Below are 72,089 nucleotides of genomic sequence, written 5' to 3' on the forward strand. Positions count from 1 at the left end.
GACTTTACGTGGTTTACTGAGGTGCCATTGGCACAATAATTTCAAAGATAATGTGGCAATTCTTTTTGGTGCTTCTGGAAGATTAGATACCTCTGTAACTGCAGCAGGGTTGCTTTAGCCCCATATACTTACTCCAAAGCATCACTGCTTCTCTAGTTTCTGAGCTAGTCTAAACTCTACAGCATATTTAAATTTACAGATAAGCTAAAGATACTCTTGTGTCTTAAGACTAAAGTGGCCATATCTTTAGCTTTATCTCCAAACAAGGAAAGCTTTGAGAAACAAAAGACTAGTATTAATAATTACATAGGGCAACAGGAATAAACCAGGTATACTCTGTGCAAACCAGGACCTAAAATCTCCTTCTTTATGGCAGAGTTTCTCAAAGTGTTGTGTGAGGAATTACTGCATCAGAATCTCCAGTGGAGTTCATACAATCAGATTTGTGATTCCTACCTTATAGAAAATAATTAAGAATCTCTGAAAACAGGGCCCAGGAATATGTCTGTTAACACGACTCTCGACTCATGCATTTCTTATGCAAGATAAATTTTTCATGGATTTAAAGAACAAAACTAACTAGAACTGTATTGAAATGAACCTGTCTCTTCTAGTTGAAATGTTCGGTGGTATTTGCAAATGGGTTTTGACCAGTGTATCAAAGAGCTTTTGTGTTCCTTGAAAAGTTTCCTCTTTCCATTGCTCTCCTTGGCTGAATCTTAAAGTATGTACAATAGACTGCTATCTTTACTGCCACAGGTCTAGAATAATGACTTCATAGAGCTTTTCAATTTTGCCATATTTTACATTTTTCATCTGGGGTTATTAATGTATCCCTTTAAGTTTTCAGAAAAGGGTTAGCCTGTATAACAATCTTAGATTTCTAATCTATTATTAAGTCTCATTAATGAAATGTTCATATCAAATCACTTTTCAGGTATGAGGCATTGTGGCTAAATTGTAGACTGAAAACCGTACTTCTCTTAAAAAATAATCAAAGAGAAAAATCTCTGTCTACAGGTGTCTATTAATTCACGGGGCATATAGTCACTCTCAGTTCACAGTTTGGAAGTTTAAGGAACTGTGTAAATTCGTGGTCTCTGTTTTCTTCAGGGGCCACAGCAGACTTTCTTTCATTTGTTCTAACAGAGATTAGAAGGATAGAAACTTTATTGGTGTGACAGTGAAGAATCTAAGTCTATATCATGCTTTTGACATTTGTTCGATGCCCCCTTTAGCTTAAGCTGTAAAATCAATCTTCCCACTCAGAATCAAATCTCAGCAAATCTTTGGGTGAGAACAACATCACTACACCACCCGGTTGCCTTTATAGAATTCTGGGTGTATTTGTTAACTCTGACTGCAAATATTTTTTCACAGGAAGAAATCTGTTTTCAACTTGATTGTCACCTTCCTTCAATCAAAACTAGCAGTGTTATGAAAATTCAGCAAGAATTTTGACTACAGGCCCAGGAAACCCTAATAATCATATCAGTTATTGTGGGTGGTTAATCCAGTCCAATTAAAGCATTTACTTATTAAGCAACAGGCATATGATTAATGTTGGGGATACAAAGATGAATGCGTTTTAAGGAATCTGTTTTTTTCATTAGAATAGAAGAAAGATTGAGCTCCGCTGAGGAATTACTTGTGTGTTTCTTACAGAGATAGTTTTACGGAGGAAGTGGTTTAATTTGAGAGGTAGGATGGGTGGGGCAGTGGTAGAATGCTTCACCTTCCATGTGGGAGACCAGGGTTTGATTCCCAGACCATGCACCGCCCTCCCCCCCCCAAAAAAAGGTAATTTGAGGGGGAGGGAAATAAGACAGTTTTCAATGATAAGATCATTTGTGGGTTTGGGTTTTAAAAGGATGAGTAGGAGTTTTCTAAGCTCATGATAAGGGAATACAAATTTTAGATACAGAAAACAGGAACTGAAACAGTTGTAAAACAACAAGAATATTAGGTTTTAATTACTGGTGTACAAAGTGTGAGGAAGAAAGTAGTTACACTGGAAGACCAAAGCCAGAAAATGTGGACCTTTTATGATTTGCTCAAAAGTTGGACTTTATCTTCAGGGCAATGGAAAGACATTACAATTTTAGAAAGATAATTGGCATGAACAAATTTACAATTCAGAAATAATAATATTGGTGTTGAGAATGACTATGGGGGCAATGGCTGAGATGGGGGAGGGGCAGAAATGGATGCAGGGGGAACACAAGAAGCGAGAGGGGGTGATGATAAAGATCTGAATTAGGACAATGGGATGTGATTACAATTAAGGAATTTAAGAGATTTCTAGGAAGCAGAATTGACTAATTTAGGTGATTAGACAGAGAGAGAAGTGAGAAATTCATTGGACAGAGAGAGAAGTGGGAATGAGGGACATGAGGAATAGGTAGAGGTCAGGATTACTTCTAAATTTCTCTCTTTGCTTACTGGTCAGTGGCCCTGACAATAGCTAACACTCGAATATAAGGCCATCTGGTTTAGTCTGAGAAGAGAAAGCAGGAGTGGTTGCAATTAAAACTCTAGGCAAGTTATCTGAAAAGCAGCAGTCAGTCTTAATGACTACCTAAATTTAAGTTCAGAAACACATGAACTTATATTCCAGAAGTTTGGTGTTTCCTGAGATGGGCTCAGAGAATCAATGACTCTGGCTTCTCAAATTATTTGGCCCCTGGATACGCCCCAAGTCTGTTGCTAGTAACATGGTAGAGGGCTCATGATCCCAGAAACTTGTGTATTTTTCTTCATTGTTCATTCAGATAGAACCGTCACTATAGCTCTGCCAAACACTTTGTTACCTGACCTCTTGGCTATCCTTCTGTATGTTGCTGGGTAGGTGCAGTAGTTTATCCTGTGGGCAGTAATCTTGCTGCTTTGGTCTCTCTTAGATAGCTTGTCTGGTTGATATCTGAAGTCTTCTGAAGTATGCCTTTTCTACACTTCTTATTTCAGAGATGAGAGTTGCATCATGAAGTATGGAGGTTGACTAGAGAAAATTCTATCACCATAGGTTGGGTTAGGGGAGGAGGTTGAAGAAGAGATGTTGCTTACTTTTAAATCAGTAAGAGTCAGCACTTACAAAATTAAGTTCATCCATTGTTTAAGACTTGGTGAATCAGTGGGATACGTCTGAGTGGAATTTTGCTGTCCCATAGTAGTTTGTTATGATGCTAATGATGGAATTTTGAATCAAGATGTCTCTTACTCTCTCCTCAATGTAGGGAAGCTTCTGAATAGATTCTATGACTCAAAGGTATAATGAAAATAAGCAAAAGAATACAATCCACTGCATGTGGGCAAAAAGCATTCTGTGGACCTAGAACTATAAGGAATTATTAAAGTTTATGCTCCAATTATATATTGCAGTAAACAAACCACCTCAAAACTTAATGGTAGATATATATATATATATATATATATATATATATATATATATATATAAAACAATGTTGTTATAGTCAGTAATTTTGGTTCAAGAATTAAAGTAAGCATCCTCAGGAAAGCTCATCTCTGTTCCACAAAGACTGGGGCCTCAGGCAGGTGTGTTGAGTAGACTTTCCTGGAGAATATGTGCAGAGGCCTTTATTTTGGCTGTCAGATGTTTTTTCTAAGTTCTTACCTATGTCACATCTATTGATCCATTGGAATGGAATGCCCAGGATGCTGATACCAGACAAAGGTGGTGAATTCTCTGCCCGATGTGCTCAAATGGCCAATTCCTGAGAGACCAGAGTTTCAAAGAGAGAAAGAGTTTATTGCTAGGTGCAAGCAGCAGATCAGATGGCCTATCAGTCTAAAACGCTGTGTCCCTGAACTGCAGTAATTCTGATAGTTTATAGTATCAAAAGATGGTCAGGTTTTAGAATAATGAGCACAGTGGCTCCAGGTGATATAATTAGAGGTGTTCTAATTATTAAGAATGTGCAGATTGATTGCATGCTTAGTCATAGAGTGTATATAAGAAAATGGAGGACTTAATATGATGATAAGTCCGATTTTTAGTATTGTGATAAGGTATAGGTCACTTATAGGTTAAAGTCTAAGCTACTGCACACGACAAGCAGGCCAATTTTGGTTAGATCCAGTTGTGGTTATAAAGATAACTTTGCAATTGGGGTGGGTTAGTTCTAGGCTGACCAAATGCCCTTTATGAATAAACATTAGGAGCTGCTTTGGTGATCATAAGACTCTAAAGTCGAAAAACTGGATAAAATGGGTACAAGTAAATGTCAGGCACAAGGTTTTAACAATCACAAGGGCACAAGATAAGGTCTATACAATTACCATCAGACATCAAGGCAGCTGCATTACGTTCAGAGATTTCAGATATTTCCCTCTGTCTATTATAATAGTCCAGAAAGTAAAACATGAATATCTATATAATGTTCCAATAATCATAATCATCCCCTAAACCCTACCTTCTTAGTTACAATGTCATCTTCTCTCTCATATCTGGTGACTGGGCTGGGTTGGCTCCAAGAGCTGGGGCTGGGCTACTAATTCTTTCCATCTATATCTGTATCTATAATTTCTGAAGCTTCTCCATGCAGCTTGGGCTTCTTTATAACCTGGAAATTGCTTTTCAGCCTTTTGGCTAAGACCAAGTGTGTAACATGGACATTTCAAAGTAATGATATCAGGATTTATCCAGACTGAGCATTCCAAGAGGCTTGGGTGGAATCTGCAATGTTTCTTATGGTCTAGATGCAGAAGTTTGAGAATGCCATTCCTATTGCACTCTATTGAAAAAATAAGTCACCAGGCCAGCCCACGTTCAAAGAGAAGGGGATTTAACCCTACCTTTCAAAGGGAGTAGAACTATAGATTTTATGGCCATCGTTGATGTACCATAAAAAAGCTTCAGGAAAATGGTTTTTCAGTTGGATAGAAAGTATGTGAAGTATAATACTCCCTGCGTACCAATAATAAAGTGGGGCATAGTGTTTGAAGTTCTTTGCATTTAGCCCATTTTCCAAGACTTGGCTTAAGAATCATTTTATTATGTAATAGTTTTCCTGCATCGGAGACCAATAATAACTATTTACTCAGAAAATATAATTGGACATTCTGCTTGTGCTTTACTTACTTAATGTCAAGTCCCATTCAAGATAAGTGTTAGTACTCCCATATTGCAGATTATGACACTGAGTTCCAAACAGATTATTTTCCCAGAATTACAGTGATCGAGAATATGTTTAGATTCAAATATATCCTGTATGATAGCTCTTGCTTTTTCTAATATACTTTGCTATTTTTTAAGGAAACATCATTTCAGACACCATCACACAGAGGTAGTAAAAATCTCAGTTAACAGAAATGTTTGAGAGACATTTTATCACTTTTCAGTGAAATATTTTATTCCAGGTGCTGTTTTGTGCGTCATTCCAGTTCTGCTTTGGGGTTAGTCTAGAATAGCTTTGTTTTAACCAGTAATGAAAAACTTTGAGCCATTTTTAATTAAAGATTGGACATAATTAGCTCGATAAGTTATTTCAGTTTTTTTTTTTTTTTTTTTTTTCTCTTCCACCAGAAGGCTTAGGTTAAAAGATTGAAAGCACGGGTGCAGAAAATAAAGATAAATATACATGTTTCATGGTATCCACTGGAAATGATTCTCAGATACAAACGCTTGTTTTGATTCTAAAAGTAGAACTCTAATTAACGGACATCATAACCCTTCCACTTGCATAGGCTTGATACTTGGAAATAATTATCTTCTCTTCCTTCAGCTTACAACTAAATATGAAAATAAAAATGTGTTTGTTTTGCAAGGTCTCATAACTCCTCTGATTTCTTTCTGGCTCTGCCCAGGTTTAGATCCCTAAGAGCTCTGTCTGAGTGGATGCTTTGCTTTCAGGCTTTCTCTACTTTTGAGCCATCTTACACTGTTCATTGAGCCATGATCCAGCTCAAAAGCAAGTTACTTCACATCTTTGCAAATTAGTGTCATTATTTATAAAACCTTACCTCCTAGTATTGATGTGAAAAATAAATAAAATTATACATGAAAAATATTTTGCTTGTTACCTATATATGGTTACAATTTAAAACTAATTTTGTGGCTGTTCTGGTTTGCTAGCTGCCGGAATGCAACACACCAGAGACGGATTGGCTTTTAATAAAAGGGGATTTATTTTGTTAATTCTTCAGAGGAAAGGCAGCTGACTTTCCACTGAGATTCTTTCTTACGTGGAAGGCACAGGATGGTCTCTGCTGGTCTTCTCTCCAGGCTCCTGGGTTCCAACAACTTTCCCCGGGGTGACTTCTTTCTGCATCTCCACAGGCCTGGGCTGAGCTGCAAGTGCTGAGATGAGGAATGCCGAGCTGCTTAGGCTGCGCTACATTGCGTTCTCTCATTTAAGCCCCAGCCAATTAAGTCAAACGTCACTCATTGCAGCAGACACGCCTCCTAGCTGACTGCAGATGTAATGAGCAACAGATGAGGTTCACGTACCATTGGCTCATGTCCACAGCAACAAAACTAGGTATGCTCACCTGGCCAAGTTGACAACTGAATCTAACTAACACAGTGGCTCCAGTGAAGTAATTGATACCAGGCTTTTATTTCTCAGAATGAATGAGCAACACAGAGGCTCACAAAATAGGAGTAAAAACAAATCAAGCAGGGCTACCATGAACAGATTAACCAGTGCTGTGATGACACAATCACGGGGGGCACCACTCATATAAATAATAAAGTGAATGACAGTCCTGGATATATGCAGTGCACCAGTTGTATAACTGAATATGTTGGCCCTGAAGGCAAGTTTTAATGCAACATTCTACCTTCCTTAGACCCAGTGAGAAGAGGATAGGATACTGAGCTCAAGAAACAGTAAATGGTTACTTACTTCTGTTCTTGTCCAGGACCATCACTATACATGCTCATATTGAAGGGAGGTTGTAAATTTTGTTCAGTAGCCTACAGTTACGAGGAGCTGGGCTACCTCTTTCACCCAGGAGAGGAGCAGCATTTTCACCAGCAGGTATAACAGTAATCACAGGGTCTGGTGCATGTAACCAGTCATTTCAAATCTTTCCCATGTGGACTTCCCCTTTTATGGTGAAAAGTGGGTGTTGTAGTGGCTCTTACAAAAGTCATTGAGTGTTCAGAGTCTGGGTTGTCCATCTAAAGAAATCCATCAAATTTCACATTATATTATAAAAAGGCACCCACATTTCAAACATAGTATTTTGCTAAAATTCAAACTACTGTACTATAATCAAGTTGCATCTCCTGCTTATATCTTAATGCCCACAGTCCTCCATGATAGGGTAACCAAAGGGAGATAGTTTTGTAAAAAACTGGCATTCGCATCAGGAGGGGAAGCTGGGTTCCATAATGGTGAGATTTCCTGGAAGCTCTTGCATGTTTAGGGTAAATATAGGTTTCCACTATCTCTGTTAGAAATTAACCTCCTTGTTTAAACACTTTTGACAACTTACTGCACACAGAAGAAATTAAAATGTGTAAGTCCTTCCTGACATTACCTTAACTTTCCAAAAGTTTCGAAAGATGAAAAAGGCTTTTTCATCTTTCAAGTCTCAGTTTAAATGTCGCTCAGTTTAAACATCTATCACAGACCCCTACCTTCTAGTCCAATAAAATATATACTTTGACAACAGCGGTCTCTATAGTTCAATCAGTTTTTTGCTTATTCAGTTCCTGAAACATAGAAGGTACTAAATGAGAATATGTTGGATGAGCAAAAGAAGGAAGGAAGAGAATAAGGAAGGAAGGAAAGAAAAAATGAACTCAGAAAGGAAGGAAGAGCCTTCCCAGACTTTCCCTCTCTATACCCCCTTGAATAGCCGTCACTCCTTCTGTGCCTTTTTCACCTCGTAGGCTGTGCTTGCAATGTTCTTTCATCTGTGCCCTCACACATAATAAACCCATTTACAATATCTGCATCCTTCAAGTCTTGCATTAAATATAATGTCCATCAAGATGGACTGTAAAACTCCCATTTGCATAAATACTTGCCATTCTTCATCTTCCATCATTCTGTTTTGCTCCTTTTAAACACTTTTATAGTGCAATGTGTGCACCTGCCTTCTACTAGATTGGAAATTCAAGTAATAAAAGAATCAGATCTCATTATGCCTAGCACCAAATGTTACACACCATAGAAACTCAATAAATGTCTGATGGGTTGAACTATGGCCTCATTCTATAGCAGAAAACGACAGGGGGCTCTCAGATTGGATTGACTTAATTTAAATCTCAGCTCCCCAACTCATGAACTATATGAACTTAGACAGTTATGTAAGTTTCTTTAACCTCAGTTTCCTCATTTGTAAAGTGGCAATGATAACTAAATCAATGGGCTGTGGTGATGATTAGATGATAATCTTTGTAAAGTAAATAAAGTAAATGAGATACTGTATGTCAAGGCATTTTCTCCTTAAGGTAAGGACTCCATTCGTGAAAATCAGAAATTCACATTTAAGAATTAACCAGAAACTATTTCCTACTATATTTAATGGAAAAAGTTAACATGTACCATCTATGAATCCAACATTCCCTCCCAAATTTCTGAAATAAAAAAAAAACACATCAAAAAAACCTATCATGTTATGATTTAGATATTTTGTTTTCAATAACATGGCCTCTCTTAGCTCCTGTAATGTTGGAGTTGCATTATTTTTCTCTATTACACTTTGGAGGCTTTTAAAAATGTCCACACATGGTTCCGAAATTTTACCAATTGTGTTTGAAATGTAACTCAGGATTTTTCCCAACCATTGTGCTATTACAAAAGTGATCTTGAGTCTGTGGATGTAAATAAATTGTTTGTTCCCTTAATAATCATTGACTGAAGAACATTCTATTGAGAAGCAGTTACATTCTCTGTAGAGTAGGTACTTAAACCAATAACTCTTCTAATAGGAAAACAATAAACAGGAGACATTTTGGGAGTGTATCTCCATATATATGCATTGCTAAGCACAGTATAGGTCCTAATAAATTTTATTTTCTAACTTCCTACCATCCCGAAAGTAATTCTAAACAAAAAGTTAAATGTAACTTAAACTTTGCTGCTCAAATTCATACATTATTTTTAGGATTTTTAAAATGCAATTCAATCATGTAAATATGTTGCTTTATATTGATAATGACATCTACTTTAGTACATATTCTTCATTCCATTTCCATACATCCTAAATGAATCAGGATCCTTTTAGGGCTTTCCAGGAAATCTTCATGTTTCCTAGTTAATAGTCTTCACCCCATGCACATGCGAATCATTTGTACAGTTTCTTTGTAAATTTATTTTTGGGGAAGTTTAGAAAAAGTTCAGAGCACCTTCGGAGTACAAGGTGATTACAGGCAAATTTTATTCCCCTTGTAAACCAAACAAAAAAGAGTAGATATTAGAAGGTCCTCAGAGTTGTCCTGTCCTTGAGGAATAAATAAGTAGGAAAGAGAGACAAGAAGGAAATCATGGAACTAATTCAGTTAAGGATGAGGGGAAATAAGTATTCTTTGCTTGGAAAAAAAGGTGAATTTCCTACTTGAGAATGAAAATCTTGCTAATAATTTCAGCTGTGCTAGTGATCAATACTTTAATGTAAATTGAGTCACATTAGTCATGTACTGCAGGAAACAGCTAGTGTATATATCTTAATATAGTAAAAAATTATTGTAGACGGAAACCATATTCCATTTATCTTGTTGTTATATAGCATGATGCTAGAGCATTTGAACACTATTTGTAATTTTTGTGGGTGTCAGCAAAGCTGTCTTTGACACCAACGTCCATTTTCGCTGATTCAAAGACAATACTTTAATGCGTAATTGTGGTTGAAAGAACTGACTGATACCTGACAGGAGGTTATCCTCATATCGATTACATGTAAAAATGCCTAGGAGGAGAAGCAGGAGGTGGAGATGCCACTGAGAGTAAATTTCAAAGCTCAAAAAAGAATTCTGCTGACAACAGGGTATTTGGCCCTCAAAATAGTTTAATCACTGGCACTATTTTTTACTTTCAGTATCTCTCACTCTCTCTATGCCAAATAACGTTCAAAGTTAGGGTACTGTGGTGGAATGCGAACTGAACTTATAATCAGGACATGTGGATTAGGGCCCAGCTGCAGTTCTTACTAATGATGCTGTCTTGAAGAGTTACAAGTTCTGGAAATAATTTTTTTTGTTTTTAAAATGATTTCTAAGTATCTCTTGAGCTCTAAATGTCTGCAGAACTATGATTCCATTTTACCAGTGTAGGGGTAACATATGTAGAAAGATAGCTAGCTAGATGAATGGATAGATACACACACACACACACACACACACACACACAGACGGTTATTTTAAAACATATGTATGTATATGGAGTGGCAAAAGAAATTCTCCTGGTCTCAATTTCCTTTCACAAAGGTAACACTTTCTGGCTTGCAAAATAACAATAAACTACCTATCACCTATTATTAAAGAGTTAAGACCTCTTAACAGAAAATAGGACTTGAAACAGACTTTCAGTTTATGAATGATGCATTAAAATAATCCACAAAAAGATCAAAGTGAGAAATGTTTATTTGGTACAAAATTTAAATTTTGACTAGTGCATTTCCTAATTTAACTTATATGGGCAGTTTAATTGAACACCATAAGTACATGGAACCTTGAAGGGGCATGAGATTTTTGTAAATTTGTCTAGGTTATTGGGATGCCCCGATAAATCCCATAGTGATTTGAGCAGTTACTGAAGAAGCATTTGCAAAGTCCCCTTGGGAGAATGGGGAGAAAGAGGGAAAACTCAACTTCCCCATTTGGAGAATTCCTATATTCTCGCAAGCAGTGGGGATAACCAACTCAATAGGCCGAGCCCTTGATCTTGAGGTTTGTTCCTATGAAGCTTATCCCCACAAAGTATAGGCTAAGCATACTTAATATTAGGCCTAAGAGTCACCCCCAAAGAATCCCTTTTGTTTCTCAGATGTGGCCTCTCTCTCTCTCAGCCAACATGGCAAGCTAACACACTGCCCTCCCCTTCTCTACATGGGACATGAGTCTTAGGGGTGTAAACCTCCCTGGCAAAGTGGGACAGAAATCCTAGAAGGAGCTGGGACTCAGCATCAAGGGATTGAGAAAATCTTCTTGACCAAAAGGGGGAAGAGAGAAATGAGACAAAATAAAGTGTCAGTGACTGAGAGATTTCAAACAAAGTCGAGAGCTTATCCTAGGGGTTATTCTTACACGTTATGTAGATACCCCTTTTCAGTTTATAGTATATTTGAGTGGCTAAAGGGAAGTACCCAAAATTTGTAGAGCTGTTCTCCAGTAGCCATGTTTTATGAAGATGATTGTATAAAGTTATAATGTTTAAAATGTGACTGTGTGATTGTGAAACCCTTGTGTCTAATGTTCCCTTTATCTAGGGTATAGACAGATGAGTAAGAAATATGAATAAAAATAAACAAATAATAGGAGGAAAAAGGTTAAAATATATTGGGTAGATGGAAATACTAGTGATCAATGAGAAAGGTAAATACTTACTTTTATCTAGAGTAAGGGGTATGGTATGAATGAGTTTTTTCTTTTTTCTTATTTCTTTTTTTGGAGTGATGCACATGTTCTCAAAAATGATCATGGTGATGAATTTACTGTTATGTGATGATATTGTGAGCCACTGATTGTGCACCATGTATGGAATGTTTGCATGTTAAGAATGTTTGCGTTTGTATGTTATTTTCTGAAGAAAAATATTTAAAAAATTCCACAAATATGCATATGCATATATTGACAAAAAGCTTCATAGTGGCTTCACAATATAAAAAATGAGCATTGAAAGTATCATGACTATATCAGTAAAAATTCTAATTTTATTGGAAACAAACTGGTCAGTGACAACTAACCATCTGGAACCTGACTTTGACTTTCACTTTTGATGCCTAGTGGACATACTATTAGTAGAAACATATTTTCTAGCAATTAGTTTAATTAAAAAAAAGTTCATGTAAATAACATAGAGTAAAATCTACAGTTTAGTTCTTTAACCCACATGTTTAGGTTCATGAGTCTAAAGACTTCATAGTCATTAATATTTCAGTGGATTTTATTAAATATATGTCATCACAATGAATGGATAGACATTTAGGTGTGCCTTCTAGATGCTGAAACCTGAGGCAGACAACTTTGATTCGTACATATATAGTATAAGTTAACAACTATTAGATAACTCAATAAAATGTTATCATAAATTATTTTGATAACATCACATAACAAAAATGGATTTTTTTTTTCTAATTTCAAGATTGTGAAGCAGTCTTGTTTTATTTGAGTGGAAAGGCCCATCAGTGAGAGATCACAAGTAATCAGCTATTAGTGTATTCTTGGGAGTTTAGAAATAGAGAAGATAAGGAGCCTTAAGGAGTTGAAATTACAAATGGCCATATAGTCTTAGAACAATAAAGTTGGAAAAGGCCTCATCTATATCTATTTTTTTTCAGATGTTAAAAAAAAATAACTGAGTAGTTAAATTAGTTTTTTTTTTCAAAGTCTCATGGCCAGGGAGTAACAGAAACAAGACTGAACTTATGCATTTATGGGCCAAAGGCTCTTTCTCTTATACCATGTTCCTCCCCCACAATGGTTAAATTGAAGCACACAGAACCATATGCGTGTGCACACGCATGTGCGAACACATGCACACACACATATAACACGACCCAGGAGTTACTCTTCAAAACAACTTGCTTTCAAATGTATGGAAACGGAATGGATTGCATCTTTTAGACACTTTTTTATCACAGCAGAAAAGCCAAGCCCTATTTCTACTATTCCCCTATTACTGACACTCAACTTTGCAACAACCACACTGTGAACTCCACTGTCCTCAGAGGAACAGTAGTAGCCTCACATGGTGATGCGCTTGCGTAGGTGAAAGGAACTCAAGGAGAGGGTATTAGAGAAAAGGTGTTAGAGAACATGTAGCCTCTACACGTTGTGTTTCCACCCTGCGTATGTCTGAATGGCCATTTTTATTAACATTAGCTTGCACTACATGCTTGAACCTACAAAGCAGATTCCCTTAATTTAGAAAATGATTGTGGCAGATGTATCTCTGGCCACAAATGTAGATACCAGAGAGTTTATGGAGCCTGGAGAATCATACATCTTTATGCTTTCTTGATTGGGGAATTTTCTCTTTTAATTTTTTTTTGGTGAAAATTGAGCAGAATTTCAAATTTCATAATCTCCTTTCTTCACCTGGTCACTTTGTTTGTTCTCCTTTACTCAGGTGACACTTCCCTCTAGGAATCCATCCTTGACTTGCCCTTGCTTTTCCAGAATGAAATAGGTTATCCTGCTCTTTATGAAGTTTCCTTTCTCAACTGTGAATTTAATTGCCTGAGTCCTCTTTAGCCTTTGAGAAACATGAATGTAGGGATTGAATTTTCCAACACTGTGATTTCTAGTGACAAGTACACACACACACACATACACAAAACAATAAAGACATAGTTTAAGAAAAAGTGTCTGATATATATTGTAGATGTTCAACATATTTGTACAATAAATACATGAAATAACTGACAACTTATATTTGTGAAAGAATTAATGTTACGGAGCAATTATAGGTGAGAGGAAAAGAGGATTTTAGTGAAGAGAACATCATTTAAGATTATTATGGGTTTTGTTTTTTTTTTACCTAGTATACTTTAGGATTTCTGTAGAAAAAAAGGCTATTAAATGCCTTGAAAATTTTCATTGTCTATTTTCATTAGTTCATCAGCTAAAATATGGTGGTCTCCCCATAGCTGCTCATCTTTCAAAATTTCCCTAAATGTGATCTTCTTGTTGAAAATGTTTCTGAAACATTTTCCTATATATTTTAAATTCTACAGAAATTAAATTTGAAGATATACCACTGGGTTTCAGGAAGGGTTAGTTTATTTAGGCAACCGTAATAAATTTGGGAGGAAAAGTAGCTTAGTCTTTGCATGGGGATGCATTTTAAAAAGCACAGTTAACCAGCCAAATGTAATTTAAAAAGGAATACAAATTCTCTAACCATTTCTCATAAACAAACATTAAAGAGAATGAAATTCATAAAAATATTAACATTTTTAAAAGGTCATTCCTTCTACCTAATGTGCATATACTCCACCGCACTGCAGGGTTTCTCACATAGAAATCCCCATTTATTCCCAATACTATTAACTATTTGGCTTTTCCTTTCTTCTTTCCTCCTAAACCTTCCATTATTAAGAAGACAGATTTCATATCTACCTTACCAAACATTTCATTCATATTTCAGAAAAGGAAAAGAGAGGAGAAACTGGATGAAGAATAAGGTTTTCTTGGGAAAGCTGGTAAAGTGGGGACACTTTCAATTTGATTCTTTATCTTGTCCTATTATGTATTATGAATATCTTATGCTTTATTTTGGCCTTACCTACTCCATTTTAACTTCATTGAGGACAGGAACTATGAATTTTGTTCTTTTTGTAGCTGCCGTCTCATCTGTCTCATAGAGGAAACCAGTAACTCATGAGGCCGTTGAACTCCTTCAAAACCTTCTCATCCCTAAGAGCAAGTGTCTTTGACAAACTCTAACCAATAGGCTGGCCGCTTATCTTGGTAAATAAATTGTTATTGGAACACAGATACACTCATTTAGTAGTGTGTATGGCTGCTTTCAATGGCATTGTTGAGTAATTGCAACAGATATCATATTTTAGGAGGGCAAGCCTACAATATTTACTATCTTTAAGAAAATGTTTGCCAACCCCTGCCTTAGAAAATAAAATCCCAACTCCCCAGCTTGTTTTAATAGATGGTTATAGGAATTAATAACAAAGGAATATATGGGGGAAAATGTACCTATTGCAAACTATGGGCTATATAGTTAACAGCAATATTTTAATACTCTTTCATCAACAGTAACAAATGGATTCCACAGATACTATGGTTCAATGATAAGGGGAGACTAGGGGTATGGGAGGATTTGGGTTCCCTTTCCTATTTTGATTTCTTTTCTGGAGTAATGAAAAGGCTCTAAAATTGATCATGGGTTTGTATGCACAACTCTGTGATGATGCTGCGAGCCAGTGATTGTATACTTTGGATGGTTTGTATGGTGTGTGAATATATCTCAGTAAAACCGTATTTTTTCTTGTTAAAAAAAAAGATACTTGTCATGTTTGAATCTACAATATTTAATTCTTCCTTCCTATTTTGAGGATATTCTCTCTTCTGGTTCAGGAAACCGAGCCCAACTCAAGCTTGGCCAGAGACTCCTCTCCTCACTTAGAAGACTGAATATGGAGAAAAATGATGCAACAATGACAGAGGATTGGAGTCATTTCACAATGGTGATGTTAGCAGTATCCTTCACCTTGGCCAGTGGTATTCTGGCCAAACTTTTCCTGCTGAAAGATGACTACTCTAACTACCTGTTCTATGATCTAACAAAATGCCCTTATTCTCTAGGTCCAAATCAGTTCTATGAATCCCTGATGTCCTTTCCATAAGCACCCTTGAAGCAGAGGGCAGGCAGATTGGTTTCTGTTGTTTGCTACCAAAAATATCCTAATGTCTGTGCTTGGCATAAAAATAGTCTGCTATTTTAGTACTTGCTCAAGGCTAGTGCATGTGGCTGTCCACAACTCCAGGAAGCACCATTCACGTTGACATCAATGTGAGTGGTTCCCCTTGGAACAGTACGGTGCCCAACATGCAGAGTTATAAAAGTCTGTTTTGTACCTGCTAATTTTTCCAGCTCCCCTTCAGTTCTCTCATATCTGTACACTACAATGAAGTGAATTCAAACTACTTCTACTATCTGGAACAAGCCATGGTCTTTCAAGGTCTTTTTTTTCATGATCATTTTGTTTCTGATACTAAATGCAGCCTCCTCACAGCTTGTTCATCTCATGAAGTTCTATTCAACCTTCACCGCTCTTCTCAGATATCACCTAACTATAAAATTTCTTCTGTCCCATCATTATCTTGCCACCCACCCTGGACATTCATGGTAAATGACTCTATCAAGTGTTTGAGTAACATTTTGTGTACCTTTCTAAGAACTCAACACATGAAGATATGTTGGTCTTCTGCACTAACCTGTGTGCTTTTTGTGAAAAGGGACGTGTTTAATTGTTGTCTAGTAGAGGAGACCCTAGCACGTAGCATATGCTTAAATGCCCATCTCTACGTGGACTCAATACATTCTTTCAAACTCACAATTCACTGAATGAATCAAATTCTTTAATACTTAGGTTTTTCGATCCCCATGATCACATACATTCAAATGCAGCACTATTTCTTTCTTTCTACCAGTTGTCAATAATAAAGTCTTCAGTAATGAAGGAAAAAATTAGTTCTACATAAAACTTTACGTTGTTTTCCTATGTTTAACACCCAGCCAGTAGTAACATGTCCACTTACTAAATGCCGCAAAGTTTAGAAGTCTTCAAGTTAAGTAAGTCATGCCATTTTGATAAAGAACCAAAATATTGCTTTCTTGCCTAAATCAGAGTGTGGACTAAGAATCAGACTTACCAGGTTTCTTTCAATCTGAAGTCACCTTCATTCCCTTGATAAGACTATAGGGGGCACAATTATACTGGAGCCAAGATTCCTTACATAAAATTCACCTAGTTGATTTAGATTCAGTATACCTGAATGTGTATTGTCAGTGATTTATATCTGTCTTTCAGAAGAAAGGTTTTTAAAAAATATAATCATCCAAAGTGTACAATCAATGGTTCATGTATCATCATATAGTTGTACATTCCTGACCACAATCAATTTTTGAATATTTTCATTACTCTAAAATAAGAATAAAAATAAAAATGGAATAGAACACCCAAAATGTCCCATACGTCTTATCCCTCTCCTATTATTTATTTATTTACTGTCCTTATTTTTTTACTCATCTGTCTATACACTGGGTAAAGTGAGCATCAGCCACATGGTTTTCATAATCACATAGTCACACAGTAAAAGTTATATAATTATACAATCCAACTTCAAGAATTAAGCCTAATAGAATACAGTTCAACAGTCTCAGGTATTCTAATACACTAAAAACTAAAAAGGGATAGCTATACAATGCAGAAGACCTTCGGAATGACCTGTCAGCTCTATTTGAACTCTCTCAGCCACTGAAACTTTATTTTATTTCATTTCTCTTCCTCCTTTTGTCAAGTAAGCATTCTCGTTCCCACAATGCTGGGTCCGGGCTCATCCCCAAGAGTCATTTCCTACGTTGCTGGGGAGATTTACACCCTTGGGAGTCATGCCCCACATAGAGGGGAGGGCAGTGAGTTCACCTGCCGAGTTGGCTTCAAGAGAGAGGCCACATCTGAGCAACAAAAGAGGTTCTCTGGGGGTGACTCTTAGGCGTAACTATAAGTAAGCTTAGCTTTTCCTTTGCAGGAATAAGTTTCATGAGGGCCAGCCCCAAGATTGAGGGCTTGGCCAATTAAATTGCTAGACCACAATGCTTGCGAGAATATCAGGAATTCCCCAGTTGGGGAAGTTAAATATTTCCACATTTTTCCCCAGTCCCTCAAGGGAGCTTTGCAAATACTTTTTTAAATTCTCTGCACAAATTACAATGGGCTGTATCAGGGCATCACACTAACTTGTACCATCAACAAGATCTCACTATGTATTCAAGATTCCAACTAATTTTGGTGTTTGAATAAACTGACCATACAAGTTAAATTAGATAATGTGCTACAGAAAACACAATTTTTGTACCAAATAAACATCTCTTCCTTTAGTCTCACACAGAAAGTAAAGTTTTAAAACAGTCAATACCATCCTTTACCCTTTAGTTTGGTTTACCTTAGTCCTAACCAGATCTGCTTCATTCGTATCTCTAATGAACTCTGATCTCTTTTTCAGCTTTTTAAACAGTTACTGTATGGGGTAATGCTGATTTTTCATAGCTGAAAAACTCTAGTTCTGAGTCTCAGGTGTCACACAGACACCCAGAGTTCCAGGGACTGACCAGGTGATACACCAAGAACTCAGCATCTCAGAATTTAGAAATAACCGCTACATCTCAGGAATAGCTGTGACTGCTGTAAGAGCTTACACTCTAGGAACCTTTACATTAGGCCTTTCCTCTGATCACCTATGCTCTCGAATTCAATTCTCAGAGCTTCCACATTATAGTTAGTCCATATTAGTGAGGCTTTATAATGTTTTTATTTTTATAGTGACTTATTTCACTCAACATACTGTCCTCAAGGTCAGTTCACCTAGTTGCATGCTTTACATATATATATTAAAAGAGAGTTTTCTTATTTGTCACTCTGCTTTCGTTTTCATTAATCCTAACCGCATTTCATGTGGGAAAACGTGTTTGACGAGATGGAATTATAAATGAGTTCAGTGCTATTGTTATATTCCCCTGCATTAAAATGTTAAATCAGGGCTAAGGAAAGGAAGTGAAATCTTGTAGATTAAGAGAAAACCCCTAGGGAAATGAGTAAGCATTGTTTAAAAAAAAAATGTGATGGTCTTCTACTCCTCTCTTGGAAGGAGCATATATGTAAAAACGAAGGACTTATTCCAGTTATCAGTAAGCTAATCGAAGCACAGCTTTTAAAGAGCTAAATAAGGAGTTCTCTAACCATCAACTGTAACCTGTGGTTTCAAAATCCTTTTTGTGTTCTTGGCATCATTGCAAAGAAAGTCAGAGGCCCTTCTTACTGACATTCACCTTCTCCCCTTGCTTAGCTTGTGATCTTTGTAAAACAAGTGGAATATATGTACTTTTCTGTTTCCTCTTCACCCTGCTTTCATTCACCATTCCACCTCGGCTTTCATTTTGAACATCAACAATCTCTTTATTAATTCCGAACTTCAAAGGGTTTTCTTCTCTCATTTACTTTGAAATATCGATTGCTTTTGATATTTTACTACCTACAGTTGATTTTTTTGCCTTTAACCTGTGCGATGATAGAGTACATTATTACTTCGTCTCAGAAATTCAACAAAGTCTGTTACCTTGAGAGTTTCTTTTTCTTCGTCCCAACCCATTATTTTGGAAATTTACCAAACTTCATTATTTTGCCTGCTGGTTCTCCTTTGCCATCAGAATGCTTATTCAATTGTATGGTTCCAGCTAAGATCTGCCATTGGTTTTAATATTACTTCAAAGCTAATGGCTCTGGTATCCATATAGTTTACTCTAAAACTCCAGCATTATGCTGTTAACTGCCTTCTAAATAAGTACAAATGGATACTTTGGTATTCCTTCAAAGTGAGCTCTGCAACACCATACTTTTCTCCAAAGCTACTCCCCCTTTCAATTTTCTCATACTTCTACTTCTATGATAACATTTAGAGACATAATATTATTTGAATATTTTTTTCAACTGATTCTTTACTCTGCAGGCTCATTGCTACCCTCTTAGGCCAAGTCCCTAAGTCTGAGTAATTACTTTAGTCTCTGAGTCTATTAATTAGCATATAAGGTCCTAGAAAGCAGAGGCTTTTTATGCTTTGTTCATTAATACAGCCCAAGCACAAAGGACAGCACCTAGCTCAATGAGTATTTGTTAAATGAATGAAGGAAGGAAGGAAGGAACCTATATATCCAAACCTAGGGTCTACTATTAATTAATTTGTTCTCTTTTCATGACTAAACAAATCTCTCTTTAAATACTACTTTTGTAATGCTGCTATTCTGACCAGAAACTCCCGAATCTGATTTATCTCTTTTGTTTGGCTTTCAAGATGATCTATTCTCCTATCCTAAGGAGATCTGAAAAAAAAAGTGAATCAATCTTCTGGGTAAGAGTGATCATGCTGGAGTTAGATTGAGTTTTCTTCATTTACATTTCATTTCTTAATTTACCTGTTGAGACGGTTATTTAATTATTATATGCTTTGATTTTGATATCTTTAAAGCAAAGATAATGGTTATCAGGTTGCTGGGGGGGATGAAATGAACTAGTGCATCTTAGTGGTCAGAAGGTGCCTGACATTCAGTAAATGCTCAATATGTATCAACTATTAGCTCAACACATTAGTAACATTGCCACTTCAAAATATTCTTTATGCATGTCAGTGTTAACCAGATGTTTAAACATCATGCCTTGTCCTGCAAACAAAATTTTACATGTACTTCCACTATATTTAGAAAAAATAAAATCAGTGCTGCTTTATTTATACCCTCCTCTTCCATAAGTACCTAAGTTTTCTTGACAAAAATCCCCAAATTCCAAGGAACATAATTTATAAAAACAAACAAACATTGGCTCAAATAACATTTTACATAAGTATTTGTTGATTGGTCAAATCATATCTAAAAGCATCAGATTGTAAAAGTAGGAGTTATTTTAAGAATTCATATTCATAATTTGCCTGTCTCAAGTGAGAGTATTTGGACACCAAAGAAAGTTAATTTCTAAAAGATTATCTAGCACAGAAAATTTACATCTGTTTTGGTAAATTAATTTAGATCTAAGGAAGAAAATCAATTTTTCAGGGTTAATGAAGGAATTTTAATGAGAAGCCATATTTAAGAAGTCATGATACTGTGTTATAACTGTGATAAAAAAAAAAAAGATTTGTCCTTGGAGCATTTGTGGCTGATGAAGACACTATTCTTTTCTGTACTGAACCTGTGAGATGTAAAAAGTATTTTCTAAATCAGAGATTGATAGTAACAATTTTGCCCTTTTACTTTCAATTCTTTAAACTTTAGTGAAACTTTAAACTTTATGTAATCCCATTTCTAGTGAGAAAATATTTGTCTCTACCTGTACATTTTGGAAAAAAAATAATCAGAATCATTAGAAGATAGACACCATCTAAAATTATCCTATCTTATTCTTAGAAAGAATTTCCCTAATGATCACATGAATATCTGACTCAGAGTCATGCATACCTAAAGGGGCGAGGGGAGGATGAATTCATGAGATAGTTCAGTTCTTTCACTTTACTGATGAGAAAATACATGAGCCTGCTGAGCTAAGCAATTTATCAATGATAAATATTAAATATTAAATACAGTATATTAAATATTATGCAGTATTAAAAATCCTTTTGTTCCAGTCCAATGCTCTTTCCACTATGTGGGAAATTAATCATATAGCCATGAACATCTAAGTGTCTTTGTATATATCCCGAAGAGAATAGAATGCCATGTTTTGGAATCCAGATGACAGAATAACTTAAGAAAAAGTAAGAACAAAGAGAACAAGTCTAAATAAAAATTCGGCCTAAATAGGTGTGAACTGATTGGCAGTGGCTTACACTGGAAGAAAAAATAAATCAATAAGCTGAAATAGTCTGTTCATTTGTTTTTTGGAATTTTGGTAAGCTGAGTTACTCTAGACAAGATTGAGAAATGGAAAAGGCCTGACTTTGTGGAGCCAATGGTGTCTTTACTGATTTCAATTTCCTCTTTCTTTACCCTCTTAGGTGCCTCTTGCCTCTCTGTTCTGTCCTTTTTACTAAAATTTCTTCTGGGAAACTTATCTCAAACTTATTCCTACTGAAACATAAATGGTTCACAATCTTTAAAGGTGCTACCTCTCCAGGAAATTTGGCAGAGTGAAAATTAGGAGAGGCAAAGGAAAGCAAAGTTAGAGAATGAATATCAAAATGTGAGATTTCAGGCATTGATGAGGTGAGTAGAAATTTTAGACTGACTTCCCCGTGATTCAGAAATCCTACTCAATTTCCAGAAAGAAACAAAAATAGGCAAACACACCAACAAGCTGCAAAACAAAAACAAAAACAAAACTACTGAGAAGTGATAGATTACACTGCAACTTAGATTAACTCGTAGGATATGACTAAATTGTGTTCCTCAGTCCATGAATGCAAAGTATCATTTAATTTTTATGCATTTGATTTTTCTTAGTAATATTTCACAGTTTTATGAATCAAGGTCTTCATATCTTTAATTAGATGTATTCTGATGCCTTTTAAATGTTTAAATGTCAAGGGCCTTTCCTATTTGCTATTGGTCTATAGAAATCCAAGTGATTTTTTTATATTGACCTTCTATCGAACAACCATGTTAAATTATCTGATTAATTCTAATGGCTTACCTGAAAGATTTTTTCCAACATTTCTTAATGGGGTTGATCCTTCAAAACAATGTAATGGTTCTAAAATTTAATACAAACAATAATGTTCCTCAAAAGTACATATAAAAAAGACAGACATGAAAAAAGAATAAATATGTAAATCTAAAATCCTAGTGAGAAATTTTAACACAACTTTCTCAGTAGTAGAACCACCAGCCAAAGGTCCATAGAATACTTAAATGAAATAAAGAGCAAATGGATCAAATTAATATATATACAACACCATGCTCAACAATGTCAAAACTTATGTTTTTCCAAGCATATATATAAAATATTCTAAAATTCATTATATCATGGCACTTAAAGAAAACCTCAATATATTTCAAAGATTGAAATAAAAGAAAACGTTTTTGACTGTGGAGAATTGAATTAGAAACAAGTAAGAGAAAAGGGGATTCAAAAATATCTCCAAATGTATAAGAATTATTTTACTTAAATAACCCACAACAATATATAAAAATAAAAACAAACTAAATAAATAAACAAATAAGCAAACAGAAATAACCCACAAATTAAGGAAGAAATTTGAAGGAATATGAAAGAATGATAATAAAAAAAAATAATGTACTCAAACTTGTAGGATACAGTACACACAGCATATAGAATCAATCAAGTCCAAAGCTTAAATCTTCAAAAGACTAAAACGATTGATAGACCCTAGCAAGTGTCATCAAGGAAATGTGAATGAAGGCACAAATAACCATTGCCATAAATGAAAAAAGAGCCACCATTGTATATCCCACAATCAAGAAAGAATGGTGAAAAGATACTATAAAGAGCTTTATGCCTGAATTTTCTGAGGGGGGAAGGGGGAGCTTTTTTCTATTAAGGTGAAACTCACATAATATTACAGTAAACAATTCAGTGGCATTTAGTACATTCACCATGTTGTGCAACCACCACTTCTATCTAGTTACAAAACATTTTCATCATTGCAAAAGGAAATCTGGTACCCCTTAAGCAGTTGCTCCTGTTTCCTCCTTCTACTGCCAATCACCAATCTCTGATTCGTCTGTATGGATTTACCTATTCTGGATATTTCATATAAATTGAATCATACAGTTCGTGCCATTTTGTGTCTGGTGTCTTCCACATGGCATAATATTTTGCAGGTTCATCCATATTGTAGTATGTATCAGTACTTCATTTTTATGGCTGAATGATACGCCATTTTATGTTTATACCACAATTTGTTTATCTATTCATCTATTGATGGGCATTTGGACTATTTCCACCTTTTGGTTATTGTGAATAGTCCTGCTATGAACATACATGCAAATGTTTGAATATATGTTTTCAATTCTTTGGGGCATATACCTAGTAGTGGGATTGCTGGGTTATATGGCAATGTTACATATAACTTTTGAGGAACTGCAGAATGTTTTCCACAGAAGCTGAACCATTTTGCATTCCCTCCAGCAAAGCGTGAGTGTCTCGATTTCACCACATCCTTGCTGTGCTGATTTGAATCTGTGGTGGAGCCCAGAAAAGCCATGTCCTTTAATCCTCATTCAATATTGCTGGGTGGGAGCATTTTGATTGTTCCCATGGAGATGTGACCCATCCAATTGCGGGTGGTAATTTTTGATTAGATGATATCCATGGAGGTGTGTCTCCACCCACTGAAGGTGGAGTTGCTTGCTGGAATCCTTTAAAAGAGGAAACATTTTGGTGAGAGTTCTTTTTGTAGAGCCAGGAGAAAGCCAGCAGATGCCACCTTGTTCGCCATGTGCCCTTCCAGCTGAGAGAGAAACCCTGAACTTCATCGGCCTTCTTGAACCAAGGTATCTTTCTCTGAATGCCTTAAATTGGACATTCCTATAGACTTGTTTTAATTGGAACATATTCTTGGCCTTAGAAGTGTAAACTAGCAACTTATTAAATTCCCCTTTTTAAAAGCTGTTCCGTTTCTGGTATATTGCATTCTGGCAGCTAGCAAACTAGAACATTTGCCAATGCATCTTGCTTCCCCCACCCCCGCTTTTTTAGGGGAGGAATGGATAACATTACTTTTAACAATATAATTTAAATTCTACTACAGAATAAGGACATCATTGGCTTCTTTTCTTTTTCCATGTGTGCTGCCTTCAATCTGTTAAGTACCCCAGAAAGCCTATGTTGTTTTAATTCAATCTTGTGGGGCAGACCTATTGCTGGGGGGAACCTTTTGATTAAGTTGTTTCCCTGGAGATGTGACCCCACCCATTCAAGGTGGGTCTTATTCTGCTTGCTGGGGCCCATTAAGATAGCTGAGAGAGTTTAGAAAAGCTAAGAAAGAAAATGCCCCAGGAGAAGCCAGAAGAACCCACAGGAGCTGAAACCAACCCAGGAGAGAAGGGCCAGCAGATGTTACCTTCCCATGTGACAGAGGAACCCTGGATGCCAGCAGCCTTTCCTCAGAGAAGGTATCCTCTTGTGAGAGCCTTAAATGTGGACATTTCATGCCCTTAGAATTATAATAATTATAATTATAATTAATAAATCCCCTTCTAAAAGCCTATCCAATTTTGATATATTGCATTCTGGCATCTTTAGCAAACTGAAACAGCATTTAATAAATTCAAGGGAATGAAAATACTTCATTTGCAGAGACTGCTTCCTTTTGTTTTCTAAATTTCAAAGAAGCCTGTAGGATAAATGCATGCCCTCCTGTGAGGTCTGTGTCCTGATGCAGCTATAACACTCCAAAGCCCAGCAATATATATTCCCACATGCCCTATCTACCAGCAAAAAACATTTTTTCACTCTTTATTTAAACAAAAAAAGGGCTACATCTTGTTTAATATGCCTGTAAATACTACTTACGTACAATACCTCTTCTTTCCCAGTTCCTTCCTAATACAAGTCACTCTATTGGATTAAAATACTAAACAATTTCCTTCTGAGAAAGAAATAATCTGGTTTCCATAGAAGCTCTATACGAAGTCCCCTGTAACCAGTAATTGTTAACACCATGAAATTTTGCGTGAAGTTTCAGCAAGATAGATAATTTGTCCACTGGATACATTATAAAAGGGATGGAAAAAGGATAACAAAGTAAATCCATTGTTTGTCTCATAGACCATCACTTATTTCAAAAATAGAAATTCCTATTTAAACTTAACCTGTTTGAAACAGGACAAATACTTGATTCTGCAGGTACAGATCTGTCATTGTTTAGAGTGGCTTCCCAGCACTGTGCTGCAACGCTAGCAGTGTTCAGAGCATGCAGACCTCATCACAATCATAAAGCACAGGAAAGTGCTCTGTCCCCACGTGGGCCTGGGGACCACATGTGCCACTCTCTATAACCAGCTAACGATAGATTCCCTCCCCACCTGAATTGCAAAGAACAATTCTGCCCTGACAGTTAAAGTTCCTGGTGCAACCACAATATGCAAACCCACAGAATTTCCCAGTTTGGGGATTGTAAAAGAAAAACTCCTGCAGATGCAGAAGAAATCTTCACTAAAATGTCACACCTCTTATATGCCTTACCCAAAAACTCGTGAGTAACTAGGACATAAACTTCAGTCTTTGACAAATGTGATCAGTAAAGAACTATCGGTCTTTACGACCAACAGTAAACTTCTTTTTTTTCTTTCTTTTACGTATCCATTTTTCATTAATCCGCATTTTAAAAAGGTGTCTATTTCCGGAAAATATTTCTGAAGATGATGGTTTGTAAATATGCAACAAATGAAGAAGATTTAACTAGATTATAAGAAAAACATCTGCTTATAAAATATGAAATAGCAGAACACACCTATGTACGTCTCAGGGGCACACGATGAAAACAGGAGGGGCCAACACAGAGCCTCTTGGCCCTGGCTGGTTGGCTTTTGCCACAAGGACCAATTTCTTTGTAAAAAGCAACACTGCTTCTAACCCACTGCAAATTTGGCACAGTTAACGCCCTCCAGCGAGCAGCAAAAGGAGACAATCCCCAGGATACCGCTGGTGGAGGAGGCCAAAACTGCTGGGCCCCTAATCTTTCCAGCCGGGAGAGGAATCATTGGTAATCCACCTGAAACTTCCAAGGAATACTTTAAAACTGCACTAGGCTCTCATTATTCCAATTAAATAATAATTTCAGCGGAGAAGCCTATTTGGGGTGGGAAAGTTGGGCCAAAAAAAAGATGATGTCCTGCAAGTCTGCCTATCTTGTGGTGCTAGGGTAAAGTATCAATGTAACTCATCATTCCCAACGACAAACACTGGAAACCTGTTGGTGGTGTATGGGTCTGCCCAGTTGTGCGCATGTTGGTGTGTGGACTTCAGAGCCCCAGAGACTTCTGTACAATCTGCTGGGCGACTTTATAAAACTTCTCTAGATCATCCAGCACCAACAGGAAGATCTCTCCATGCTCTGCGCTGGGTTCCACCTCTCAGGTCCACTCTTGTAATCCACAGAGTTGTCACCAGGGAGTGAAGAATGGAAATGCAGACTCTTTCTTAGGGGTAGATGTTGGAATGAAACATCTCACAGGTAAATTTCATCTTTTGGGAGGCTTAACTGATAATCAAGCAGGAAAAACACCAGACTCAAAACAAGTGTCTTCTGGGCCCATGATCAATGCCTCCCATTCACATACAATTCTCTTCCTTTTAGGGGCATGTCATAATTCCTTCAGGAGGATTCAGTGTTAATTGCTTGTATTTGATCATCAGCCTCTTGACATATTTTCGGCAACCTCCTATTGTTTTCCTTGTTTTTAAAGATAAATTAAAGTCATCCTATTGATTGTGGAATGGTACCTCATTGTGGTTTTGATTTGCATTTTTGTATGACTAATATTGAACACTTTTTGATGTGCATGTTGGCTATTTATGCAACTTCTTTGGGGAAAATGACTTCTCAGGTCCTTTGCATCTCTTTTAATTCGGTAAGTTGTCATTTTGTTGATTGCAAGAATTCTTTATATATTCTGGATACTAGACTCAACAAATATATGATTTATAAATATTTTCTCCTGTTCTGTAGGCTGATTGTTCACATTCTTGATAATGTCCTTTGATGCAGAGAAGTTCTTAATGTTGTTAAAGTCTTTTGCATTTTTTTCTTTTGTTGCTTGTACTATTAGTGTCATATCCATTGCCAAATTCAAGGTCATGAAGATTACCTCTATGCTTTAAGAGTTTATGGCTTTAGTTTTTTAGGTTGTTGATCAATTTTGAGTTAATTTTTTTTATATGGTGTAAGGTAGGGGCTCCGAATTCATTCTTTTGCATGTAGATATCCAGTTGCTCTAACACCATTTATTAGAGAATTTATTCTTTTCTCATTGGCTTTGGCACCCTTGTTGAAAATGGACAAATTCATAGAAAAAGTCAACCTAGCAAAACTGATAGATAAGATATAGAAAATGCAAATAGTCTTACATTATTTAAAAAATTGAATCCATTATTTTAATACTTTCCACTGAGGAAGTTCTACTCCTATTGAATTCTTTCTAATATTTAAGATAGAAATAAGACCAATATCATGCAAATTTTTCTGAACAAAAGAAAAAGAAGAATCACATTGCAACACATTTAATGAGGAAGCATTCCTTAAGCTAAAACTTGACAAAGGCATTACAAGAAAGGAACATTACAGGCCAGTTTTTTCTGTGATACTAGATACAAAAATTCTGAACAGATTTTAAATAAGCCTTTAATACATCATGACTAATTTCAATTTATGCTAAGAATGCAAGGTTGTTTTAACACTTGAAAACCAGTCAAGTTTATAGAAACAGACTAAAGTAAAAAATCCATTTTAATAGTTGCAAAAATAATTGATATATTTCAACATCCATTCATGAGTTTTAAAATATCTTAAACTAAAAATAAGAAGGAACTTAATGTGATATAGGATAGCTTTAAAATAAGGAATTCTATATTTTGTGAGGAAATAGTGAAAATTTTCTTTCAGATTGCACATCAGAGAGGAATGTGCCCCATTATCATTTCTATTCTGCATTATGCTGGGGTTCTAGCCAATGCAATCATGATAGAAACAGAAATAAAATCTTACAACAATAGGGAAAGAATAAAACTATTATTTATCTACTTATCTAAAAGCCTCAGTTTAAACATCACTTTCTATGTGAAGCTTTCCTGACCTATTCCAAGCTCCATTTTCTATACGTATGTATGTACTCTGTACATAGGTTCTTGTACATGCGTCTCCTCTAACAGCCGTCACATTTTTCCCACGCTAGCATGTGCACTAACAGAGTCTGTGTCCTATTCATCTAGCTTCCTCTGGGGTCTGACAAGGTCAGTTGAAGGATCTTAAGAAATTATAAATGAGTATATCAGACACTCAATTCTTAGGTTTCAGCAACAAAATTTGACTCTGACAATTGTAAGATGAAAATAAATTTATTATTTTGACATTGGATAGCTCACAGAATCATTTGGAGGGTCTGAAATCTACGGGCTTAAACCCCAGACAGGGACAACACCTAAACCCATTTTGCCATTTGATCTTTTGATGATATGTCTGTTACTACTGCTGGATGACTTGATTACTCTGCAGATTATCATGGTGAGCTCATAGACACAGGACTTTAGATGCTGTTGTTTCTGGAAAGTGAATGTTGCTGCCACTACTGTTCTTTTGTGTGACCAGAATAGATTCTGCAATTACCCTTCTTTTTCATATCACTGGTGTCTTCCAATTTCAAATCTGGGGCACACGCATGCAATCGATGGAACCCGTGGCCTGCATGACTGCCCTGGTTTCAAAGGATGCTGATAAAACAAGTACTAGGGATGTTCACTTTCTATAGTTGAAGGTGGGATCACCTCATAAAGTGAAAGCATCCTAAGAAGTAGGCAATGGTTGTAGATACTGAATGGCCAAAATGGCAAACGTTATTTAGAATCTACCCCTTCTCACTAACAACATCACCGCTCAACTTCTGCTTTCTAACTGTCCATTTCTTGTAAAGAATACTATCATTTGCAACTACCCCCTCCTAAATGAAAATGGTCCATCTCCTTGATTAAAGAGGTAGAGCAGGATTTCTCAACCTTAACGCTATTGACACTTGGGCTAGAAAATATTGTACTTTGTTGTGGGAAACCTTTCTGTGCATTGTAGTATGTTTAGCAGAATCCCTCGTCCCTATCCATTAGAGGTGGCAGCGGCTCCTTCCATCCTGATTGTGACAATCAAAAATGTGTTCAGACATTGTCAATTGTTCCCTGGGGGTCAATCGTCCCCAGTAGAGAACTACTGCAATAGACCTGAAATGCTCATCATTTTCAAACCCAGCTCCAAGTCCAGGATCTCTAGGTGATATACACATGTCATCTATTTATGTTATATATTCCTTTTATATAATCTAAAGCCTATGTACAAATTGAAATTTTAACTACCACTTAACCTCCCTATAAAATTGAGGGGGTAAAGAGAAAAAGAAGTGGGAAATCTATTAAAATTCAAGTTCCCTCTCTCACTGACTCTGTTCTTAAAAATCAGACATTTTGCATGAAAATAATAACCAGGAAACTATTTTCTTTTATTTTGAATCAGAAAAAATTAAATGTGTCCATTGTCAACCCCCAAACCCTAAATAATTCACAACTAATATGCAATGAAACAACTATATAAAAGTAGCAAACATTATCATGTTAGGATATTAAATGCTTATGGCATCACTACAAATGGTGTAAAATGGCATCTTTTAGGGTTGGAGAAACCTGATACGCACATACCCTTGAATACTGGCCTGTTGTTCACAATGGCTGGACGTGATTGCGGCTTCTTACCAATTTTGTTTGGAATGTATCTCAAGACTGTTGTCACGCATTGTTTTGTTAATGTGTTGAATTTTGAAGGCATACATATAATTTTTTCTACATAAATATTGGGTTAAAAATTTTGGAAGAGATTTTATGGTATATGAAATTTGGATATTAAAAACCAAGTGGCATTTTTCTGAGAATGTTAATTAGTGAGATGTTTTGTAGGATATGACTGCATAGTCAAGGTATACCAAAATATGAATATTTGTTACATTCTTAGTTTTTGCAACTGTTCATCAAGTAGTTGCTCCTTTTTTTTAAGTAGAATCTCAGGTTCCTTTAACTTTTAGCACTTGTCACAATAGAGCTAAGGAGTTATACTGGGGATACTGCTGCTCAGACCCTGTCCAGAACATATTTTTTCTTGATGGAGGGAAAAGAAATATGTTTCTAACTTTATGGCTATTTGATTAGAAACCACCAAGCTCATGGTTGCCATTTCAGATCATGTGATCAATTAATGCTCCAGAGTCAGAAATTTTGTCTCTGGCAGTCCCTAAAAGCAAGTCAAGAATTGTTTCCTTTTCAAAAGTTTATGGCTATTTTCCAAAATTCCCAGTGTTTTCACTACTGTTCTCCTATTAAGGCTTTCTACCATCCCCACACGATCTGTCACAGACACTTTGAGCATTAGTGCATTCATCAGGTCATAAAAGCTGACAGAATGCTTATATTGCAGCTTAGTTCAGGTTCACAGATTTTTGTCCTCCTGTTCTAGGCCCAGTAACTGGCTAATATATTGGAACAACCATATAATATGGAATATGCTGTCCCACAAATCCCCAGGCTAATCGTATGTGTTAACTCTGTCTTTGTGACAGGAGACAGAAGCTACAACAATTAGCCCTTAACTTTGGAGATTCTTAACATAATTTCTCCAATCCACTTCAGCAAGCTGGGAAATTTCTGTATGTCCAATTTATCTCTGATCCTCTGGCACACAGGGGTCTTGCCAAGACATTTAAGATAATGTCTATTTACTGATTTCCTGGTTCTATGAGCATGAGTCTATGCCAAGAGGCCAAGATTGCTGTAAGTTTAACTATGACAAAGAGCATGGACGCTGAGGCAAGACAGTAAAAGAACACTGTTGCCTTGTGAGCTGCATGCAAATTTCTTTGAGTTCTCTGGCTTCTTTTTTGAGGAGGGGTGGCGATTAAAGGATTATAAGCATATGCCTAATCAATAACTACAACACAGTTTCTAAGGTCTAATTGATCCGTTCCAGGGAAGAGTCAACCTATAGAACAGCAGCCTCAATTGGCTCTATCTAGCAAATCAAATCTATTACAATCCTCCGTCATGCTCTTTCAATACTTCCTCTTCTACACCAAACTAGAAAGTTAAAAAGGAATGTTTTAGGAATCATTAGCACATCTGAACATGTCACATCTTTAATGGTAAAACTAATCACTGTGAGTCTCTCAAGGATGATTTGATGTACCCTTTTAAGAAAGAGAGGAAGCTCCTGGGGCTTTTACTTGGCCTTTCCTAATAAGAAACATTATTCCTTTGGCCATGCAGCCAAAATGGTGATTTTACTTTTTGGTTGAGTGTTCCTATTTCAATGATATAGTAAGAAACTAGTGAAGTATTCATGAAATTTGGGGGGCCCTACTAGATGTACTGTGAGGAAGACTTAAGTAAGAGTGCCATTTATCACCTAATAGTCACAAGTGCCCACACTGACCAATAGGTAGTGGTGGTATGCCAGTTTGAAACTGTTGTGTACCCCAGAAAACCCATGTTCTTTAATCCTGATTCAATATTGTTGAGTGAGATCTTTTTGATTAAGTTGTTTCCTCGAAGATGTCCTTTTGTCTGATGGATATGATCCCAGTATACTGCATAGAAAACCAACAAGAGTGTTGTGAGATCTGTATAAATAGAACCACTGCAAGTCTGGACTAAAAGGGACAGAAAAGGGACAAATTGAAGGAAAAATGACTTCAGATGTAGAACCATGGAAACTAAGGTCTGAAGCCAAGAAACCTTGGGCCAGGAGAGCAGACTCACCCATGTACTTGGAGAGGGTGAGTTTGTCTTGAAAGCAGAGAGTGGGCCTGTTCAGGAACAGTTTTGGTACCATAGGCCTCAGAGAGGGTGGAGTACATTCCTTGGGAGTTGGGGAGAGGCCCATTGTTCTGAGGGGGTTGAGTGTGTCCCACACAGATGACAGAGCGCTCAGGAGCTGCCCCTAGGATTGGAGAGGGTGGAGCTGAGAAAAAGGTGGTCTCCCCAAAGTTCCCCAAGGTTGCAACCCTCACCCCAGCATTTGGAGAGAACAGGGCCTCTGCATAGGCCCTTGGAAAGGGTAGGACTATACTTTCTAAAGCCCTGAGGATGAATGACTCTCAGATTTTGAAATCTAATGGAGTTTGTCCTGCAGGTTTTCAGAACTGTTTGGGTCTGGTGACCCCTGTTTTCCTTTCAATCTCCCCCTATGGCAATGGGATCATCTGTCCTATGACTGTTCCTCCTTTGTACATTGGCAGAAGATAATGTGCTCTGAGTTTTACAGGTCCAGAGCCAGAGGAGAATTTTGCCTCAGGACAGACCATGCTTATAACTGACCTTGATAAGATTTTGTACTAGTTTTGACTTTGTATTTTTTTTATTATTATTGTCTTTGAAATCGTTTAAGGATTTGTGATGATGTAATGGAATGAATTATTTTGTATATGGAAATAACATGTCTTTTGGGGTTCCACAGGTTGGAATGTGCCAGTTCAAAACTGTTGTGTACCCCAGAAAAGCCATGTTCTTTAATCATGATTCAATATTGTTGAGTGGGATCATATCGATTAAGTTGTTTTCATGGAGATGTGAGCCACTCAATTATGGGTGGGATCTTTTGACTAGGTGGTTTCCATGGAAATGTGTCACCACCCATTCAAGGTGGAGTTGCTTACTGGAGTTCTTCAAGAGGGAACCATTTCGGAAAAAACTTCAGAGCTGACAAAGACAGAGACATTTGGAGATGCAGACAGAAAATGCCCTTGAGAATGCTGTTTGAAATGAGAAGCCAAAGGACCAGTAGGTGCCAGTCACACACTCCTAGATTGGCCTCCCTTGAGTCAAGGTATCTTTCTCTGGATGCCTTATTTTGGACATGGCTTTAGAACGGCAAACTCGTAACTTAATAAATTCCCTTTATAAAAAACAACCCATTTCTGGTACATTGCATTTCCAGCAGCATTAACAACGTAAAACAGGTGGTATTCCAGGTCTCAAGCATCAAAACAACGTCAGTTGGAGAAGTGGGGATGAGAAGAATTGGTTTTCACTTTCTAGGTAACTCTCACTGACAAGGTCATTACATGTCTCCATTAAGGCAAAAATATTTGCAATGCATATTACAAAATGGACTATTTCTCCTTAGAAAGATGACTCAGTGAAGGTCTGGAATTAAGCTACTCCTTATCATAATCTACCCTTATTTCTCCATCCCACTACATAGGGGCCCAGTTCTTTTTTTAGTTATAATATGGAAACCTTTAAATTAAACAATGAGTGCTTGTTTTTAAATCTAAACCTTGTGGATGAAAAACATAAGAGACTTTTACCCCATTTACAAAAGCTAAATGATATTTGGACAATGCCTTGAACTAAGAATTTAAGTGTTTGAGCATGACATTCTCATTGTATTGGCAAATCCCTTTGCCTTTAGAAGCAATCATGCCACCCTACAAATTCGGAATACTCATGATCTTTATGTTTTTATATTATAGCTGCTACTTGGTTCCCCCTACTTAGTCCAATAATGGGCACTAAATCACTATAGATTTCAAGAATAATTTCATGAATTGCTTTATCATTCTGTGCTATGGAATGGCAGTGTCTCATTCCTTAATGCTAGCTAGAGTTCTGCTGCTTTCAGCCCCAATCAGGCTAGATAACTGATGGTTATTCTCCATATTTCCTTAATGAAATGTTGCCTCTTATCTTTCCTGATATCAATTTTTCTATCAGTCAGAATTTTTATTTGTGGACAATCAAGTCTTATTCTAGCTTAGTTATGTAGAACAATAAACTGATTAGAAATATATCAAGCAAATTATAGACTCTCTGAAAGGTTCAAGAACCAGGATTGGTGTTTACCAACTTAAAATTATGCTCAAGATTCACCTTAGATTTTGTCCAGAGAACAATCCACTGCAAGGGTCACTGGGCAGAGACACTGCAGCTGGAACTATAAACATCAATGATATGAGACACTAAATATTGTCATTTGGACCACTGATAGGTTTTTTCTGAATCCTGGAAGTAGTTTCTGCTTCCCACTTTCAGAACAGATTCTGAGGAGTCTTTTCTTCTTCTCAGTAGCTTCCAGTTCAATTTCAAGAGTGCATATAACTCACGTGCACAAACACTGTAGACAACTGAGTCATAATGATATGGGTGCAGAGATCATGACACTTCATCCTTGTGCTGGTTTGAAGCTATTATATACCCCAGAAAAGCTATGTTCTTTTAATCCAATATTGTGGGTGGAGGTCTATTTTTGGGTGGGACTTTTTGATTAGGTTGTTTCCATGGAGTTATGACTCTGCCCATTCAAGTTGTGTCTTCATCAGCTTACTAGAGTCCATTAAGGCAGAGACATTTTTGGAGAGAGTGGAGAGAACCTAAGAAAGAAAATGCCTCAGGATAAGCCAGGAGACCCACAAGAGCTGAGAGAGTGGTTTTGAAATCAACTCAAGAGAGAAGGGCCAGCAGACATTGCCATGTGCCTTCCCATGTGACAGAGGAACTCTGGATGCCAGCAGCCTTTCTTTAGTGAAGGTATCCTCTTGGTGATGCCTTAGTTTGGATATTTTCCCTAGAACTGTGAATTTGTAACCTAATAAATCCCCTTTGTAAAAGCAAAAAAAAAAATGCATATAACTGATTGGTGAAGACTAAGTCATATGCTAGCCTATAGTTTCAAGGAATGTTCAGAAAAAAAATGCATTTTCAGCCTATACAATGGGAGAGATTGTAGGGACTTACAAGGAAGGGGACTTCCATAACTTATGTATGGGCTCCATATGCTGGCTGTCCAAAACAAGGAATGAGACAATCTATTAGAATTTATTCCTGAATAAACACCATGTGTTCTACTTGGCTAGCTGCTGGAATGCAATATACCAGAAACAGAATGGCTTTTAAAAGGGGGAATTTAATAAGTTGCTAGTTTACAGTTCTAAGACCAAGAAAATTTCCCAATTAAAGCAAGTCCATAGAAATGTCCAATGTAAGGCATCCAGGGAAAGATTCCTTGGTTCAAGAAGGCCAATGAAGTTCAGGGTTTCTCTCTCAAGTGGAAGGGCACGTGGCGAACACAGTAAGAGTTTCTCTCTCATCTGGAAAGGCACATGGTGAACACAGTCTGGGTTCTTCTCCTATCTGGAAGGGCACATGGTGAACACAGCACCATCTGCTAGCTTCTTCTCCTGCTTCCTGTTTCATGAAGCTCCCCAGGAGACATTTTCCTTCTTCATCTCCAAAGGTCACTGGCTATTGGACTTCTGCTTCTCGTGGTTATGTCATTCTGCTCCACTCTCTCTGAATCTCCTTCATGCTCCAAAATGTTTCCTCTTTTATAGGACTCCAGAAACTTATCAAGACCCACCCAAGTGGGTGGAGACATGTAATCACCTAATCAAGTTTAACAACCACTCTTGATTAAACCACATCTCCTGGGAGATGATCTAATTACAGTTTCAAACATACAATACTGTATAGGGATTCGAAGAAATGGCCGCCTTTACAAAATGGGATGAGGATTAAAACATGGCTTTTCTAGGGTCCATACATCATTTCAAACCAGCATACCATGTAAGAAATAATTTTCTCTATCTTTGTTTAAAATGGAGCCAACTACAAATACTCATTTATTGTAGTAAAAATCAGAAATCAAACTTGGTATACCTAATAAATATTTTGGAAAAAGTAAAGAAGCCTTCAAGTTTCATTTTGAATGTATGTGTGTGTGTATAAATATATATATATTGTGTGTATCATCATAATTTTATGATTTCGGGCTTTAAATAAATTAGGACCTTGTCTTCTTTTTTACTTTTTTTAAATTACAGAAGCTGTAGGTTTACAGAAAAATCATGCAAAAATAGAAAGTTCCCATATATTCCTTGCACACACACACACACACACACACAGTTTTCCCTATTATTTTGTATTAATGTGGTTCCTTTTTTACAATTGATGAAATAATATTATTATACATATACTATTAACTGTAATCCATAGGTTACATTAGGCTTCACTATTTGTGTTGCACAATCCTCTGTTTTTGTATATTTTTATTCTACTACATATATACACCCTTAAATACCCCCCTCTTTTTAAAGATAAGCTGCAGGTTTACAGAAAAATCGTGCATAAAATACATAATTCCCATATACCAGCCGATTATTAACTCCTTACATTAGTGTGGTACATTTGTTACAATTAATGAAGGAACACTTTTATAATTGTCCTATTAACTATAGCCCATCATTTACAAAAGGGTTCACACTGTTGGAGAGTTCTATGCCTTTTGTTTTTAAAATTGTTATTCAAATGAAATATATACAACTTAAAATTTCTCTTTTTGACTACATTCAAATATATAATTCAGTGCTATTCATTATGTTCAGTATTCTGCTACCATCACTACAATCTATTACCAAAAGTTGTCCATCACCTCAAACAGAAACTCTGTACCCATTAAGCACTAACTCCCCATCCCCTACCCCCACCCTGGCCCCTGGTAATCTATATGCTAGTTTCTAAATCTATGAATTTGCTTATTCTAATTACTTCTTAACAGTCAGATCATACAACTCTTGTCGTTTTAGGCTTTTATTTTTTACTGTTACTGTTTTGAATATAAAATGGAGATTCTTACAATTAGCAAGAGGCAAATGAAAGCAATTTTTCTAACGTGAATTAAATAAAATATAAACATGAAAATTAACATCATTTCTGAGGCAGGAACCTCAAAATTTTGCTATTCCTGGATCAGAACTGTTGTCAGCTCTTAGCTTTATTTACGATTAATGGCAATATGTATTTAAGACATTATTACTAATAAATATTTTAGAATATGCCTGTATATTCCTGACATAGTGAAAAATTATCTATAATGTCACGTGTAAGAACAGATGCTTTTTCAAACACCTTCCAATTGTATATTCTTCACATATTATAGCATACGGTTAGTATTCAATGGAAACAGTGGGTTAGAAAAGTAAATTGTAACAGAGTCAGTAGTATGAAAATTTATTATATGACATAGTTTAATAGAGTATTGATATTTTATATTTGGGATTTTTTAGGTGTCTTTTAGATCAGTGATATTAATTCAAATTCTTAAATGATAATTTTAGAGAACCTACCAAATCCAGATATATGACTTAAACATAATCTCTATGAAGCTTATTTTCATCATCTATGGAATGGATATAAAAACACCTAACTAAAGGAGTTGTTGAGAACAACACAAATCTTAAAGGTAAGACTCAAAAAGATCAAAACTTTTCTAAATGACTTAACTGCTTCCCAGACCAAATTCAATATTAGTTATATGAATACAACAATATTCAGCACCTCAACAAGGCAAAGTTCACAATCTCTGGAATCCAGTCAAAGATCATCAGGTGTTTAAAGTGTCAGGAAAAGATAAGCTATAATGAGGAGAATGATCAGTCACTTGAAAGTGATACAGCTGGTAGACATCAAGGACATCAAAATAGCTATTTATAGTGGTACTCATATTTTAGAAAATAGTTTAATAATATGCAAGAAATAAAAAATAAACTAAATTGAACTTCTGGAGATGAAAACTACCGTGTATGGGATTTAAACAATATTGGATGGGATTAGAAGCAGATTAGATATGGCAAAAGCCATATCTAGTGTTTTGGGGTAAGACACAAGAAAGAAGTAGAAAGAAATACTAACCCTCAGCTCACAGTTACTTTTTGAGAGCTTAAAAGAAGACTCAGTATGATGGGACAGTAACCTAGGAAAACAGTTTAGAGGGGGTGTTGATGGTGATGGCTGAAATAGGATATGACTTCAACCTTGGTGGTTTTCCGTGATAAAGATGTGAGAATAAGGATGAACCATGAACTCTTCCCAGGCTGATGTCACTGAGGGAACCAGTCCCACGTTAGGAGAGGCCATTAACATCAGAGGACAAGGCCACGGCCATATGGCCACCACCAATGAGCAGCTGAATATGAATATTTCATGGTCAAATAGAGCAAGGACTTGGAGGAGAGCAGAGGAGAAGCCTTGTGGCTTCTTGGAGTTGGCAGCTTGAAAAAATGACCAGAAACAATGATAAAAATAAATACTTATAATTCCATGGAGTGTGTGTATATTTACTTAAATCATTTTTTTTTAATTATAGGTAATTGAAATATTTTTTAGTTCAGTTGGCAATGGCATTAAATTTCCCCAGTAGGATGTACTAGGAAAAAAAATAATTTATATCTCATTGAATTGGAATTTCTCAAACAAACTATATATGATTAATCCAGTCCTCCAATGATATATTATATAATGGAAACATAATCTGATCACTAATATGCCATTGTGGTTATCAAAATTGTTTTGTTAGACATGACAAAATGTTAGACATGACAGAAATTTGAGGATCTTAGCCTTTTTATTTGACTGGAACATATATGTGGAAAATAGAGCTAGTTGGCTGTTTCAAAATATCATCTTTGTAAATGAATACTAATGGAAATGAAGGATTGTTGAAGAGTTAAAGACTCTAGGGATTTGATTTATTTGAAGCAAAAATCTTTATATTTTGCTTCCAGTTGCTAAATTGGCTTTAGATTTTGGAGAAAAGCTCTATATTTTTTCCTTAGCTTCAGGGCTACCTTGAAAATAGTGTTTGAATGGCTTAGGGTAGATAAGAAACAAAAGAGAATTATTCTATTATCAAACAACAAATAAAGGCCATCGACGTTTGCAAGAGAAATTGTGTTTAGAGACATTTAACTAAAATATCTCAAGACAGAATTTTCAAGCCAATGAATCTCTCCCACAGCCTGCCTACCCACACACCTAGGTCACTGGGTAGAAAGAACAGTATCTTCTGATTGATAATCAAGACCCTACAGAGAAAGCAGAGGGCTAAAGAAACCAGGGTCACTGCGTAAGGTGAAAAAATTTAGGTAGAGATGCACATTTAAGGTAAAACCTGCAAAGAGTTTAGATGGGGAAAAATGAAAAGAATTGTCTTGTGCCATCCACTATTTCCGAATGTCTAAAAGTAAGATATTCTTTTAGTAACTGGCAATCGTTCATGCTCTTCTAGACAGTAGAAGCCACTTAACATATTTGTGGGCTTTTCTGAGATTATTGTCCTGTGGTATAACATATGGCTGCACTGCAACCAAAAAATAACAGAGAAAGCAGCCAAGAAACATTTCACTATTCATCTAAACTACTTACCAGATTGTCGCCGAGGAAGGGGGAATGCTTGTATCTTTTGCAGATTAATGTAATGAATACTCTTTCAGCAGGAGGGCAACACAGGAAAAGCTGTAATCTTGGCGTGGAAGTACTGGCTGAGTGTCAAGTTTGAGAATGCATGGTTTAACTACAATGCCTCAGTTATGCTTATTTGTGTGAATGTATTAGTTTCCCATAGGAAATTTTCTCTAGGTTTTCTTGGGAAATGTGTGGAGAGAGGGACGAAGATTTGGGGAATGTGGTTTGTGTATCTGCGTCATCCAAAATAGCATATGAAAATGAGATTAGATTGCTTATGGAAAAAGAGAAAGGATCCCTGAATAATATGGCAAAATTGGTGGGGGACCTTAGTCAGCACTGTATTTGATTCCGGCCAAACTTGAAACCTGGCTCGAAATCAGTAAAAAGATAAGCTATCAGGTATCACTGAAGAGGAAAAAAAAGCATTGTTTATCAATCACGATTCTCTGTCTTTTTCAAATAATACATTGAAGAATTAATTGAGGACCATAGGGTAAGGAAAATTGACCAAAGACGCTTTAGAGAAACTGATAAAGATATTACTTAGTGGACAATGCATAACATTTTCTGTTATGAACAGAAAATCTCCCTTCTCCATAAACAGGGTGTGAGCTGTGTTAAAGAGAAGCTCAAACTGTAGGATCTTATCATTTTTCAGAGATTTCCAGAATGAATGAGACATCAGCGATCAGTGGTAACAAACTAGGAAATCTCATATTATGATATCTTAACAACAAAGTCAACAAGCTTATTCAATTGTGTTGGTATTTAAGAAAACAGAAAATTAGAGTGTATGTGGCTGTGTGTATTATAGTACTTTGAGGAATCAAACTATTATTTGTCAATTCACTAGGCCCCAAATTCATGATTAAGAAGCTGGCATGGCATGGGACCAGGGATTTTCTTGTAAGATTTAAGGAAGAAGTGAATATTATTGGACACCCATAGGAGCACTAAGGCTAAGGATAATGCAACTTCTTTTTTCCAGTGATTTCTTTTCCTTTGAGAAAATACTTGACGTCAACACTTGAGCCCATACTCCTTCTAGTGATTAATGGAGAGATTGTCTATGAGTAGGAGTATTTGGAAGTGTAGGTGCAGGTAGATAAAAAATTGAGTCTTGGAGTTTTAAGGGCTTAGAAAAAGCAAGAAAAGTTAGTTTTCTGAGCACTAGGTTGGTTTAAGGAAGCCAGTTTGAAAATGCCATTTAACAGGTGAGAGTTGTTTCTCACATTAGTCAATATGCATATCATACAGTTTTATTGACAAAGGGAAATCCATTTGCTTGTTTCACTAGCAAGCACCATCTTACCAACTTTATTAAAGAATCTAAGATAATCAGAAGATATTATTATTGATTTATCCAAGGTTACCCCTGGAGTAGAATAAGGAGATTGGTATTCAGCATCTATTTTGGGCTACTTTCTAGTGGGCCTGCCTCAACTACAGAGGCTAGAAAGCTAAATAATAATAATAATAATAATAATAATAATAATAATAATAATAATAAAAAAATTCCCAGACCCTAAGCATTGAATCTTAATGTGAAAGAGATTCCACAAACTCTATACATTGATGTGAGACTTGGTGAAGTTGAAGATAAAGAATGATGATCATCCTGGTGCTTTGTCTCTTGGGGTTAGTAATCATCTCTGTGGAGACATACTTTTTTTTTTCCATAGCACCATTCCTGTGTCCTAGATCTCTAGGTACTAGTCACAATAGTGGTTTTGTTTGGTGAGGTGTCATAGAAAATGAATAAAATATATGCACATTTAATGAATAATTATGAAGCAAAAACTCACGTTATTATGACACACGTCAAGAAACAGAACATTGCCAGTGTTTTCAGAAGCTCCTCTATTCCTTGCATCCTCACAAAATCCTTCCTTAATATATAGCCACTAACCTTAACTTTTATGCTAATTCATTCATTGCTTTTCTTTGTAGATTTATCATTCATGTGTGCATTCTTATAATATACTGTTGCTGGAAATTTGCGCTATTTTCAACTTTCAGTTGTCATAAACAATGATGCTATGAACATTTTTATATATGTATTCTGGTGCACAGGAGAACATATTTTGCTAGGGTGCATACCCAAGAGTGGAATGCTGGCTCACAGGAAGAACGTACCCTTAAATCACAAGATAACACATAATATGTTATGCACGATCAAATCAATTTACACTGCCAACAAGAGTGGGTGAGTCTCTAATGTAAATTCTTTGACAATACTAGTTAATGTCAGTTGTCTTAATATTTGCTTGTCTAATGGGTAGCGCATTATGGTTTGAATTTTAATTTTCATGGTTACTAAAGAGGCTGTGACATTTAAATATAGTTATTGACTATTTGTATCTGCTATTTTTTGAAGGGTCTGTCGAAATGTTTTGCTCATTTTTCTATTGGGTTGTCAATCTTTTTCTTTTTACTTTGTAACAGTTCCCATATTTTGTATAGTAGCCCTTTAATGGTTTTTTTTTTATGCATTGCAGTTATCTTTTCAAATTCTCTGGCACGGCTTGACTTTTAACTATCTTCAAGTTTTCCTCTCATTGGAAAATATTTCTTAATTTTAATGTAGTTAAATATGTCAATATTTTTCTTTAAAGATGGCAATTTTTGTATCTTAAAATAATATTTTTCTATCCTACAGCTTGAAGATCTCCTCCATGTTGCCATTTACAATATATCTGTGAACCTTTCTCATTTAGATCATTAATCCATCTGGAAATGATTTTTGCTTATGGTATGAGGTAGAGGTCAAAATTTAATTTTTTTCCTTAAAGATACCCTACTGCTCAACACTACTTATCAAAAAGTATGCTATTATCTTTTTTATTTCTGTTATACAAATGTCCATATACATTTTGGTATATTTGTTGAGTCTCTATTCTCTTCTTTCGGTTCATTTGTCTGTGTCTATACCAATGTCACACTGTCTTAATTACTATAGCTTTAAAAGAAAATTAAATATTCAATACAAGTCCTCCCACCTCAATTTTACTCTTCGAGGGTATAGTGGCTATTCTTGGAATTTTGTAATTTCATATAAAGTTTTGAATAAGCTTTTTAAATTAAAATCAATTACTTTGGGATTTTCATTCAGATAATGTTTGCTCTATAAATTGTTTTTTAGAGAATTGACATCTTTTCGATATTGAGATGTCCCAATTTATAAGGAGAGAATGCATTTCTATTTCTAATTTCTTTAAGGTCTTTGAAGAAATATATTATCTGTAGATGCTCTGCACATAATAGATTTATTTCTACTTCAACATCGTGTTGCTTTCTAAAAGGAGCTACATCTTTTAAATTTCAATTTGTTGCTTTTATATAAAAATTCAATTTATTTACATTGATTTTTTATCCAGAAATCCTATTAAACTCTTTTATTAATTTCAGCAATTTCCCTTAGATTATTTTGCATTTTCTCTGTACATAATATTACTATGTACAGATAGTACGAGTTGTGGTTCCTCACTTCCAATCCTTAAACATTTTGGTTCCATTTCTTGACTTACTGTACTGGCTAACATCTCCAGTAAAATAATGCATAGAAGTGATGGTACAGGGCATTCTTGTTTTGCTCTTGATATCAAACTGAAAGCTTAAACACCTCAACATTTAGTATGATGTTTCTGGATGATATTTTTTACAGCTTTTTTTATTAATAAAAATGTTTCTATTTCTGCTCTGGTAAGATTGGATAAGAGGTTTTGCTTTATTTAAAATCATGAAAGAATACTGAATTTTAGAGAAGATTTGAATTTAAATTTTAATAAAGTTAATTTTATTAATTACTTATTATTATTTTGTTTCTTTGCATGGGTAGGCACTGGGAATCGAACCCAGGTCTCCAGCATGGCAGACAAGAACTCTGCCTGCTGAGCCACTGTCGCACCACCTTATTAGTTACTTTTGTAGTATAAAATAAGTGAATTCCTAGGTCAGATAAATCCTGAAACTCAGAGGGACCAGTCTTTCCAGGATTATCAATTAATTACATCTCCTTATCTTTTAACATGGACACCTCTTGTTAACATGAAAAAGTCAGAACAGGTATTGCCCAAAGATCCCTATAGATTAGGAGAACAATTAAAGGAGAAGGAGGAGCTATAACAGAGAAAATGAAATTTAGCAAATGAATACAGCTGCTGAATCACTATATTGGTATTCCTTCTAACCTCCAGTGTTTTGGAGCAGCTAGAAGGGAAAATCTGAGATGACAGCATGGTAGCTCATGATGACAAACTCTGAGATCTTTTCTGTAACTACTTGTTGAAGTATATTTTGAAAATCATTACTTTTTTCTTTCTTTGCTTTGTATATACATTATACTATACAGTTAAAAAAACATTTAAAAAAATTCAGTGAACCAATGTTGGCTTCTCAGTTTTGACAAATGCACCACAACTATATAAAATAAGAACATTAGGGAAAACTGGGTGAGGGCCATTGGGAACTCTGAAATACTTTTTCAACTTTTCTGTAAATCTAGAATATTCCCAAATAGCAAGTTTTTTTTTTTTAATGAAAAGTCTGCATTCCTGGGAATTCTGGGAGGATGGCTGGGTGGAATGGCTCGAGATTTGCCCTGTTCCATGGGGGAGTTGGAGAGAGGACGGAACGGTGACTGAGGCAGCGATTCGGGAGTGCGACTGACCTGGGAGAGAGCTACACTGACTCAGGAAGAAATACAAGATTTCAAGAAACTAATCACAAATAAAGAGATTCAATCAGTCATCAAAAAGTTTCCTACAAAGAAAAGCCCAAGTCCAGATGACTTCACAGGGGAATTTTATCAAACATTCCAGAAAGAACTAAGTAACACCAATCCTGCTCAAACTTTTCCAAAAAATTGAGGAAAAAGGAATTCTACTTAACTCATTTTATGAAGCTAATATCATTTTAATACCAAAACTGGGTAAAGATGCTATAAGAAAGGAAAACTACAGGCCAATCTCTCTAATGAACATAGACGCAAAAATTCTCAATAAAATATTAGCAAATCAAAACCAATAACACCTTAAAAGAATGGTATGCAATGACCAAGTGGGGTTTATACCAGGAATGCGAGATGGTTCAACACTAGAAAGTCAATTAATATAATACAGCACATTAACAAATCAAGAGGGAAAAAAATCATATGATCATCGCGATTGATGCTGAAAAAGCAATCAACAAAATTCCACGTTTTTTTCTGGAAAAAATAAAACACTCCAAAAGATAGGAATCAAAAGTAACTACATCAATATGATAAAGGGAATATATGAAAAACCAATAGCCAGCATCATACTCAATGGAGAGAGACTGAAAGACTTTCTCCTAAGATCAGGAACAAGCAAGGATGCCCACTGTTACCACTATTATTCAACATTGTGCTAGAAGTTCTAGCTAGAGCAATCAGGCAGGACAAGAAATAAAAGGCATCAAATTGGAAAGGAAAAAGTAAAACGCTCATTATTTGCAGGTGATATGATACCATACTTGGAAGACCTGAGAAATTTCAGCAAAGTTACTTGAGCTAATAAATGAATTTAGCAAGGTGGTGGGGCATAAAATTTATATGCAAAAATCAGTAACATTTCCATACACAAGCAATGACCTAGCTGAGGAGTCAGTTAAGGAAAAAATTCCATTCAAACTAGCAATTAAAAGAATCAAGTACTTAGGAATGAACTTAACTAGGGATGTAAGGGACTTGCACAGAGAAAACTATATAACACTGCTAAAAGAAATAAAATGAGATCTAAATAGGTGGAAAGACATTCCCTGCTTCTGGATAGGTAGGCTAAATACAGTTAAGATGTCAATTCTCCTCAAATTAATCTACAGATTCAACACAGTACTAATCAAACTCCCAAAAACCTACTTTGAAGATTTGGACAAGCTAATTACCAAATTTATCTGGAAGGGAAAGAGACCCTGAATAGTTAAAAGTTTCCTAAGAAAGAGGAACAAAGTGGGAGGATTAACATTCCCTGACTTTAAAACCTATTATAAAGCCACAGTGGTCAAAACAGCATGGTACACAAAGACAGAAGCATTGACCAATGGAATTGAATTGAGAGTGCAGAAATAGACCAACAAATCTATGGTCAACTGATTTTTGACAAGGCCCCCATATCCTCTGAACTGGGACAAAATAGTATTTTCAATAATTGGACATGGAAGAACTGGATATCAGTAGCGAAAAGAATGAAAGAGGACCCCTATCTTACACCCTACACAAAAATTAACTCAAAGTGGATCAAACACCTAAATATAAGAAATAGCACCATAAAGCTTCTAGAAGACAATGTAGGGAAACATCTTCAAGACCTAGTTATAGGAGGTAGCTTCCTAAACTTTACACCTAAAGCACAAGCAACAAAAGAAAAAATAGATAAATGGGAACTCCTCAAAATCAAATGCTTCTGCACCTCAAAAGACTTTGTTAAAAAGGTGAAGAGACAGCCAACTCAATGGGAGAAAATATTTGGAAATCACATATCAGACAAAGGTTTGATTTCCTGTATATACAAAGAAATCATACAACTCAACAAAAAAGAAGAAACAACCCAATTATAAAATGGGCTAAAGATATGAATAGGCATTGCTCTGAAGAGCAAGTACAGGTGGCCCAAAAGCACATGAAGAGATGCTCATTTTCTTTGGCTATAAGAGAAATGCATATCAAGACTACAATGAGATACCACCTCACACCTATGAGAATGGCTGCTATTAAGCAAACAGGAAACTACAAATGTTGGTGAGGATGTGGAGAAACTGGGACACTTATGTACTGCTGGTGGAAATGTGTAATGGTGTAGCCACTATGGAAGGCTGTTTGGCGGTTCCTTAGGAAACTAAATATTGAGTTGCCCTATGACCCAGCAATAGCACTACTTGGTAATACCCAAAAGAGCTGAAAGCAATGACATAAACAGATATTTGACACCAATGTTCATAGCAGCGTTATTCACAATCACCAAAAGATGGGAAAAAACCAAATGCCCATCAACAGATGAGTGGATCAAGAAAATGTTCCACATAATATGATGGAATATTACACAACAGTAAGACAAAATAGATGTCTTGAAACACAAGACAAGATGGATGAGCCTTGAGGACATAATGCTGAGTGAAATTAGCTAGACCCAAAAGGATAGATACTATATGGTTCCAATTTTATGACTAGCATAAAGGAATAATCAGAGGCTTATAATACAGTATAGATTGGACTTAGAGATACATTGAAGCTAGAAATAGGTGAACTGTATGCTAATGAGGTTGAACTCCAATGTAAGGGAATAGCTAGGAGTGAAGGTGGTTCTCTAGAGGGTCTATAAGTAATACTACCATGTTGAAAATGAACAAGAGTGAAAGGGGTTGCATGGACCTACATGACCACTGATTAACACTAGAAATATGAATTAGTTCTCACAAGAATTACTTCAAAGATATGATTCTTGTACAAAGTGTTTAAGTCCAGCGTACAGGGGGAGAAACTGCTAAAACTGCTATGAGCTATGTTCAAAAGGAAACCATCAGTACTACCACAGCAGCAGCAGACATAAATAATAGGGAGAGGGACAAGAGGTAAGAGGAGATTTAGATTTCCTATTTGGTGAGGGTGTGTTTATTGGTTTTCTTTCTCTTGGGAATGATGAAATTATCTAAAATTGAGAATGTTGATATACTGTGGACTTTGGGCGCTCTACATGATGTCTGATGAATGCTGGTGGCTGAAGGATGCACTGACAGAGAAGTAGATTGGTGGACGATGGTATATACTTATGAATGAAGGTTGTGCTGCTACAAAAAGGAATAAAGTCATGAGGCATGCAACAATGTGAATGAACATGTGGGGCATTTGGTGAGACAAAATAAACCAGAAACAAAAGGATAAGAATGGGATGGTCACCTTTAGCAAATGCTTATAAGAAAACAGGGGCCTAGATTGTAAGCTTTTAGAGCAGACACATTAAGTCTGGAGTGCTGATTATTATTTCTGGATTTTGAGAGGCTATTTTATATATATAGTCTGATATTTAGAGATAAGAATGAAGCCGAACAGGTTGGGGTTAAAGTAATTCAGAACATAGACATAGTAACACAGTGTCTATATTTTAGGACCACACTCTCTGAGACTGATGGCAGAAAGGTTTATTTGGTCTGGAACTGAAATTTTCTGTAGTGCATAATCTAATTCAACCTGCCTGCATAGCTCATTAGAACACTGAAACACAGGGAGCACAGAACAAGAAAGAGGTCCTTTAATCCTGTATAGCTTAATGTAAAGCCTGGATACATCCTAAAGTATATTAAGCAGATAATCAAAAGTATTGGCACACTCCCCTGAGGGATAGGAGAAAAACTATGAAACTATTAAACCTTACCATCAGGGAATACCCTGATATTGTGTCAACCTTTAGTGACACCCAAATCAATAGTCCATACCCTCAATCCTGAGGCTTACTCTTGTGAAGCTTATGTAGGTAACAGAGACTCTTACACTACCTATAGGCATGCCTACGAGTTATTTCTGGAGGATCTCTTTTGTTGCTCAGATGTGGTCTCAATCTCTCTAAGTCCGGCTCTTCAAGTGAAGTCATTGCCCTCCCCACTATTGGGGACATGATATACAGGGGTGAAAGTTTCCTTGGTGACATGGGAGATGACTCCCAGGGATGAATCCAGACTTGTACTGTGGGATCAGCAATTTCATCCTGACCAAAAGGGGGGAAAAGAAGTGTAATTAATAAAGTATCAGTGGCAGAGAGAGTTCAAATGCAGTCAAGAGGCTACTCTGGAGGTTGTTTTATGCAAGCTTCAGGTAGACCTTGCTAGCTATCATAACCTGCCAACCTCCAATGAGGACCATTCCAGCCAATCCTAAACAACACCTAGGGCAATATATAAGATTCCACATGGGTTCCATGCACTAGAGTAACTTTACAGAAACCTGCAACCTCCAGATGGGTCCCTGGTTCAGATAAGTCCTGAAACCTAGCCCAGCCTCTCCAGAACATCAGATAGTTCTATTTCCCTACCCTGTATTAGTGATAGACCCTTCCAATATCAAAAATTTAGAATTGCCACAGCCCAAACATCCTTAAAGAGAGGATGGAAAGATAAAAGGTGATGGTGAAGTTATGCAGAGAAGAAAGGATTTAGAAAATGAATATGAATTCTGAATCATTAAACTGATATCTCTTTTAGCCTCCAGTATTTTAGAGCAGCTATAAGTAAAAACGTAAAATTGTGAAATTGTAACCAATGTCAAACTCTGAAATATGTTCTACAATTAATTGTGGTGCTGTGCTTTAAAATTTATATCTTTTTTGTGTATATGTTATTTTTGACATAAAAGGAAGGAAAAAAGTTGATTGCGATGATAAAAAAGTATTTAAGCCCTCTAGCCTCCTATATTCTGGAACAGCTAGAAGGAAAAATCTGAGCGGATCATATGGTAGCCCATGACAAACTATGGGATCTGTCCTGTAACTACTTGTTGAAGAGTGCTTTGAAACCTGTTGCTTTTGTATTGTTTTTGCTTTGTATATATGTTAAATTATACAGTTAAAACAGTTAAAATAATATATATATATATGTCTGCCAAGGGACAGAATGCAGAGCCTTTACTAATCCTTTAGAACTCTTGTGTGTCCTGAGGAAGGAGATGGGTTCCCAAATGATGATAAACTAGCAAAGAATTTTTTCATAGCGTGATGGGATGGGGGCTTACATTATTATTGATCTAGATTTAAATGAACTGAATAAATAAGCAACTTCTTGCCCAAACACATAATGTTCACTACCGTTTAATCAGAGTACAGACATAGTATCTGTCTGTATTCTAATGCAGGAAGGGATTGTAGATATCTATCATTCAATTCAGTCTACACTTTTACAAATGAGGAACCTGAAATCCATCAAATGTAGTTAATTTGCCCAGATTTAACATACTGTTAAGAAACCAAGCTGAGATTTCAACTAAGGTCTTCTGATTCCAAGTCTAGTTTATTTTTCCTATTATGTTATGCTCTCTTTAAATAAATATACTTGAAAAAGAGTATGACCCTTCTAATCTCTGTAGGGCAGTAGCCTAACACAAATGTTTTGCTTCTATCTGCCTTTCCCTGAATCTATTACTGTTGAAAAATACACACACACACACACACCACTCAATAATTTTTTGTTGCTCAGATTATGAACTTATCAATATTTTAGCATTTCCTGCAGGGATCTGATGTCTGCTAATAAACTACATTTTCAAAGAACATACTTCAGATGAATTCCCTAAATGTATAGGAGTTTGGTCCTAAAAATATATTCCCACATAACCTAAGCTATTACCATCTTTCGTCTAGACTATAAAAATAGTCTTCTAACTGTATTCCTTGACTACCTTTTGGGCTGTCTACAAGCAAATACCCACAGGCAATCTTTGGAAAACACAAAGGAGATCATATATCTTCCATACTTAAGCTTCTCACCCCAAACACTCTATTAGGCCTGTCATCTGATTATAATTAGAATAAAATCCAAATTCCTCAGCATGGACCACAAGACCTACTTAATGTAGGATCTCTCAAATACTCCACTCTCAGTGTATGCAAATTTTCTCCCATTGACTACATGCTGACCACATTGATCTTCTAGCAATTCCTGGAATATGAATATGAATATCCCAACCTCCTTCCCTTCCAAAGGCCTTGGCAGTTGTTTCCTCTGTCTGGGTTGCTCTTCATTTAGAGCTCCAAATGGTTGGCTCCTCCTTATTCAGTTTCAGTTCAAATATATGTTCCTCATATTATCTGTAGTATAACTATCCCCTTCACCCAACTCATATCCCTTTATAATGGATAATCTACTTTATTTGCTTGATTACTCATTTCACTCCCTCTCTTATTTATTTTACTCATTTATTTTCCCTCTGTCCAAACTATGTTGGTCATTGCACAATCCTTAGTATCCAACAGGGCTACCATGTACAGTGTATAGTTGTGGACTGCATAGAGGCCACCATTGGCTATAGACCATGATATTAGGAATGACACTTGAATTTGGTTATGACTTGAGCAATCACTTCCTTATTTCTGGAGTGGGTAGAACAGTGCCTGACACATATTAACTAGCTATGAAACCATTTTTTGAATGCATTAATTCATTCTAGTGGTCTGCATTAAAGAATACCATGGAGATTCAGGACAGGGAGAATGCTAATACCAGTTAATCCTTTTTCTTCTTTTGCTACAATGTAAGTAATCCCCCACAAAGACCAAAAGGCAGGAATTTGTTTTATGCAAGATAAGAAATCTCCTAGGTTTATCAGCAAGACAAACTCCACCCCTATCACTACAGAAAAGCTGGTAGCATTTCTTTTGCCACTTGGAGTCAGAAGTCTCAGTCCACATGCTGTCCCTTACCCAGCAAGATGACTTTTGAGGTTTGTTTTAACCAGCTTTCACCCACATGAATGTGGACATGATAGCAAGGAAAATCAGCATCCCCAGCATCTAATGGCTAATGACAGGCATCAGACACTGGCACTGTACATAACCACAACAATCTCCCAAAAGAACATGCCTTCCTCTTTCCTTGGGGCTTTCTGAACTAGTGATTTGCAGCTCTGTTGGAAGCATTACTTCTCATAATGGGTTAACAACAATATCACTAACATATAATGGAAAGGTTTCAAAGGACATGGTAGATTATTTTTCTGTCAAACAGCCTCAATTATGGATGAAGAATCAAGACAACTGTCTTTTATTCGCCTGTAGAGGCCACTGATCTGACTCTGGCCATACAGTCTTATTCTAGAAATCTATCCTTCTTCCCTCTGGTTCATTTACTCCATCTCTTGCCTTTATATTTTCCCCTGGTTCTACTTTACACTGTGTGGTTCTTTCCCCATCTTCTCTTATTTTGTTTTATGAGAATTTGGCTGAACTGTGGCATTCAACACACTAAAAATATTGAGTTTCAATACAAACATAAAAACACATTATTCACTGATCAAATCTTGCTGTCTTCTTTTCTTCATTTCTGAAGACGGAAAATTTGATAGGAAAAAAAATACTTGCATCTTTAAATCTCCAGTCTTATCTAGTTTGCAGAATATAGGAAGCAAATATTAATTTCTTTGAAAACAAGTGTACCGTCTTATATTTATCTCCACTAAAGATTCATATTATTTTGCTCTACAGAGAAGATACATACTTTGTAGGAATATCATCTCCATGGTGTCTGAAACTTGCCTTGGAACTCTTTCAAAGGAGGTGGGAAAGTAGATAATTTTGTTTAAAAGATGCGCGTTGGCAAAGTTCTCCCCCACAGCTATTTCAGGGGTGGGAAGAGGTGCAACCAAACTGTCAGATAGAGGTCATGGGGGCATCTGCTCCATCTACAGAAGCTGGGAGACTGCTCATTGCGTATTTTGGGTAATCTGAGTCACTCACCCATTTTTTTAAGGATACTTTCTTAGTTTGCCAGAGCTGCTATCACAAATACCCCAAACTGGTTTTGCCTTAAACAACAGGAATTTATTGGCTTACAGTTTTGAGGCTAGAAGTCCAAAATTAAGATACCAGCGAGGCTTGTTTTCTCCCAGAGTCTGCAGAATTCTGGTGCTGGCTGCTGGCAACTCATGGGTACCCTTGGCCTATACCTCTGCCACCAGTTACGTGGTGACGTGATGTCCTGTCCTTTCTGGCACCTATGACTTCTAGTTCCCCTTTATAAAACCTCCTGTGATATGAACTAAGGCCAACCCTCATTCAGTTGGGCCACATGTTAACTAAAAATAGCATTTAAAAAGGTCTTTTTAACAATGGGTTCACATTCAGAGGAACTCAGATTAAGGATGAGGACATGTGTTTGTTGGGATACATAACTCGACCTACCACAAATACAGTGACTAACATCTTGCTGCTTAAAATTTAGTTTTGGGAGGTTGAGCATGAAAACCAGTCATGTGAATTCAATAAAAAGCTATTTTCCAACAATTTATAATGAGCATTTTCAAACATATAGTAAAGTTGAAAGAAATTTACGATGAACACCCATATACTCATCACTTACGTGCTATTAACATTTTTCTATATTTGTTTTATTACATATTTATTCATCTATCACTATACCCTTCTATCAATCCTTTCTAGGTGTTTAATACATTTCAAAGTCAATTATAGAAGGCAGTATATGTCTCCTTAAATATTTCAGCATTCTTGAGTTGTAGGAGTTATTTTTTTGTATAAGCTTGGTAGCAGTCCTTTGTCTGATATATAGGTTTCATGAATTTTTTATCCAGTCTTTGGCTTGTCTTTTCATTTTTTAATGGTACATTATAAGGAGCAGAAGTTTTAAATTTTGACAAAGTCTTATTTAACAATTTTTCTTTTTTAGTTATTGAAATGCTATGTTTTAAACCCCGTGATAAGATAACACATTGTTTTAATTATAAATTGGAAAGAAGATATTATGGGTATGTAATTTTTATATGTGATGCAGAATCTGACACTCTGGTAGCTTGTGAACATTTTCAATTTGTTCTATTATTGCAACTATGAATTTATTCAAGATGTAATATACTTATGTGATGCATAGAGAAGATTTAAATTATCAGTATTTGTATTCGTCCACATTCTCTCACCATCTAATCTACTGAGGAGTAGAGAAATTTATCTTCTTGACTAGCACAGGGACTTTGTGGGGATTAGGAGGTTGACAGTGGAGAGAGAGAGTCTGATATAAATAGCCCAGGATGGTCTCGATGAGAAAGGATGAGGAAGGGCAAGTAGGTAACAAGGATGGTGAACCAAAAGGGAAGGATGAAGACATGATAGAGGAGTTAGAAGGGACAGCGTTGATCAGGAATGGAACTTTGGGAAGGAGAATGTATAAAGAGAATATTCTGGAATATTGACTATGTGCCATGTGTAGTGGGATGCCTCTACCTTAAGAAAAAAGTAAACATTGATCTCCAGTGTATTCTGGAGTTTAGTTTCTGTTTGCATTCATTAGCACACCTAGGCTATGATATTTGACACTGAATTTTCGTGGAATTTATTTCCAACCCTTTGACATGAATGTATCTTACTGACACATCTAGGTCACTTGCTACTTGCTGCTCCCCGTGTCCAATCACCAAAATCCCATCAATCTAATGGATTATCACAGTGTTTTTGTGACATCCAGATGATGAATGTCCCTGTGAACTATAATGCTATAGAGACAAGAAGAGTTGGCATAGCCTTCAAGTATGACAGGCAAAGTTTAAGGTGAAAGTGAACTGCCTTTCGTCATCCTTAGTGAATGATGTGGAGAAAAACAGCATTTGCCAGATCAATAACTGTATATCAGAAGCTATAACTGTTTTTTGTTAACTTTTAAAAAAAATAATTATAGTGAGAAATATCCACACACATATAGTCTAATCATATTATGCAATCAATGGCTCACAGTGTCATCAGATAGTTGTGTATTGTTCACCATGATCATTTTTGGAAATTTTACATCACTACAGAAAAAAGAAATAAAAAGAAAAAAAAAGAATTCATACATCCCATACCCCTTACCCCCTTCTTCTTATTGACCCACAGTATTTCAATCTACCCAATTTTTATCCTTTATATCTACCTATTATTTATTTACACTATAGCTGTTTTGATTTGTTCTTGAGCAAAACGAAAATGAAAATAACCCCTGACTCTCACCCCTGGCAGCTTTGATTAGAATTACCAACTGATTATTTTACCATTTTTGGTCTATGATCCATTTATCTTTTTCAAAAGCTAAAAAGATTACTTAGAAATGTACTAAGAAATGATGATCATGCATCTATGTGATGATGTTAAGAATTACTGATTGCATATGTAGAATGGAATGATTTCTAAATGTTGTGTTAATTTCTTTTTTTCTTTAATTAATAAAAAAATTCAAAAAAAAGATTACTTAAATGGGAACATGATAGAGATAACCATAGTTATTCTGGACTCTGCAAATTCTCCAAATATGTGGTATTGTTATATATTTTTTGGTATTGTTTTCAATTGGAGGGGCAATTGCAGCAACTTCCACTTGGCCCTAGTTTTTTTTTTTTAACATTTTTATTTAAGAAAAGAAACAATATACTGAGAACCACCAAAAACGGATATCTTAGTTAGCTTATCCACAGGCATATTTAAATAAATTTTCCAAATAATCATAAACTAATTTAAAATTAAGGCAACAAGGAAAAAAATCTACAAATTCAGATAGTACAGTTTCTTAAATTCTAAATGGTAAAACACTAACTTAAATACTATTTGATCAGCTGTCAAAACTGTGAATGCTCTCAAAATATCAGGTAGAAAGTTATTACAAATATCAATGTTGCCATAGTAATGACCTATGTTACTAAACATTTTCCTGATCTTCGGCATCTAGTAAACGGAGGTAGCTGCCTAAACTTTACACCTAAAGCACAAACAGCAAAAGGAAAAATAGACAAATGGGAGCCCCTTAAGATCAAGAGCTTCTGTGCCTCAAAGGACTTTGTGGAAAAGGTGAAGAGGCAGCCAACTCAATGGGAGAAAATATTTGGAAACCACATATCAGATAAAGGCTTGATATCTTGTGTACATAAAGAAATTATATAGCTCAACCACACAAGAACAAACAACCCAATTCTAAAATGGGTAGAGGATATGAATAGACACTTTTCTGAAGAACAAATATAGATGGCTAAAAAGCACATGAATAGCTGCTCATTGTTCTTGGCTATAAGGGAGATGCAAATTAAGATGAACATGAGATATCCCTTCACATCTATAAGAATGGCTGCGATTAAATAAATAGGAAACTATAAATGTTGGAGAGGTTATGGAAAATTGGAACACTTATTCACTGCTGGTAGGAATGGTTCAGCTGCTGTGGAAGTCAGTTTGGTGATTCCTCAGAAAACTAAATATTGAGTTGCCCTACGACCCAGCAATACCAATACTCGGTATGTACCCAGAAGAATTGAGAGTAGTGACATGAACGGGCATTTGCACACCGATGTTCATAGCAGCACTATTCACAATTGCCAAGAGATGGAAATAATCCAGGTGCGCTCATCAACAGGCAAGTGTATAAACAAAATGTGGTATATACATACAATGGAATAGTATGCGGCAGTTAGACAAAATTATATCGTGAAACATATGACAACGTGGATGAACCTGGAGGACATAATACTGAGTGAAATAAGTCAGTCACAAAAGAACAGATACTGTATGATTTCATTGTTATGACTCTGATAAAGCCACCAGTGTTTTGGAGCAGCTAGAAGGAAAAACCTGAGATGAGGGAATAGTAGCTCATGACAAACTTTGGGAGCTGTTCTATAGCTGCTTGTTGAAATATGCTTTGAAAATTATGCATTTTTCTTTCTTTGCTTTGTATACATATGATATATTTTACAAAAAAAAGATACAAAAAACTATAGACAGCTATAGTAATATTAGATAAAATAAATTCCTGAAATCAAAAATTTGACAATGTTTAGTAACATAAGTCATTACTATAGCAAAGTTGATATTTGTAATAATTTTCTACTTGATATTTTTAGAACATACACAGCTTTGATAGTTAATCAAATGGTATTTAAGATAGTGCTTAATATTTAGAATTTAAGAAACTCCGACACCTGTATCTGTAGATTTTTTTCCTTCTTTGCTATAATTTTAAATGAGTTTATGAAACATTGCACAAACAGGATTTATAATGATTATTAAGCTATTTTATTTAAATATGCCTAAGGATAAGCTAATTAAGATATCCATTTTAGGTGGTGAAGATTTTCATATGTTAATTGTAGAAACATTTGGTTCTACTTATCTTAACAGCACTTACATAGGTGACAATTTTATCATTTTCCCAAGAATGTTTATTTCAAAAACACATTAAGGTATTGAGAGATCACTATAAGGCAGGTCCCTGAACATATAGAGGCCAGAGGGAGGTGAATCTGCACCAACTGTCCGATTATCACGTGACCTTAAGATCATAGCAATGTTTTGAGACCTCAGCTTAATAATGTCTAAAAGTGTCTAAGTTTTTCCCCCTTTTTTGCTGAACATTCCCCATGGAAAAATGTGGCAATCCTCTTTGGGGAAAACCAGTAGAAAAATGTACACTCTATATTTTGCAGGAAGTTTTTTTCAGGGTCTTCTGGCCACCTAAGCTCTAATTTAGGTCTGGGTGAGAGACTGTAATTTCCTACTGCGGCCAGTCAAAGCCAAGTTCTTCTCAATGTGCTTACAATTTATTTCCATTTATGTATACCAAGCCTGCTCATCAGTTTAATTCCCAGTGGAAATGTGATCGATTAGCCAATGTCACAAGTCCCCGTGGGCTGAAACTCTGCCACCCTTGTCCCTGATGACCTGCACGGTCACTGCAGACACCTTGTTTCTGATGTTACCTCGCCACTCTGCAATGCCATCATTCCTATGAAAAGCAGGGAGACCATTTCAGTGAGGGAATTCCCCACTGTCATCTTTAGCCCATAGAAGACAGACACCATAGAGGTTTTCAAGGATCCTATAGTCCCCTCCTCAAAGAAGGTATAAATGTCTTGAAGAAGACTGTCACCTGGGACTTCTGAAGGAACAGATCTATGGAATAGTTGAGTGGGTTGTATATAATAAATCCACTCCAACACTCCTATTTCCTTAAGACCTTGGATTCTTTTCTCCACAGTCTGTCAGAGAAGTTCTGGCATTTTGCATTCATCGAATTTTGATAACGATAAAATCCATATTGCAGTCAGTCAAAAAAAAAAACAACAACAACGACAACTATTAGAGACAATTCCAGCTGCTAGAGCTAAATTAACTTTCAGTCTGAAATCTCAGGTAAATTCTCCGTAACAACTTAGCCCATTCCAATCTTATATTTCATCCTCTTCAGTCTAATAGTCATAAAATCTAGGCAACGCAAAACATTCTTCAGATTTCTGCTGATACAAATCAGCAAAACATTACAATTCTTTTTGGTGTATATGCTAACTCCTCCCAGAATAGACAGTGCAATTTTCTTCCAGGACCTGCTAGAATATGACTATACTTACAGGTTACCAGGCAATGAGTGCTGAGGTGGGTGGGTCTTGAGAAAAGTAGGCATTTTCTTGAAAATTAGCTGCTTCAAAGTGAAGTCTTTAGAGCGATTTTAACCAAGAGAAGTTTAGTTTCTTCAGAAGGGGAGTGTGATCAAAGTTTGCTTCCAATAGCAGGAAATCTCAGGAAGATTTAGGATAAAAGTTCTCATATGAATCTGATTCTGTCTACATGTCCTTATTCTAAAACTCACATAAATTCTTCCTGATCAATGCCCTAATATTAAACTATGAGACTCAGCAAAGTTGGGTATTGAACTTGCATTGTAATTCTGCTGCCCACACATTTAAATTTGAAGGTTGAGCCTCAGCAATGCCTGCCCTATGGATACAAGAAATAAAGAGCCTTTTCAAGCCTTCATAGGGGTTCTCTGTTTCTCTCCCCATACCTTGTTCTGAGAATTTAAAGACCTCACTCATCATTTTCATCTTGTAAACTTCTCCACTACTCCCTCTTTCCAATCTCTCACCCACGCCTCCTTTTGTTCAAAGCTAAGGGTAAGCTAGTTGCCAAGGGATCCCAGGAAACATACTTTTCAGGAGTCAGTCCTCTACCATAAAGCTCCCAGCAGGAGAGAGATGGATAATGGATTTTATACTTGCTCCTAGCCAAAAGTCCAAAAAATGATAATAACTGGTTTTAAAATAAATAATAATATGACCTAGCATACTGTTCCACCTCCAAAAAATATTAACACAAGCATGCTATCCCTCAAACTTCTCACATTTCAGTTTCATTATTAACATAGCTACCTCTCACCTGGCAACAAACACATACCACGCTACACTTTGAAATAAGGTATTTACCTCTTTATTTTCTCTTAATATTTCCTTTTCAACTCTCCTTCTTCTAGATTCCAATGTCAATTATTTCAATAGCATGTTTGTCCATATCTAAAATCCCCTGCTTCAGGGCCTTTTCATTACACCCAGTCTTGAATGAACCCAAACCACTATTTTCTCCGTTCTTGATCTCTAGCTTTCAAGAGCTCGCAGATAAAATTATGTAATAGAGCAGATTGTTTCCTTGATAAATACATGATCACTGACCTCAAAGATCCTTTCAGATTCTCTAGTACTCCTGCTACATTAATCTGGACCAAGTGTTCAGCATTCCACCCTCTGCAGTGTGTTTTCTGATCTTCTGCACTATCGTTAAATATCCATGTCCCCATCATTTGCTTTAATCTGGGGAGATAATCTCTTCTACTTTACAGAAAATAAAACAAAAGACATCAGACAGGAAATTTTCTGTTAATAAACATATACACTTATTACATCTGCTCCCATCTTTATCTCCTTTGGTCATTTAACACAACAGAAGCCCTTACCAACTGATAGGAAGTTCTACAATCCTGCTTCCAATCACATTCCCTTCTACTCTCTCAGCATCCTAATGTTGTTCCATTTTTTACTCTTATCTGGATCTTTTCCATTAGCTTTCAAATAGTCCAACATCTTTTAAAATTGGAAAAAAATAGAAAGAAGAGAAAAGCAAAAAAGAAAAACAACACCCAAATCACCACTTCTCTACCCACCCTCTACCCTCTCTCTCCTCTCTTCTTCAAAGCTAGTTTTAAAAATAAATTTTCAAAACATTTGTTATTTTCACTTTGTTACCTCTTTATCAGTCTATAACCTACTCCCAAAAGGATCAGAATTCTATCACCCCAGTAAAAAAGCACTGTATCAGTTATTTCCATGTCCATAGATGCAATGGAAGATTTTATTTTCCACTTATTTAACCTGCAAGTAGATTTGATTTTTTCTTTGAAATTCGAGTTCCCTTGGTTTCTCTTTCTCCAATCCTCTGGTTTTCCACTTATCTTTTTGGCTGCCCATTCTCCATCTCCTTTGCAGGTACATTTTTTTTTTTCTCCTCGGACTTTAAATGTTGAGATTCTTCAAAGTTCAATTTTATGACATGCCGTTGTATCTTTCACTCAAAAACAAACCCACAACTTCAATTACCACATCCAGGAAAATTTGACAAGCATGTATCTGAGACATCTAATTTGATTTCTGATTAACATCTTAACCTGTTTATTTCAAATGCACATAAAAGAAATATGCTCATGATCCCCCAACCTCCTCATTTTTTTTTGTCCTAAGGCATGGCGGCACCATCCATCCAGTCGCATAAGCCAGATACCTAGCAATAATATGTCCACTCCTCTCTATCCAACTACAATTACTCATCATTGGAAGTGGTAAGTGAATGCACAAATCTAAATGACTATGATTGCTCTGCTTAGTGCCTATAATCTTCACGGCAGTAAACTTTATAGAAACAATTTGTATTTGCTTTTCCTACGTTTTCACCTCCTGCTCCTCCATCCTCCTCTCCCCATTTCAGGCAAGTAGCCAGGACTACTCAAAAATCATTGCTACAGGAACTGTGCCATTGGGAAGCATCAAGGTGTGGTAAGAGGTCAATGTGTACAACAAACAGTGCTGTTACACCCTGCTACTGGATAAAGTCCTGGGACTATAGCAAGTTATTGCAGGGAAATAGCTGAGAGGAAACCTAGAGAAATTAAGTATTAAGCATGTGATACCTGTCTCACTGATGATTTCAGCATCTCAAATGTGGCATAGAAATATTTAGCAATGGAAGCTGAAGGCGTTATGGGTGCCAAAGCATTTCTCAGTGAGAAGTGTTAGCACACCAAAGGCACCTCCACACACCTTCATGTTATAGGAGCGCTGTATAACTCTGGTTGTATAATTACCCCAGATGATGGATAAGGTTGAATTCCTCACCTGCTCGGTTGTTTCAAGGGTTGAATTGATTTGAATTAAGTAAAGTATCACTAGATTTTTAGCAGCAACCCATAACTGCTTAGTTTGTGTGGAAGAGTTATAGCTAAGTCATTGCAGCTGTCGCCATATATGGGAAACACTTTCCCTGTATAAATTTTTACTAACTGGAATAACATGCCTTCCACAGGGAAAGGAAACTGAGGAACACAATGCTTTTTATCCTTTGAGATATTCTGTTTCTAAGTATCCTAAGCTCTGACTTTTTTCCTCCAAAAGAAAGGAAAAAAAGTGAAACAATTTGGAAATTTAGGTATGGTTTTCTTTACCTAAAGACTGAAGATCTAGGTACTAATTGAAATGTGTAGTATTGTATCATATATTTTATTATTCAATATTTGGAACTACTCTGTTCAATTATTGATTGCCTAAAAATATCAACAGGACATGAAGGGTCAATGTACTCAAAATGGGGAGGCAATAATACTGTTTTAATTCCAGCATAGATAAATTCTCCATGATGAAAGGTAAGTAAGTGATGCTCTTTCCAAAGGTGAGAAAAGCACAAATGGAATATTCAATAATATTTTTTGCCACTAAACATTGACATCAACAGTTTTGAATATTTTGAATATTTTAAACCAATGTTTTTTTTAATCTTTAAACTATAATATATGTACAGTACAGGTACATATTGTACCTACCTTTAAAATGAATTGTTAAATTGTTAAAGGTTGACTTTTGCAAATTTAAGATATGCTCCTCAGATCTCAGAACAGCCTCCAGAGGGCGACCAAGTTGCATCATTGTACATAATCACAGCAACATTTATCATTGCCTCCGACTAAAGCATGGAACTTTCCAAAGTTTGAAAAGACAGTAATTACAGTTAATCCCTGAAAATGCCATCACTCGAAGCTTCTGAATAGCACTGCGGATATTGGGTATATAAAAGAGAAGCTACCTGTAATTTGCTGCTTTAATACAGCAAGAGCCCTTGAATATAGACAACTTGGACAGAGCTACTGGGTCAGCAAAAACGTATCATCAGTGCATCCATGCTCCAATTTTGCTGCTCACTAGAGTCTACTTCTGCCAAGCACTTCTTTGGCAACCAGAGCTTGGATTTTGCAGTTCAGTAAATTTAGATGTAAATGCCAGCTCTGCAATTGGTTGATATATTACCTTCTGTACAGAGTTTCATCTGAAAAATGGAGTCAATAACATTTCCCTCATGTCTCATGGTTGTTTGAGGATTCAATTAGATAAATAAATACATGAAAGCACTTACCACAATGCTTGGGGATACACGTCACCTTCTGCCTCTTCATTTTCTCCTTATCTTTATTTTCTCTCCTTTTCTTTGAGAAAGAGAAACAAGATGCAATTAGGTCATTCACTTTAATGTTTCAGTGACATATTCTCCTTCCATTAGTTGTCCCTGACGTGTTTTTTTTAATCCCATACAAATAAAACAAGGACTAAGTTGAAATAATTGATATTTCTCAATTCCCGGACAGAAAAATATCTAATAAATGCTGATGGATTTATTAATCCTTGACTAGGTAATATCTGGAATCAATGAAGAAGTATTTACAGCTGGGGAATCCCATTCAGTCTCAATTTATACCACTGGGTAATCATTTCTATTTATGTCATTTTTATTAAAGTCACATCCCTCTGAGAACAGTATTGTCCTTTCCCCTTATTCCTGACCTGTCTAACCAACAGCCAAATCCTTTTGAATCTTCTGATAAATATTATGAAATATCTCTTCTCTCATGTACAGTTTCTCTACCACTCCCCTAGATTATGCCCTTATAAAGGAACCTTTCTACTTGTTTCCCTAACTTCACCAAGCCCACTTTCAGCTTAACCTTTCTAAAGCTTCCAACAACTTCATAATTCCTGTTACAGAAAGTCCACCATTAACACTCCTCTACAGCCTTGCACCTTTTAAACCTATTACAGTTATCTTCCACTTCCAGAATTCCTTTCTCTTCTAAAACAAGTCTATTACCTTTCTAGATGTAGCTAATATTTCCCCAATTTGAGATCAAAGCCAGTTCTGTTCCATATGAGCTAGAGCCATGGTGTTTACACATTTCCTCCTGGAGGAGCCTCCCAAAGTAGAGAGAGAATGGAAGAAATCTTAGCTGTTTTCTTATCCTCCTATCTCCTGTCAGTGCCTTTCACTGGTTGAAAGTGGCTAAAATCAACTAAGTACATGGCCCTGCCATCACATGATACAAAACAGAGCTAGGGAGGGGCAAAGAAAGGATCCAAGAAAAAGTAAGCCAGAACCAGTACATTAGCTTGAACGTTGTACAACAGCCTATTTTCAAGTTACAGACTTCTCTGTAGACTTGACCAATTGCTTTACTTCCTTAAACCCTAATTTCCTCTTTTCCCAAATAAGTATATAAGACCTGTCTCACTGGGTTTTTTTTTTGAGAATTAAATGAGATAAGACAGGGAAAGGGTCCAGAATAGTACTTGGTATACAGAGTGTGCTACGGAAATGAAAACTATCATCGTGACTTTTGTGTCATTGATATTAAAATTGGCATTATTGTTATAATCATCTCTTCAATTTTCTGAAAAGCAAAATCTTATCTCAATGTCCAGCTGAAAAGCCGTCAGCTCTATTTAAACTTCTCTGCTCATTTCCTCTGAAAGTGATTTGTCTTCCTTTAGAATTTCTATAATATACATTTTCTGGTTTATTTATTTAACTATATGCCATTTTCCCTTGCTAGACCATAAATTTCCAGAATATAAAGATAGCTGTTTATGTATTCATGTTTCCCTCACAAGAACTAGTATAGTGCACTATCAGAAAACAAAAACACTTCATGAAACGACATTGAATGATGGAATGATTGAATCAATAACCAACTGTACTGTGGCTTTGCTGATTTATGGATAACACTCATTACTGCAGTTGGAATATACTATGAAATTCTAGGTTTTATAATCTTCAAAATTTATGAATTTTTACATTGGCTCTTGGGCAAAAGGATCTTATAGAAATAATGTGTACAAGTTTTAGCTTAAAGAGATTAATAAATGGTTTGCCACATGATGCTATATTATCCATATTCAGAATTGCCTCTAGAACTTTCAATATCCTGGCATTTGCAGCTAAATGAGGCTGGCTAGTTGAATATAAACACCTGCTGTTTCCTAGACCTACCCAACTTGAAAGCAAAACAGTGGTTATAGTAATAATAAAGTCATGCATTTTTATAGTGCCCTATCATTATTTTGGAGAGCTCAATCTTCTCCGGTTAGTCATATCATGTAGTAAGGGAATATATATATATATATTGTCTTACATATTCAGTCTGCAAGGGTATTTTCTATCATTTTGAGTTTTGCCAACTTGATCATTCATCGCTGATTAATAAACCCCTGTATGTGTGGATGGTGGTGGTGGTTGCGGAAATGGACTTATGGCAGGACAGTAAAAAGGATGGGCGGAGATGAGAATGGGTGGAGTTAGGGACTTCATGTGTGAGCGGTTAGGGAATCTGGATTAGACGTGTCTGAGGAAGTAAAACCAGGATAGCGAAGAGAGAAGTCACAATATAGGAAAGGGAAACAGGAGTGAGAGTGGTATAGAGGTAGGTTTCTCTTACCCGTCACATCGATTTTTTTTTTGTTCCTCCGGCTGCTTTTCCCAGCTTCTTCTTTTTCTTTCTTTTTAACCATATATCCCTAATGTTGGAAGCATCCCTGATGTTGGATAGCTCCCAAATGACACATTTGTACTTCTTCTATTCACGTCTGTAACTATTTTGCAACACCCATCCCAATGCCTGTAGCTATCACTGCAAAGGACCTAAAACAGGATTGGAACTAGTGGAGGCAGGCAGGGGACCTGAGTGCTGAGGAGAAGGATTCCAGCAGGTGGAGGATGGCTCAGAAGCAGAAAATGCCAGACTGTGAGAAGGTGAGTTCCTTTGGCTGCACCAATCTGAGGTGCCATCTTCTTTACAACAATAACAATATTTTCTAGATTTTAAAAAGAGATATAATGTAAATCTCGACTTAGCCAAGCTCTTATTCTGTCTCTTAAATCCAGTTCTATAGAATAAGAATGCATTTCTCTAGGTAGATTAAGGATTCTGAATTTATTTTACAAAAATAAAATAGGTTTGTTGTGGACAAAAAAAGATATATGAAATTGTATATGCATGATTTTACATATATATTTTTTTCTTACAATTCTACCCCTTTAAACTATTTAAGCAGTGAGTCAGACAAAAATGACATCAATACTCTAGTCACCTTCCTGAGAAGTGGAGTCAAGCTATAATAGTATTTATTTCCCATCATTCATAACTTGGGTCCATAATGTAAAGCTCAAACAATAATAAACTACATTTGCCAAAGCCCCATGGAGAAGATCAAAATGACTTCTGTTATAAAGATTCACTACACTGTAGTACAATTTGGACAGATGGCCATGATCAAATGTAGCAATTTTCTGTTCCTCCAACTGATTTCCCCTACTTCATCCCTGTTAAAGAGACCAACATTCATCCATATTCCAGTAAGAAGAAGTGATTTACAGGTTATAAGTGGCAGAGAGTCTCCTCCCCTTAGGGAATTAAACAATTTATTTAATGAATTGAAACTTCACTTGAGTTATTTGCCTTCAGTTTTTGAGCACCTACTGTGTGTCAGTCATTTACTGTATGCTCAGTGATTTTCAAATATTTTTTATGAGATTGTTACAATAATCATGTGAGGTGTGTTTTAGTATTCTAATTTCACAGATGATGCAATTAAAGCACAAACTGAGTGTTTTAGTCTGCCAAAGCTGCCAGATGGATTGACTTTTAATAAAAGGGGATTTATTTAGTTAAAAATGTACAGTTATTCAGAGGAAAGTCAGCTAACTTTCAACTGAGATTTTTTCTTACATGGGAAGGCACAGGGCAATCTCTGCTTGCCTTCTCTGCAGGCCTCTGGGTTCCAACAACTTTCCCCAGGGTGATTCCTTTCTGCACCTCCAAAAGCCTGAGCTGAGCTACGAGTGCTGAGATGAGGTATACTGAGCTGCTTGGGCTGTGGTACATTGAGCTCTCTCATTTAAGCTTCCAGCTAATTAAATCAAACATCATTCATTTCAGCAGACACGCCTCCTAGCCAACTGCAGATGTAATCAGCAGCAGATAAGGTTCATATGCCATTGACTCTGGTTCACAGCAATAGAATTAGGCACCTTCACCTGGCCAAGTTGACACCTGAACCTAACTACCACACTTTTAGTAAGTGATGGAGCTGGAATTTCAACCCATCCAGATGTTTTTAAGACTAATGACCATGTCCTTAAAATTTAACCACAGTTCCTCCCACATTTTAAAGTAAATATTATGGATTGAATCATATCTCCCACAAAATCATATCTTAGCACACTCCCCCCCCACCCTGGTCTTCTAGATATTAACCCATTTGTAAATAGAATCTCTGCAGATCCTATCAGTTAAAATGAGGCCAAATTGAATCAGGGTAACCTTAATCCAAAATGACTGGCGTCCTTATAAGCAGAGGAAATTTGGACACAAGAAAAGGAGACAGAAGACAGGCAGTCATGTAAAAGAGGTGAGACTGAGTAATGGACTGCTAGCAAGCCACCACCTGAACCCTACAGACTTCAGAGAAAGCAGGGTCCTATTGATACCTTCATTTTGGACTTTCAGCCTCCAAAATTGTGAGACAATAAGTTCCTCTTGTTTAAGCCAACCAGTCTGTGGTATTTGTTATAGCAACCCTGGCAAGCTAAGATACTACAGAAGCAACTTTCAGCACAATATTAAATATGGTAGAAGTTTTACTTATGCTTTTTAATATCAAAATACAGGACTCAGCAGTAAAAAATGGCAGAAGGTTTATGCCGTAGTGTTTAGTGGCATGATAAAACCATCATGTAATGCTCAGAATGAAGGAAGATTAATGAGGATTATAATTGGTCTGACTGTTTGCCTACAAGGCTGAATTGTGCTAAGAGGAGCCTCCTGTAGGGGCGGTACCCAAGCCATTAAATCCCAGAATTTTGAAAGAAGGCGGTCATTACTGGTGAAGCCAACCATGGAAGTGTTAGACCAGAGGAGAGATGTAGGCAAAAATTGGGAGCTAGGAACTAGCAATACAACATGAGTCTGAAGAAATACCATAGAACAGAAATAAATAGGGAGAAATAAAGAGGAGCCAATGAGGAAGAAGTAAGCATAGTGCAGAAAGAAAGGACTGGAGGAAACAAGATGACGCATGATGCAGTCTGTAAAATTTGCTATATTTTTAAGGCACCCATTTCTATAGACTTCAATGTGCTGGTGACACATTCTTTAGGGACTATATTTTTAGCCATGTAAATTTTATCCATGTAACCACTGTTCTGAAAAGTGTATCTATCCTTAAGTGGAAATGGAAAGGCTAAAATTTCACTGGATTTTTCTGGTGGAATCCCGTTAGAGTGCCAAAAGCCAGCTTGCAATGTGAACACAAATTTGAGTTCAGCTCCCTCACCTGCAGCTCTGCAATGATCAATCAAGAACCAGAGCTACTCTTTCTGTAAAATGATCGAGTCCATGACTGCTAGAACCACCTCTAGTCCTCCTGCATGAATTGTTACAATAGGGCTCAGGGTGCAGAGAGCAAGGTTGGATTCAGATGGATTAATCATGCAACTGGTGGTCAAATAGATCAGGGGGAAAAGCCTCTGGGTTCATGACACCAATTTATCAGATTGAAACCAGGAATCTGTCTCTGCATTTGAGGAGAGCTGAGCAGTGGGAATGCATCTTGTACTTTATAGAATTCCTATCTACACACACAGAGAAAGCTAGTAGTTAAAGCAAGATTTTGTACTGGGAAAAAGCAAATAATAAGTCATTGTTATGGATGAGTAAGTGATGAAGAAATAGAAAAGGAATTCATGGACTTTCATTTGAAATATTTGGTCATAAGAAGAAGAAAAATAAGACACTAATTTAAAAAGACAGCAGATATAGGTGATACTTTCTTATTTTTTCTTCCAAAGGATGAGGAAATCGGTGCACATTTAAAGGTACAGAGTGATTATCATAAATGAGAGCGAGATAGGATGTAATAGAACGCCTGGAATAAGGCAGTGAGACAAAGCCCTAGGGATTCAGGATTGAATGGGATCGAATGCAGAGAAGGGGCTCTTTGTGTTTATTCAGGAGGAGGGATGCCCCTTTGTGAACAGAGGGAAAATGAGACTAAGACTATATTCCACACTAGCATAAAAATTGCAGCTTGCAATTTATCAGGGAAGGGTGGTATAACTTAAATTCAACTGTTTTAAAACCCATAATATAAATGTTAATCACTAACATTATGCCGACATAACGAATACAGTGGACTACACCTCATTCTATGCTCAGAGCCTCCCACACAGCACTTTCCAACTTTGGAGCATCCATTCTCAGAAAGACTTGCGAAGTGTGCTTCACAACTTAAGTTTTTAAAACCACAAAATGATAACCGGAGCAACTAACAATTTTCAAAGGGTCTACATCTTGAAAAGAATGATTTACTAGAAGTGCAAAGTTTACCTAACAAACAGATTTCTACAGTGAGAGGGAGAATGTGTGGGAGCAAAATTACAGAGGGAAAAACCACTTAAGTCTCTCTAAATCCTTGACGTGGAAATTAGACCAATGTGTAATTCAGAAATTATATATAAATGTCAAATTCTTAAGTCAGTGGTTCTCAAATTTTGGAATGCATCACAATTGCCTAGCAATCTTGATAAAATTGCAGGCATTGGGGATCACATTAAAATTTCCCGGGTCAGAACATTCAACAGAGGGGCCTAAATGTCTGAATTTTTACAAGCTCACTGGATGACGTGATGCAGTCCGAAATTCTAGATTTACTTATCAGAATATTTCCCATTCAGCAGATATACCTTTAATTCCTCTAAAGCAGTGAAAGACGTGCTGTCTCCTTCTTAGTAGAGGATCTGTACTACTTAGAGACTGAGAAAGCCAGGATCATAAACCTCAGAATATAAAATCAGAGAGGGTTTCTTGGAGTTTGTCTTGTCAAATCTTCACATTTTAGCCATGTAGATACTGTGGCTTAAAAGGTGTATGAATCCTTTTTAAAGTCACAAAGTAGCATGAGGGGACAGTACAACGATGGCTCAGTGGCAGAATTCTCTGCTGCCATGCCGGAGACCCGGGTTCGATTCCCCGAGCTTGCCCATGCCAAGAAAAAAAAAAAGAAAAGGTAGCATGAGGATTGACAGTTGAACTTAAGATTTTGATTTTAACCTTTAACTCCCATCTCTAACCTTAAATACACTCATAGGGCTTTCCTCTGACAAAATCACTCTATCCTCATCCCTGAAAACTTCTAAACACTCTGCTGTTACCTAATGTTCCAATTCACAAGAGAAAAGGAAAGTGGCTACAGTTTGTGGGTTGATTTCTGGAGTTTTAGATATCTGTAGGCACAGCCAATGACACATGGCCATGGGATGGTTTGAAACACAGCTCTCCCTAACATGTACACTTGTTCTCTGTCCTGTGTACCCCCACACCACCCCCAGTTTCCTAATATCTTCCAGAAGAAATGAATTTGGGGGGTTCAGTAATTTTCTTTTACTGTGGTTCCGCTGACTCATTGACCAATAGCTTCATAAAATAAATGGGTTCTTGTTTCCTTCTGAGGGCTTCTGGCAGAAAGACTGCTCTAGAGACATGCATTGTTTGAGGGAAAGAAAATACTTTGATACTACAGGTAGGATGGTGGGTACAAAAGGGGGATTGAGAGGGAAGTAAAGATAACCAATTTATTAAAGTTTTTCCTTGAATTGGCCCAGCATTGGGAGCCAGAAGATATGGAGGAGGCAAGGAAAGCAACTACCCATTTATTATTTTCTGAAATTTTCTTTATTTTTTTCACCATCAAATGAAAATTTTAAACCTTAAATCAATATGTTTATAAACAATTCCATATATTAAATCTCCTGTGTTTGAAATATCTAGCATGATTTCTTTCCTTCCTGCTTAAGACTCCGGACTGCTGTAACAACCCTATTAGACAATGCATCCCAATGTTTGGGGAAGAGAAAAAATTATTTTGTTAGTATTTATCATTACTCCTTTTTGATTCATTGGTGTTTTTTGCACTAGGGTATTTAGTCATTGTGCCTTTAAAAATTTCTCATGGCCTCTGATTCTATAAACAAAAAATTATATATAAGCTATTGACCAAAGAAAACCAAAGATTTAGTTAATGGATTTAAATCAAGCCTACATATGAAGAAGAAAATAGGTGAACAACTCAAAAGACAAGCAAACAATATGAGCAGGTAATTCAGAGGAAAAACAAATAGTAATGGACAATGATATGAAGTTAAATCAATTACACAACCAATTTCGATACTTCTTCAATGACACACTATTTTCCATCATGTTGACAAAAACTAAGAAATACTGTCAGCACCAGTTTTGGCAAAGCTATGGGAAAATACGCATTCTCTCGTACTAGTCAAGGACTCATGACTTGGCTCAGCAGCTTTCAAAGGGAATTTGGCTTCATGTGTCTCAACTTAAATTATCTGTATTTTTGATCCAGAAAGGCCATTTCTAGAAATATATGCTAAGGAAAATCCCGACATGTGAACAAACTGAAATAATTAAGTTCGCTGTGGCTTTATAATAGAAAACCTTAGAATACAACATAAAAGATTCATTCTTACAAGAAGTATTAATTGAATTTATGGGAAAACAGTAAATTGGATACTAGGCTATCGTTTACAAGAATGGGTAAGAGTTTTATACAGTAAAATAAAGAGAGCTCTAAGACTTAGTTTATAAAAAGCAAGTGGAACAATAACAAGTGTTATGATTGTATTTATGATTATGCCAATTTATATTTTGTCATTTATGTTGTATTATATGTCAAATGATACTAGGAAGTGCATAGATGAGATGTCTAGGAAGGTATGATAATGGATACTGCTGTGTGCTGCCCAGAGCCCTGTTTAGAATTGAAGGACTTTCCCCACACTCTGGGTACTGGAAGGACAGCCTGCTGGCAGCTGTTGTCTGTCAGCTTTCTCTGGAAATCGTCTTTGAATACAGAGACCTGCTTCACCCAAGATCACTGGGCCTGCACAAAATAACCACTGCCAGAGTTGAAATGCCCAGCCTCTTTACACAGCGTCTCTGTTTAAGGCTGTGCTTCCCAGAAGACCCAACTTGCAACGCTTATTATTTGTTAATAATGCTCACCTCTATTGAGGTCCATTTGAATGGGGGAAAGGAAGAGGGTTTGCTGTTTTTATTTTCCTTACATCTTACTTTCAGCTTTTATGCATTATTAATCTGCTTGATTTACTAGAGATTGCATTTAAGCAATACACTTTTATCTTTTTATTTATTTATTTTTTATCTTTTTACCCTGAATTTGAAAGTGCAAAGTCTTCCTCAGGATGCTCATGGACACTCCCACGGTCTTTAAATTCTGGTCACTGACTGTCTGTTCAACCGGAAGATTTGGTTCCTGCTTCTTCTCCTGCCACTGCTGACCTCTTTCCACTCACGTTCATCAACATTTCACCTTCACTAGCCTCCTACTTTCTCCCAAATAGCATGAACATAAAGTTGTTTTGTGGAATCCACTTTGGGTAATGGAGTGGTCAGAACAGCATGGAATAAGAATCCACTACAATTAAAAGTACAAAATCTGGGCGGGCCATGGTGGCTCAGCAGGCAAGAATGCTCGCCTGCCATGCTAGAGGACCCGGGTTCCATTCCCGGTGCCTGCCCATGTTTAAAAAAAAAAAAAAAAAGTATGAAATCATTATTCTCTAAAGTTTCCTGGCAATTTCTACTACCTGCTATATCTTAATGTATTTTCTTCTTAAACTGTATTTCAACAACTGTCTGTCTTCTCTTCTGCCTGTTCTAACGTTTCCCAAAAACTGAGACTTTAGCTTAGCAAAAACATATTCTACAGCCTATTACTTGATCCATAAAGCAATTTATCTCTCAACATGCAACCTAGACTAGTCTAAGGGGTAACATTGGCATAAGAAATAATCTAATTATGGTGTTTGCTAAAAAAAGGTCACTATCCTAGCATTCCTCTCTAAGTGATACAAGTTATTAACAAATATATTGAAATTTCAATTTTCTTCACCCTTTCTCAGACCAAGTTTTTGACCTGTGCAGACTCTGTATATAAGAGCACACTGCATTTTTAAAAATTATTTTTTAGTTATGTGGGACTGATTCAGTTCAATCTGTGCTTCAAATGGAATCTTCTTATTGACTCCATAAATTAATCATTTCCATACAGTCTAACCATTTGATTCAAGTGTTCCTCTACATATACTGTTCCCAATCTAAAATTTTAATCTCCCACATATCTGTAGGGCCTGCTGCTCCTGTTTTTTCCACATCCATAGGCTTGTAGTTTAAAATACGGAAGCCAACGTTCCCGTTAAAATAAACCCTTTCTTTGATGATTCCAGGGTTGTCATCTTATTAATGTATCCTCATTTTTCCATAATTTGATCCCCTATTTTTCCTAATGATCTTTGAAAAACCACACGATTGATTGGTCATGTCATTCTCCAAAATACTTCTTGAGCCCCTACCAAATGCCAGGCACATGGTATTCAGAGCTTGAGATACAAGGTGAAATAGAAAAAGTTCTCTTTTTATCCTGGAATGCATATTCATGTTGAGGGCAAAAGCCAATGAATAATAGATGTAAGAATGAAGTAACTTATATGGGCTATGTTAGAAGGTGATACGTTTTGTGATAAAAAAGAAATGGA

At 36.3% G+C, this 72,089-nt stretch overlaps 1 pseudogene; it reads right to left on the reverse strand.

The window, feature by feature from the left end:
* Positions 1-26,342: 26,342 nt before the first annotated feature.
* LOC143671512 (ubiquitin-conjugating enzyme E2 G2 pseudogene) lies at positions 26,343-26,565 on the reverse strand (annotated as a pseudogene).
* Positions 26,566-72,089: the final 45,524 nt, after the last annotated feature.

This window comes from Tamandua tetradactyla, chromosome X, assembly GCF_023851605.1.
Source record: "Tamandua tetradactyla isolate mTamTet1 chromosome X, mTamTet1.pri, whole genome shotgun sequence".
Taxonomy (NCBI): Eukaryota; Metazoa; Chordata; class Mammalia; order Pilosa; family Myrmecophagidae; genus Tamandua; species Tamandua tetradactyla.